We start from the raw sequence: 72089 nt of genomic DNA, 5'->3' as shown, positions 1-72089 counted from the left end.
GGTCCGGTCCCTAGGTCCTGGCTACAGGGAAAGAGCAAGTGAATGAGCACCTTTTTTTTCCCTCTCTTGTAGGGATAGCCCCATTACATTGGGCCCCTCCTCTCTACTGTCATTTAAAGTAGGACTCCTGAGCAAGAATTCTCCTGGTCCAGAGGTAAGCAAAATGCTATTCCTAGCGCTTTCAGAAGGGAAAAGTCTGCCGAATTCACCCCATGGCCTTGAAATAATCTGCTGACTCCTGGCTGGCTGGCCAGATGCAGGGCCTTCCTTCCTAGGTCACTGCAGAGGAGAGGACCCCTACATGGGTGCACACACACACACACACATGCACACACACACACACACATGCACAGAAAGGCCAGGAGACCTGTCTCTAGACTGAAAGCCCTGACTCTTGTCTGGGCTCCAACCTTTGCTGGAACACTGACCTGGGCAAAAATAAATGAAGTTTCCACAATTAAACAAACAAACAAAATAAACTTATAAGATAATGAGAGCAAAGTCTGCAGAAGCCCTGGTTTAGTCTAAGACTTCTTTACCCATTTAAAACATTTGTAATGAGCTCACCCAACTCAGAGGACAAGAAATGGTATTGTTTTCCCTATTAATTTGGGGTGTCCCAGATTTTTCCCTCAAGGTAATAAGGGAAAAGTAAAATTACCTTTTGTATGTTTTGCACTGGAATTCAGTTAACAAACATTTACTGTGGGTCTTCCATGGACCGCAGTACCAGGCACCAGAGCAAAGAACTGGATAGACGTGTCCCTACCCCTCCCCTACATCACAGAGGTAAGTCCAGGTGCAATGAGTCTTCCCACAGGCACTCCATCCAGGATGTTGTGTCATCTAGGAGCGTGGAAGCATCCCCACTGCTCTCCCCCAGGAGGAAGTGTCTTTTCCTACCCCCTGGAAGGGTGAAAGTAGCATGTGGGCGCAGTCTTCCATGGAGCCTGTTTGCCCCAGACATGCCTTCCCAGCTCCTCTGACTTCCCAGCTCACACCCACCCTCCCTCCCCAGCAGCGGCTAGGCCGCTGGGTGACCTGGTCCCTATAGTCACAGGGCCACAGCACGACAGGAAAGCGGCACAAAGCCTGGGGAGTGGGATATGTCTGGAGCGGCCAAGGTCCTGGGCTGGCGTCGGGTAGAAGTCACAGGTAAGACTAGTGGTAGAGCTCCTGAAATGCCGGCAGAGAGCTTGTCCTGTGAGTAACCCCATCTTCCTCTGCACCCCTTTCTCTTCCCCGCTACCACCAGCCTTCCTCCTCACCGGGAAGGCAGCTGTCTGAGGCCCAGCTCGGACATGTGATGCACAGTTAGGATAAGGCCAAACACTAGCCGCGGCCTACAAAGCCCTGGGCTCTATTTTTAATATCTTGAGGAGCCTCCATACTGTTTTCCAGAGTGGCTGTACCAGCCCGCCTTCCCACCCTACGACCCAGCAATTGCACTACTGGGTATTTACCCCGAAGATACAGATGTAGTGAAAAGAAGGGCCATATGCACCCCAGTGTTCATAGCAGCAATGTCTGCAATAGCCAAACTGTGGAAAGAGCCGAGATGCCCTTCAACAGACGAATGGATAAAGAAGATGTGGTCCATATATACAATGGAATGTTACTCAGCCATAGGAAAGGAGGAATACCCACTATTTGCACTGACATGGAGGAAACTGGAGGGGATTATGCTAAGTGAAATAAGTCAAGCAGAGAAAGACAATTATCATATGGTTTCACTTATTTGTGGAACATAAGGAATAGCACGGAGGACCATATGGGAAGGGAGGGAAAACTGAAGGGGAAGAAATCAGAGAGGGAGACGAACCATGAAAGACTCCGTACTCCAGGAAACAATCTGAGGATGGGGTAGCCGGGTGATGGGTATTAAGGAGGGCACGTGTTGTGATGAGCACTGGGTGTTATATGCAACTAACGAATCATTGAACACTACATCAAAAACTAATGATGTACTATACAGTGGCTAACTGAACATAATAAAAAAATGAAAATAGTATTAGATATACTTAAACAAACAAACAAACAATCAAACAAACAAAAAACACAAAGCCCTGGGCTGTCCTGTCCCCGTTTCCAGGCCCATCTGTCCTTGCTTTCTCTATCCGGCCTTGGTTTTCCCACCTTGGGGTCTTCACACTTGCCTTGAAGGCTTCCTCACCCTCAACCCCACCCAAATGTCACCCTCACTTAACACACAGCATGGGCCTGTGATTCCTACTTGTCCTTCCTACTAGGTTATGTACTTTGCGTGGGCAAGGACTGGGTCTGTTTCTGCTCTCCGTTGTGTCTGGTGTCTGTCACAGATCCTGCGCAGAGCAGCTTATTAGTGAAAGTATACAAATACTTGCATGGAGAAAACAAATCAATATGTGCCTTGCGTGGGGGAAGCTGCCCAGACTGAGCAGACGCCCCGGCCCTCACCCTGTATGCTGGGCTGGCATGCAGAAAGCACAGTGTGTCTGCCATGCCCACAGCAAGCTTGTCGGGAAAGCAACCTGAGCCGCTTCGCTCCTGGAGAAGTGGCTGTGACATGGGCCGTGTGGTTTGAGTGGGAGCAGCCCTACCGCTCTGGCCACAACTGCCCAGATGAGGGGACTGGAGTCCTTGCCCACCTGCAGCTGCCATGAGAAACGCCAATCGTTCTAGAGGAGGCTTAGGATGAAATCGATCAGTAGAATTCATTTTGGAGGGGGGCGAACTTGGAAGCGTCTCTTGAGAAGTCTAATGGCCAGGAATTCTGGAAAAGTGCATAAAGAGGAGGAGGGTCACTCTAGGGGTGGCTGGATCCCTCATCGCACCCTGAGTATTGTTCTAGAAGTCTGTCGGATACCCCGCTTTTGGTAGCCCTGGGACCAACGTGACTTCTTTGCCAATGAAACCACGTTTTTTTTTTTTTGGCCACATATGCTTGCCTCCTCTACCCTCAGGTAGCTCCTGTTCATCGCTTTCTTCCAATTTCAAGGAGTAAGAATAACCCAAGTGTGAGAATGAGGAATGGGTTTGTTGCTGTGTGTTTCTTCTCATTACGTGCTGCGCAGGAAAAAAAATTTGACCTTTTTGTTTCCTCCTTAAGGCTGCTAAGAGTCTCCAAAGGTAGCTGCTAGAAACCATTCTGCACAAAAACCCGTGTCTTGTGTCTTTTTGGCCATGTAGCTGTGGGGCATTAGCCTACTGATGAAATTGTTTCTGGTACCCTAGCAGCTCCAGAACCTTTGGGTCCTTAAGGTGCACTCTGGCAGCCCGGTGAAGACCTGGCCTGTCCATGAATCAGCACTAGTTCCTGGCATCCCAGCTGCTAACTCCCTTGGGAGCCAATGCAGGGGTGGCTGCTTGGGGGTCCGGGGGCCTTTGGTGACTCCAGTTTGTTTTTGGCTCTGTCCATGTTGCAAAAACGATGAAAGCAAGCGAGGCATGAGTCTTTCTCTTTCCATGAGGTTGCTGATAGACCTTAAAACGAATTTCCTGCCATGTGCTGATGAGATGAGTAGAGGAAGGGAAAAAAGCCATGTGGTTTAAAAAGTTGAGCTCAGCCAATGTTGATCAAAAGAAAGGGGGTGTTTGGGGATCATCGTAAGCATGCAGATTCTAGATGGAGGATTTATGTCTGTCTTCCTGGCTTCACTGTATTCCCTGTGGGCAGAGGTCCTGCCCGGTTTTGCACTCTTAGGCATTCCCAGTGTGGAGCCCAAGGCCTGACACAGAGCCAGCACTCCACAAATATTGGCTGAGTGAATAAATGAATCAGATTTCAGTTATGAAGCCAGAGATTGGAATAGACACCTGACTGCAGGAAGAGACCAGGAGAGAGTTTCAAGGAGCGAGGAGGGTGTTCTTTTCCATGGACATCTGTCTCTTTGAGTAAATAGGGTAAATGGAGGAATGTAAAATAGGAATGAATAAATCCATTTTCCTTATCATTGTGGTGCCTGCCCGATAAGAGAGACTCATCCAGCAATCATAAGCAAGTAAAATAAATACCTTAACCTATTTGAAGTTCTTTCCTGTGGTTCTGAAAATCTGTAGCAGCCCCCAGATGGTTTTTGCTAAGACCTCCGAGACATCACAGCCAGAACCACACTGGAGCTCAGACCTCATAAAAATTCTAATTTCTGACAGCATGATCTGGCAGGGGCCTCCTACTACTCCGTCTGTGACACATTTGGGGCAGGCGACTCTGTGTTGACTTCTTATTTCATTTTTGAAATGTTAGAATGCCAGGTTTTGGTGCATTGTGTGATAGTGCTCTTATAAAAAGAAGCTTTTGGAAGGAACACTGATGAGAGCAGCCGGCCCGGCTGCTCTCTGCGATGGGAACATTACACCACAGGACTTGGGTAGCTAGAGTTGACTTAGAGGAACTTAACTGATTTGATTCATCAGTTCAAATCACCTTTAATGTGGCACGTTAGCAATGCTATCATATTGTAAATGATACATCCATCGAGGCATTAGTCATTACACAAATAGAATGAATAGGTTGCACTACACTTCAAGATAAACATGTTAGAACAGTACCTCCATTCAGCCCGGGCCTTTTGAGCTTGCTCAGGGTCCTTACCTGACTGTTAGAATAAATACAAAGTTTTATGGCCTGCTTGCTCTGTGTGACTTCACCATCACCAAATGACACACATTCGCTTTAGAAATGGCAGTTGTGTGCATTGGCACGTTCATTCACTCGTTCCTTCTCTTACTCAGTAACCTATTGTTTTCCCAGCTCAGTTCGCCGAGTACTGTGGTTCCCTGACTGTTATCGGAGGGCTCATAAGAACGGTTTTGTTGGGGGGCAGAAGTTTAGGCTATCTCAGTGAGTGGGACTCCAGAGAGCAGGCGGTATGCATAGTGGTTAGAGCAGGAGCTTGGGCATCAGACTCATTGGATTTGAATTCTAGTTCCATCACCGACTGTCTGTGTACACTCAGGAATTGATTTCACTTCTCTTGAGCCTCTACTTCCTTATCTGTAAAGTGCCCAGGAGGCCCCTCATCCCTTACCATCTCTACATCATGCATCTCTTTTCCTTCTTATGCTCCTCCCACGATGCCATGCATCCAGGAAAGATCCTTGAGGTCTGGGCAGGCTGCAGGAGGGAACATTCCTACAGAGGTTCCTTGAAAGCAAAGGTGTATTGATGGAGTGTGATGGCAGATTGGGAGTAGGAGGGACAGCAAAGAGGCCAGTTCACTGACAGGGGAAAGAAGAGCCATACAGGGGATGGTGGGAGAAGATGGAAGAGACTGGGTTGTGGAAGCAGAGAACGCAAGATTTTACGGAATGCACGAAGTGAGGAATGAGCTTAGTGTATGAAATATTTTAACCACATTCTGTAATATCCTTCCATGATCAGCAAAGCAGTTGCAAACACCAATTCTTAAATAAAGGCACCCTCCAAGGTTAGAAACATTTCTGGGCATTGTAAGCCCAAGGAGGTTGTAGAAATATGTGCATCCCCATCCTTAGTTTCTCCATTTATAAAAAAAGAGGATCATAAAGTTAGCAATGGTAACTCCATTGTGAGGTTAGTGTGGCATTTAATAAAACATGTGAAGCACATTGCTCTGTACTTAGCATAAAGTACATCCTTGATCATTAATAGCTATTATTATACACATGGAAAGATATCTGGCAAGATGTTATATGTGTGATTTCAAGTGATTTTTACTTTCTTTTGCCTTTTCTCTATGACTTGAAATTTGCCAATAAACATGCATTATTTTTATAAAACTATAAGCTATTTTTTTTTAAAGATTCATACTTAGGAATGAAACATCTCAGGAAATACAGTCTGAAGGGATGTAGCTCTTCCTGTAACAACCCTTCCAATGAGTGTCCCGGATCCTTTAAACTTTAGTGCTAAATACTCCTGTTCAGAACGTAATCTTTGTTTGACGTTGGCATAATTGGTCTATTCCTTGTGGGAGCTTTTTATAAAACGAGGGGCTCCTCAAAATTCTGAAGAGTGTCCTCCCCTGAGAATACTTGGGCTTTACTCCTTTGAAATGACAGATTTTGATTTTCTAGTTTCTGACTCTTCTGTCAAGTGTTCAAGGATCTTGGAGACAGAAAAGAAGCAAACATCCCCCAGGACACTGTGAGATTCAATAGGGCAGTCATCTTTGTAGCCCAGTAGTGGGCACACTGCCAGGCACATAGTAGGTACTACGTAAATATTTAAGTTGAATGCATAAGCAAATGCACAAATGTTAAATCTAAGGGCTGAGTTTCTGTTTGGGAGATAAGGGGAATGACATCCTATTATACAGTAAAATTTGATTAAGAACTTCAAAAAAATTAAATGGAAACAAAGTGCTTTTATGCGAAGCAAGCATAAAACCAAAATTGAAGCAGAAAATTCAATGACTCCTTATTGAGGGCCTATAGCAGTCCAGGCACTGATCTAAGTGTTGAGGATTCTGTTGTGAAGGAGACTTAACTCCATGGGGGAAGATAGACTTTGATCAAATCATGATATGTGAAAAGAGGGCAAGAGCTAGATGCTTGGGAGGTCTGTAATGGGGGGAACCCATTCTAGAGAATGTGAACTTCTGTCTCCTTCCCCTCTCCCCAATTCCATAGCATTCCCAGATGGGATAGGGAGGTTCAGCGGAGCAGAGGTGGCCAGGGAAGGCTTTTGTAAGAAATTGACCTTCAAGCTGAGACCCAAGGTTGATGAGAGGGAGTGAGACAGGTGGGGAGTGGTAGGCAAAGCATTTCAGAGCTGTCCAAGGTGAAGAGCAAGAATAAGCAGAGGGAACTGTGCGTACAAAACCTGAAGTTTAGGAAGAGCTTGTGACACGTGAGGAACAGAAAGAAGGCCAGTGTGTACAAGGCATGCGCGGGAATGTTGGTGATGGCAGGGACGGTATTGGTCAGGGCAGGGCCGTGGTAGAGTTTGAATTTTACGCTAAATGACATGGGAAGACTTTGAAGAACTTGAAGAGTTTAATTCCAGAGTGATCATAACCTGATTTACATTTTCACCCTGTAATAGCTGTTGGGTGGTCAAGGGGCTGGAGCAAGGCTGGTGGAAGCAGAAGAGAGTCTGGGGAGAGATGGTAGTGACTGGACCTGGCTGTCTGTAGATAGTAGATGTGGAGAGAAGTGGAGAGATTTTAGAGATGGTTTGAAGGTAGAAATGGATTGGAAGTGGAAGGGCAACCCTATTTAACCCTGACCTAGCCATCAACACAGCAGTGATCGCCCCTCCTCATCCTGGCACACACTCCGTCCCCCATTTATGATTTTATTATTTTTTTTACTAGGTAGTTATTCCCAGGTGACATACTAAATTTTACTTTTCATATTTAAAAGAATACCTTTAATATTCTATTAAAGCTGAGATTTTTGTCTGTTTTGTTTAATGTCTTTTCCCTGGTGCCCAAAATATGCTTGATACATAGTAGGTGCTCCATAAAGATTTATCATATTATTGAATAAGGGAGTGAATAAATGAATAAATAAATAAATGAGGATGAGAGGTAGGGGTAAGTGAAGAATGTTTTAGCTGGCTATTGCTGCATAACAAACAACCCCAGGATCTCAGTGGTATAAAATAGCAAACATTAATTTTTCACTCATGGGTCTATGAATCAGCTTGGGTGGCTGTGCATCAGGCTGCAGGTCTGGTGAGCTAGGCTCTAGGCCGTGGGTTGGGATCAGCTCCGCTCTATCTGTGTTTTCATCCCCCTTGGACCAGTGGCTACCTGGGGCCTATTTTTTCAATGATAGATGGCAAGAGCACAGAATAGCAAGTCACTATCAAGCACATCCTAAGATGATGTTCATGTCATATCTACTGGCCAAAGCCAACATCAAAGGGACAAAGAAGTAAGTATATTCCACCTTCCCTAGAGAATGTTAGTGCAAAGTCACGTGGCAAAGAGTGCAGATGTATAATTTCACAACAGGGAAGGAGTGAAGATTTAGGACAATAATCCAATCTACCACAGATGACCGCCCGGTGGGACCAACTATGTAGATGGAGCTGCCATGTATTGATGCGGGGGAGATTAGAGCAGCACCAGGCTGGGAAGGAAGAATGACAAGTATCAGGAGTTCACATTTGCACCTGATAAATCCAGCAAGACTACCAAGGCAGAGGTTACAAGTGGTGGAAGTGTAACTAGGTTAAACAAAAGCAGAATGTATAGGCTCATGTCATTGGGAAGTCTAAGGAATATTTTTAGATATTGAGGCACAGCCAGATCAATGATTTTTTCATGGCTTCTCCTCTGTATCTCAGCTGTGCTTCACTCTCTTGGCTTCATTGCCAAGCAGACTCCCTCTACATGGTGGCTAGATGGCCTCTGGCAGCCTCAGACTCACCCTTAGCGTAGCAGCAACAGTAAGGAGGAGGATTTCCCTCTCTCAACATCCATACATCAGTCTAAGAGATAATACATGTTGCTTTCTTTGGGTCATATGCCTGTCTATGAACCAATCATGGTGGCCTGGCTAGGGGGAAACTGTGATAACCCTCCTGGGTCATGTGCCCATCTCTGGGGCGGGGTGTGTGGGACCGTGCTTAATACTGAAGAGGAATGGCTGCACAAAGGAAGCAGGAGAAAGGGGTTTGGAGAGTATGGCAGGTAGACAAAATCCACAATTCTACAGTCCGGTAGAGACATTAGAGGGGAGTTCAAGGACCTGGAGTTCGTCAGCCAAGTCTAAGATGGAAACGGAAATTTGGGAACTGTCTGCAACAGATAGTACCATAGGCTTGAGGGGGGATGAAATCACCTAGTAAAGTAAGAAGAGAAGAGGGTCTACTGTTGGGTAAAATACTCTACTTGATAGAGTAGAGGTGGCTACTAGGTAGGACACTGTTCGTTTAATCCCCATAATAATTCTGTTAATTGTATCCTACTGTAATCCCCATTTTACAGATGAGGAGACTAAGGCACAGATTGGCTAAGGAACTTGGGCAAGGTCACACAGGGAGTAAGGGAGACAGTCGGTGTTCAAACCAGGAAGTCTGGCTTCAAGAGTTCCGGTGCCCAAGATTTTACGCACTTAAAAGGCATTCTAGAGAATGTGAACTTCTGTCTCCTTCCCCTCTCCCCAGTTCCATAGCATTCCCAGATTTTCACTTGCTGCCCTGGATTTGTGGCAGAGTGCACATGTGGTCTGGCTCATCTGAGACCATGTCTCTGAGGATGAAAACTGAGCATGTAGGACTGGGAGCTCAGTTGAGTTAACTCGGAGGGTGTTTGCCATCAGGAGGCACAGATGCTGTTTAAGTCAGGAAGAAATGAGCGTTCACTTCAAGTCCTGCTTTAGAAAGCCTCTTTGTTTTATGACTCTGGGTGCAAGCAACCCTTTTAATTTTGTGTTTTGGATTCCAGCCATAGGAGGCCTTCTTTAATGTAGCAGATGGCTGCAGACAGGCAAGCCAGGTTCCTCCATTCTGCATCAAGCAGCCCTCCCTCGAGAGGGATCTCCCAATTATGTTGCTCTGAAAAAGAGAAGAGAAGAGAACTTAAAATGGACACATTAAATTTACGCCACACGGAAAGTCACCACTGCTTTAACCATTTGCAAACATTAGCGGGGTCAGGCAAACCTTTGAGCAGCTGATGAAGATTTGGATTTTTTCCTGCAGAAAATGTGACGTAGGTACCTACACAAAAATGTGCATATTCACTGGGGGGGGGGTCACAGGGTCTCTCATATCTGTCCCTGAAGCTTCAAGGGGTCCATGGCCTGGAGAGTCCTGAGCCTCCAGGAGAGGCAGCTGTCATTCTTTTATTTTATGTTTCTTTTTTTTTTTTTTTTTAAATACATTAAGACTCTCGACATCTGAGTTATGAAAATAAAGGGTCTGTGGACCATTAGGCGATCATTTCACACCAGAACACTCAGATTTTACTGGGGAAAAAAAAACCAAACCCTTTCAAATGTCGAATAAAGTTACTTTAGTGTATTCTCTGGTTTGCACAGAACCTTGTGGCTCATTCTGTTAAACAGTAACATGAAGTTTCTTTGGAAAATTTTAACATGATGACTTTTCTGTCAGTTTTGTTTTTTTTTTTTAAGATTTTATTTATTTATTTGAGAGAGAGAAAGAGCATGAGCAGGGGAGGAGCAGAGGGAGAAGGATAAGGAGACTCTGCGCTGAGCGAGGAGCCCAACGTGGGGCTCAACCCCACAACCCATGAGATCATGACTTGAGCTGAAATCAAGAGTTGGACGCTTAACAGGCTAAGCCACCCAGGAACCCCTTTCTCGGATTTTTGTATACCATTTCTTTGGGATCTCACTCTTCTCACACTTTTCTCCATTTAGCTCTGCCTCCTGCACTGTTTCTAATAATAAGATTGGAGGTGGGGCTAGTCTGTCAACTTAAGAACATGTACAGAATGTTTAGAACTTGGGAAGTTAGCTTTATCGTTTCTAGGACACTGTCCAGAGGAGTCACTCAAACTCAGACATTTCTTCCTCTCATTCCACTTGCCATGACTGTCTCAGGAAGTGGGAATCTTTGAGGTGGCTACTAGGTAGGACACTTTATGGATCTCTGTGGTCATTCACCGATCCTTCCACACTGGGTGACTCCTCCAGACGTCATCACATTCTTCCAATTCTACTGGTGTGCACTGGCTGTTAAGGGAGAATCTTCAGAGTTATAGCAAAGAGTGGAATTGACATATTTATTAAGGATTCTGACACCAAAACCATTTTGCCTCAATTACCCTAAATTTTAAATTAAAAATTAAGAATATGGGAAGACTGAGTTAATTATTCCAGTTCTTCATGTTCCTTATATGGTCCCATCTTTCCTGAAAATTACCTTCTCTTTGGTTCTGGAAAATTCAAGGTGGGAGTAGGGCTACACATTAAGGCTGATTTGTTCTACCTAATGAATAACTAAAACAATTATTTTTATTTATTTTTGGAAAAATCCAAAGAAAAGGCTCACTTTTTCCTTAAACATCAACTCAATTAAGGAAAGCCTATTTGGGACTTCAAACAGGGTTTCTCAACCTCAGCACGATTGACATTTTGGGCTAGATAACTCTTGGTAGAAGGAGGCTGTCCTGTATATTGCAAAGAATTTAGCAGCTTCTCTGGCCTCTACCCAGTAAATGCTATTAGCACCACCCTCCTAGATGCGACAGTCACAATTATTTTCAAACACTGCCAAATGTTCCCCGGGAGGAGGGCACAGTCACCCCTCGTTGAGAGGCACTGGCCTATATTATCCAGAAATAGGTTTCTTTACAAATAAAGCAAGATTGAGAATTGAAGCTGCTTTTATCTGATTCTCCTGGGGGAATGCTAAACTGAAAAATCAGTTTAACTATTTTGATGTCCCACGGAGACTATATCTACTTGTTCAGATCATCCCATTCTACATTTGTTTTTAGAATCCATTTGATTGTCAAAAACAGGAACTTCCTTACTCCATTCCTAGGGCTCCGACATGCCAGTTCATTGACTGTTTGATAATCTTTTCGACAATCTAGGCATTTAGTGATCTGTCTGATTTTCTCTATCCTTTGAGTCTGGGCAATTCCTCCGTTCTTTGGGAGGCATCTTTTGTGCTCTTAAAGTTTTTCTTCCTCCTTCTATGTTATCTCTTCCAACTTCAGACCTAAGCTGAGCCCACAGAGCAACTTGGAGAGGTTGGAGTCTCTGGTTGCTTTGATCAGTATGTGAACTCATAGTTCAGGAAACAAAACTGTTGGCTTTGAGATTATCAATGTGAGCATTCATAGGAATCCTGCAATCACAAACTGTTCCTTGCATATTATGCAGTGACTGCAAGACAGCAAATGGTTTGGGGGAAGATTTTACTAGCTATTTGAAGTGTGGAATGGCTCTAGTACACAAAATACTTAAACCAAATTATTATGTCTTATAATGTTCAACAAAACACTCCGCAAACATTTAGTTCTGGAAAAAAAAAAAAGGCACCCTCAAGGCAGGGTTATGGGCACTTCTGGGAGTTGTAAACCCATGCAGGCTCCAGAAATATGTGCCTTCCAAGGACTGGAAACTTCTGAATTACCAACAAATAATCAGTGAGTGTGACAAAGAGTTAAAGTACACAGACTTTACTTTCACAAAATTTATGATGTAGTAAAGAGGTTTAAGATGTAGACCTGAAACTGCACACCAATGGTCAATAGGCTAAATCGGGACCATGGATTTGTTTTGCTTGGCTTGGATAGGATTGGCCTCCTGAATGTCTGAGAAAGGGAGAAAAAGTGAGAAAGAATGAAAGAAGTGGCTAAGCATATAAAAGTGAGATTTTTTTTGCATTAACATCCAGATTTCCAGCTGTTTTTGAAAAATCAGAAGATCTGCCAACACTGCCCCTTATTTCATTTCCCCATGGTGGCAGTTGGCTGGAGTGGATCAGCAGCTGCCCCTGTGATCAGAATACGCATTGTCTGGTTCCTCACCCTGGCCCACTGCACTTCCTCACCAGGCCCCTGTCCCATTGGAAATGGCCACCTCTCATGCAGACACTTGTGCAACATCTACTTAGTCTTTTCACTGTGGGAACAAACTGCTGGAGCCCCGAGCAAAAGAGCAGTTGTCCATTTGTGTGAGAGGATGCTGGCTCAGGCCGTGGAGGTGATAATAGAAAGCAGTGAGAAATCAGATTTGGCATATATTTTGAAGGTAGAGTTAGTAAGATTTCATGATGGATAGACTTAGGCTATGAGGGAGAAGATTTGGAAGTGACTCCAATTTTGATTTTTACTTAGGTTAATTGGCTGAAAAAGGAAACCTACCGTGGAGTACTGGAAAACCCGGGTTGAACTTTTAAAATGAGAACAAAATTATTTAAAAGGTTTTCTTCACTAGTACTCTTCAAACTGGACACCCTACGTGGTGCTACCATCACATTCTGGGAAATGCTGACGCTTCGGGGGAATTTAAGGAAAAGAGCAAGGAGAAGATCCCCAAACAGTAAGGAAGAGACTTAGGTTCTTGCCGCAGGAGGCGGAGTGGAGGGATACCAGCCTACAGGTGAACTTTGGGAAACTCAGTGGCCTCACCTGTCCAGAAGGGTGTGTGTATCTTGAACTATTGGGGTTGATCTCCCAATACATGGACAGTCCTAATTCGGGGAACTCCAAGTGCAGGCCCTGCCAGCGGGGTTGGGGGAGAGCCGAGACTCCGAGATTTCCACACAGAAGGGGTTCTAGGATTGCTGCTCAGAAGTTTGTTTTGAAGCTAGTTTTCATAAAAAGAGGATTCTCTCAGAGTTATATAGTTACTCAAAAAATCAATAAAAGTAGCAAAGTTGCGTCTGAAGATTTTTCTACAGTGTTTGAATGATTGAGAAAATCTGCCATTGTCCCTATCAAGGGCAGTAGTTTTATTTTCTTACAACGTGGGTTGCTTTGGTTAGTGGAGACTACTAGCGGCCATCGTGGCGGTGGGAGCTCACCGACTCCCACGCCTGGGCCTGGCCATTGCCACAAGAGCCTCGGGCGGATCGGAAGCCAGGCTGGGCCGCGCGGAGCCAAGCGCCAGGGCTTCCTTCCCTCCGGCCCCGCAGCGGTCACTCGGCCTCTCGCGCGCATGCGCGGATTCCAGCGGCGTCCTCCCCGGCTCCTTCCCTCCCTCATCCGGGTCCTGGGCGAGCGGGCGCCGTGCGCGTGTCCCGCGGCCGAGCTGCTAATAAAGTTGCACTGAGGGAAAGCGCAGCGACGGCGCCCGGGGAGTGCGTGCAGCCGGCGGGTGAGTGAGTGTGGGGCCCCGGGGCGGGCGAGCCGGGCTGGGGGCTGCAGCTTCTTCCGGGACGCGGCTCCCCCTCAGGCCCCAGTGGCTGCTGGAGTCGGGCCGAGGCGGGGGCGTTGGGCCGCGGGCGGAACGGAAACCGCCCGGGCCTGCGGGGCGGGAGGTAGGCCGAGTCCCGGCCTGCAGAGGTTCGGGCGGCCGAGGATGGGGCGGCCCGTCCGGCTGCGGAGGCCTTACTGCGGCCGGGGGCGTCTCGAGGCTGCCCTTGGTCCCTGCGCTGCCGTTGCCGCCCGGACTCTGGAGGGAGGCGCTCTGGGCGCCCTCGGGGCGGGGATGGGGTGGGGTGGGGTGGGGGAGATTCCCGGCCCCGCTTGGGTCCGGAGGAGCGGTTTGTTGTACCTCATCTAAGCACCACTCTCAGTCACACCCCTGGTAGGATCGCCGTGCTGGGTCGAGCGGTGTGATCTGCTACCCTGCAAAGCTGTCCAGTGGCTTGATGAATCCGTGCCGTCGTCGCTTTGTGTTTCAGAGATAAGGATCCACGCTTATCGGTGGGAATTACACTCTGGGCACTTGTGCCCTGCTACTGCACTCTGCTGGTAGTTAGACCTGGTTTCTGCCACTTGCCGTGCTAGTTTTCACCATTGCAAAGATTTCTTGTCCTTTCTTGTAAACTTCTGCATTGGTGCAAGGAGAATGCCAAGCCGTCCCTGTTTGCCTTCATCATATTCGGTCTCTGCCCGGGCTTTCACTTTAGTATCAGTACTCAAATTCATATTCCGGTCTCTCCCCTTCCCCCTCCCTTTTCCCTCTCTTCCCCTTTCAGCTGCTGCTATTACGTGGAGTTTGGAGCCTAAGCTTTGAAAACTCCCATGTGGCGCCTGTCTTAAGTTGGAGCATGCTCAGTAGCCAAAAACAGATTTCGGTTGCAAAAAGAACTGGGGCGAGGATAGCCCGGGTATTTGGACGTGTGCCCGATTCCTAACAAAATGTTCCAATTCTGGTTTTGATGGCATTGGAGAATGGAGCTGTAGGCCATCCTGGAGGTGAGGAATGCCTGAACACCCTGGGCCAGATCACTATCTTGATTGCAGAGACATTGTTTCCTGACCAGCTGGAGGTCTAGAAGGAGGGGGGGGGGAGAACATTCCTGGCTGCTTGTGCGTTTAAATGGGTGTGGTGCTAAGTATATCTTGTTTACCTTATCTTTCTGTGGAAAAAGTTTTGGGTTTGTCACATCATGCGTGTTGCCTAGCACTACCAAAAGTGTTCTTATCTAGCAACAAAGGCTGGGTAGGTGGAGGTTGCGGCTTGGCTTCACAGAAGTTGAGAGGAAAGGGTGCTTGAGTTGCTGTTTTAAAAATTAAATTTAAGTTCTTAAAAACCAGAGTACTTGCATTTCCTTAGAGTACCTGAATTGCCCAGAGTGAGTTTTGAATTTTAATTTGAAACCTAAAAGGCTCAAAAACCTTAGTCCCAGTAAATTTAGTGACATTGCAAGTAGGGTGAAGTTTCTGCTAGATGTCATTGTGGTGGTGGCTGTTGTAAGGAAAACAATACCCTAGACACAATGTGACAGTTTCACACGTATTGATCAGAATACTCTTAGGAAATTAGTGTGTCCCAAATTTAGTAAGTAAGGGATTATTTACAGATTTGTACAAATTCTTTTTTTTTTTCTTTTACTCCTTTGGTAGCTATTTTTTCCCCTCTGCGGTGAACCCTGAGATTACAAGAATACGGAACAACTCATAAGAGGCAATTTAACAAAATTTAAACTTCACAAAGGTGGTATATAATTACAAGAATACGGAACAACTCAGACAATTTAACAAAATTTAAACTTCACAAAGGTGGTACCTAATACGTTTTGGATTTTTAAAATTTAAGTTTTGTTTTGAATGTTTGCATGGTTACATCCACCTCTCTTTCCCTCTATATTGCAGATCCCTCCATCAGCGTGCCTTTTTCACATAGCTGTTTTTATTGCATAAATGTTACTGTGTATCTTTGTTACAAAAATTCACTCATCATTTATTCTTCCATTTCTTTCAAATCTGAAATAGCTAAAATAGACAGTAAAAGTTAGGTGAACCTCCTCAGTTCGCTTTCCTCTTAGATTTTAAATGCATCCATATGATACAGTCTGGTAAAAAGGAGGAAAGCCAGCAGTGAACTGGGGAAGAGAGAAGAATAAAATATTTTTGTAGATTCTGTGCAGATTTGGTGGTATTATCTACTTGTCTGGTTCACTTAGGTAGGCGCCACAGAAATGGGTAGATTGATACGTGTTGCATTTCTTTTCCCCCTGGCAAAGTCAGCTATTAATTTCAGTGGGACACAGTGGCAGAATGTTGTTACTAATGAGGTTTGAATCGGATTGTTGTTTACTGTTGGTTATGTAACATGTTGCTGGAAGTATTATTAAAAGTTCCCTTCTGCAGCAAGGTAGAGGCAAGTAAATTCTGCTTACTCTTCACTGGGTTTTAATTCTTGGCTGAACCTGAAGGCACATTACACTATAACCATAATTATACCTGGGCAGCCTGTCTGTTTCCTGTTTGCATCATGAACCCAAACATTATGATTTGCAGTGATGATCTTTTTTGTCCTTTGCGTTAAACAGAGGCAATATGTTTTCTCTGTCTACTGAAAACAGATTTGTAACTTGGTCAAATCAAAGATACTGGCTTCTTAGTGTTTTGAAGACTAGGCAGTAAAATACCAGTTTTTCATCTTAGTGATTTAAGTTGAAATACAAATACTATCTAAAAAAATCTGTTTCACGCATATTGTTTGATAGTATTTTATGTAAATTTTAATGTTACCAGTAGTTTCTAGAGTTTTTGAATTAAGAAAGCCCTTTTTGTTTATGACTTATCAGTGTTTATTATTACCAGATGTATATGTTGGTTTAGGCACTGAGCCACACATTTGGGTGAATTTCAGAGCCTGCTTGAGTATACTTTAAGATATAGCCACCTTTATTCCTTTGGTTTATCATTCTACACTGTCTTCTTCTGGAGCGTCCGTCCGTGTTCCCTGTCGTGTGTGTGTGTGTGTGTGTGTTTCATACTAAGCACAAAGAAGAAGCCAAAATAGTTTATTTCTTCAGATGTTGCCACTGCCTTACATCCAGTGGATTTGCCAGTCTACTCATAAGGTCAAAGACGGTGAAGAAAATTTCCTTTTATAAAGGACAGTCGCAGCCTGAGAGATGATTTTTATCTCTACCAGTCCGAATATTCTAGAGAAGAGAGAGTTATCTGGAAGGATAGGACCCAAGAAGGCTGCACAGAGGTAGGGTGCTTTCCCACCGAAAAAGATGATGCATGACCCCAGGAAGCCTGTCCATGTCTTCTCATACCTTGTTTTTATACTTCCAAAGCTAATAGAATAATAGAACTGGAATTTTTCGTGCTAGATTATCCAGTTTATTGCCATTGTGTAGAACTGTGAATCTGAGAGGTATGTTTACTAGTTGGAAGTTTAAGATGTACAGTTCTTTTTGAAGAACTGTTAAGATTTAGATTGTTGTTAGGATATCTCCCATTTTCATATGTCATCTTCATATTCTAAAATTTTATTGTTTTACAAGTTTGAAAAGGTGGTATAATTACATAGTAGGTTTTTCAGAAATAGTCATCTAGTTCCTAACTTTTTAGTTTTGGTGGTTTTTTTTGTTTGTTTGTTTTGTTTTTGTTTTTTTCTTTTGTTTTGCTTTGGGCAGCTAGGTGGAGAAAATTTTGGCCCTATCATAGTAGAGAGGCGGTTTCAGTGACTTTTCTTCCTGCTTTTATTGTAGTATTCCCTAACTTAGTTGTGATAGTATTTTAGAAGAAAGAATTCTTTATTAGACAGTTCTCTATGGGCAGTACTATAATTGTAATTGACTTTTGGAAGCTAGTGTTAAAGTACATTTTGTAAACAGGTTTTGCTCTTGAATTTTGTGGTATACCAGTCTCTGTCTATAATGCATATACAGTTTACAGACTAGTATACTCTATGAAAATTTGACAATGGTTTGATGTGTTGTGAGAGTCTAACTAGGTTTTTCCTTTTGATTTCTGTGTATGTTTTGTTATTGCTGAAAATAACAGAACAAAACTGGTGTCGCCATCCCACCTTTCTCTGAGCATAGCACGTGGGGTTCTGAGAAGTGTCTTACACTTTTCCAATTTAACTGTGATCTCAGAATATGACTGGTGCTTTCAAGGCAAGTTTTGTTTTGTTCAGTTCTGTTTTCATGATGTGTTAGGATCTGTCTTGCATCCTATCTGGTAGGCTGTATAACTTGAGATCTAGTTATTCTGGTTTGTATGTTCCCAGGAAAGGGGGTACTACAGAAATATTTCAAAGCTAGTCTTCTCTTTCCCCTTATTTACATCTCTGTGCCCACTTAAGCGAGTGCCTGCTTAACTCACTATTTCCACTTTTTTGAGGTGGAAGTGTATAACTGAGTGACAACAGGAGCCAAAAAGCTACCCAGAGCTGTATTTGCTCTCTTTTCTTCTATGTGACTTGAGTTCTGGGGTGCACATGAGGTATCTTGAGAACATCTTCCTAAAGCATCGTGTACACAGGTTAGTGCTTTGTGCTCCTGAGACCATTTTATAGTGTAATGATTTGGTATCTGCCCTTGACGGTTTTATAACTTAAAGGAAAGCACTATAATGATTGACCAGCTCTGTGTCTATTCCTGTGCCTACAAGCCTGTGCAAGTATACTCCAACACATCTGGTAGTAATATCGGAAATCTTGCAGGCTCTGTGGGGGTGAGTATACATCTAGATCAGGCGCTGCTTAATTAGAGGACTTAGAGGAGCAGGTGAAGTTTAAAGAGTGATTAAAAACTGGGAAACAAAAGTCTGGATGTAGGAGATAAAAAAAAGAGAGACTTGTGTGGGCACAAAGAGAGACTATGTAAGATTATTGTGTGAGAAGTGTCAGGGAACATGAGTTCAGCTCCTGAATGGCTGTGAAATCCACTGTGAGAACTTTTGATATCTTTGGAAATTGAGAGCCATGATTGGGAGAAGTGGAGATTGAAGTGTTTCTCTACTGAAAGTTGTTTCGGTGCCCATGTAATTGTAGCCCCTCTTCCTTATAGATGTTCCCATAAAGAATGGTATTTCTGAATCTAGGACAGCTTGTAGGCAAACTTGCTCCTGGTTTCTCTTCTCTGCCTGTTGCCATGGATGTGGCTTACATGTTTTAATAATTGTATGTCTGGATCCGGGATTGGTTTGACAGCAGTGGTGACTACTATTGATATTAGAACCATAGGGAAGGATATTTTTAAAGCTTTACCCCCACCAGCCACAAAAATGTTACCCTTGGAGATATATGTATATATATGCAATATATGCAAGTGTGTGTGTGTGTGTATATATATATATATATATATATGCACAAGTGACTTTCTTCCATTGCAGGTGATCCTAAGGGCTTTGGTTCTCCAACCTGCTGCAGATCTGGGACTCTTGTTAAAATGGTGGGAGGTAGGGCCCTAATCTCAAACCTAATGAATCTGAATTTTGTGGGATGGTTATGAGAAATTTCTTTCTTTAGAATCTCCATCCATAATTCTTTTCTACAGGGTTGGCTGAGATTATGGTGGGTTGTGACCCATATGGGCATTTATTTGTGTGGGTTGATATGCTCAGCAGGTTCTGTTTTGGCTAACAGTGTTGGGTGGGATTTTTGGATTGGTTGCTTGCCTTTTATTTTGGATTGAAGCAGTTAGAGAGGTGTTGGAGCAGAAAGTGAGGGAGCTGTTTCAATGAATTGAAAAGTCAAGTCTGGGCATGAGCCGTGTGTGTGTGTGTGTGTGTGTGTGTCTGGGGGTAAGTGTGGAAGGTGGTTTGTGTATGTCTTTATAGGAGTTGGTTAAGAGGTCCTACTAAGTAGCTTGAGGTAAGAACAGGATCTTTGGGTTTTTGATGTTAATATGATTTCATTTGAAATGGAAGCCTGGTAAAGCTTAATAACATTTCATTCATACATTTAATGTATGTAAAATGTAACGCCTGATCTTCCTTTAGCTTTGCTATCAGCCTTCCCCCACACTTGATGGCAAATCCTGTTCTTCCAGTAGTCGATGCTGACACCTTGGAATCACTGTTGACTCTTCTGTTCTCACATTCCCCATATCTCTTCCATCAGGAAACTTACTATTCCCTGAAATGTATGTGAAGTTGTCTACTTCTCAGCACCCAACTGCCATCACTCTGATCTAAGCCATTATCATCTCTCACCTAGCTGACTGCAGCTCTGAACTGGTCTCCCACTTTTAAAACCCTTGCTGTTGATTCTCAGCACATCAGCCAGAGTAATTCTTTAATAATGTTAGTCAGAAATTGTCATGTCTCCATCAGAGAGCTCTCAGATGGGTCCTCATTTGACTTACAGCCAGTGCCCTTATATGCAGGTCTCTTACCTGTTTAACCCCATTTCTTATTTTCCCCTCCTTGTTCACTTTATTTTCAGGCTATACTGGTCTTGCAGTTCCCAGAGTGTGCCAGACATGCTCCCACCTTGGGACCTTTACATTCCCTGTTGCCTTTGCCTGCCATGGTTTTCCACAGATACCTGCCTGGTTTGCTCCTATTTCCTTCAAGTTTTGACTCTGTTGGTGCTTACTCAAGTGAGGCCCAGCACAGCCACCCTATTTAAAATCACACCTCTCCCACAGCACTTCCCGTTTACCTTCCTCTGCTTTATTTTTCTCCATAGCACTTTTCACCTAACAGACTAATCACTTATGTATTGTCTTTTTTCTGTCTCCCTCCACTAGAGTGTAACACCACATGGGGACAAAGGTTTTGGTCCCCTTTATTCATGTGTGTATTCCCAGCTCCTAGAATGCTACTTCAAAAAATATACTTTTTGAATGAATTACTTGAATACATTTAACAGGTTCTCTGAATATGCTTAGTATTGTTTCTTAAAGATTACATTCTAGTGGGAGAGAAAAAATCAAGTAAGTCAACAAATAATTACACATTGGTTCATAGCGTGAAGGAAATGAACACAGTATTGGATTAGGGATTGGGGGAAATCTACTTTATATAGGATTATGGGTGATCGGGGAAGGTCTCTGGGATGACAGCTGAAGTCTGAATGATGAGAGAGCTTGGAAATTAGTGGTTGAAGCTTGAGGAAAGTGGCTCAGGCAGAGAATGGCATTTGTAAGATCTCTGAGGTACAAAAGACATTCCAGTATAGGAAGATAAATGCTTTTGAAAGATGAATTGGGAGCAGAAGGTGTTTGCCCCTAGTTTCTCATTGATTTTTCTTAAATTTTAGCCTCCAAATTTGTATAATCCTAGATAGAGTGGAGAGAATTCTTTTGAAATATGAATGTCTCTTGTAAATCCCCTCTTTAGTAAGAATTTTTATATGGCTGAAGTGCAGCTGACTTTGGTTTGAAATTTGTTTTTTCCCCTGACTATACAAGAAACACGTTTGTTTTAAAAAGTACAGAATTGTATGAGGCAGAAAGTAAGAAGTACCCCAACCCTTCAGCTAAGGTCCTTTCAAAAGCTTTTTAGCACATTCTCTTTCATTAATTAAAAGAAATATTTCTTGAGCATATGTATCACAGGGCTTATAGCAATAAGTGAAAATAGATATTGTTCCTCTCATTTATGGTCTTGCAGAATTTGCACTCTTTCGGGGCTGGACAGTTAAATGTAAAAAATAGAGGTATGTTAAGTGCTACAAAGTAGAGGTATGTGATGCATGCATTAAGAGTATATAATAGGGGGATTTTATCTACACAGCAGCGTCTAGGAAGGCTTCTCTGAAGAAGGGATGCTTGAGCTGAAATAGAATTAGTGTGTGTGTGTGTGTGTGTGTGTGTGTAAGTGTGTGTCTGTGTTTTGTAATGTGTTAGATCCTTTTGTAATGTATAATGTTTCTTAATTTTACATTGTTTTCATTTATAGTTAGATACCACTGTTTTTCTTTGTATTTATTAGGTACTCTGCATTATTGTCTAATTGATAGTTTGCAGTTTCTCGAAAGAGTTTCAGGGAACTTAACACACAAGGATTTCTTGGTCTTATTATCCTGGTTTTCTTTCTAGCTCTGAGGTCATTTCTCTAAGAAATGACAAAATACTTTAATTGAGAGGGTTATACAGTCAGGTCTTCATAAACCAGAGGTAGACTATAAAAGGCCAAGGTGATAGCAGACAGTAGGTTCATAGTTTTATTCTTAAGTACCTCCAGGTTCTAACGTAAGAAGCAGTACACATTCCTGCCTGCTCAATTACTGGCCTTCTGTCCTTGCTGTATATGTATTTTACCCTTTTTAATTTAATTATTATTATTATTTTTTATTTGGAGAGAGAGCACACATGAGCTGGTGGGAGGCAGAACGCAGAGGGAGAGAGAATCTGAAGCAGGCTCCAGCACGGAGCCCAACACAGGGTTCGATCTCCCGACCCTGAGATCATGACCTGAGCCGAAATCAAGAGTCGGACGCTTAACTGACTGAGCCACCCAGGCACCCCCTTTTTTTTTCTCTCTATTTTAATGCCCCAACTTTGTTGGTTATCATAAGGAAAGAAAATTAAGTGGTGTGCTAACTAGCATAAGAAGTTCTTTGTAGCACCTTCTCTTTTTTCCATTATTCTTTAAGATCTTTGTGATTACAGATAGTGTTTTTTTCAGGCTGAGTTCCTGGCTTATTAGACGCAGTAAATTGTGAATAAATCAAACATCTACTCATAGATTCATCTCACTTCTAGTCGTATGATCCTCCAAATCTACATATTCTCTCTTGCGCTTTAATTTCACATCTCCTTGGAGGTGTCTCAGTGCTTTTACTCCCTTAAAGCCAGCCCTTCACCAACACTTTCTTGCCTCGTCTTGGCTATAACTAGAATTGCCCTTTTTAGGTAAGTGATGTCTTTACTTTTTAGCTTTTAAACCTTTACCTCTCTTGCTTGCCCTTGTTTCTCTTGTGGGTGGTCACCAAGTCCTCTTGATTGTTTATTTGTAATGCCCATCACATCTCATCATTTTCTGTCTCTGCTGCCATTGCTATCATGGCTTTGTACCCCTGAGCTGGTGTGTCTTCCCGTCATAGTTGGATTTCTACTGTGTTTTCCCTCTACCTTCTCTGCCCCCCCTGAATTAGGTCTCTTCCTTGGTTATTTCTGACTTTTCAAAATTCCTCTTAGAACATATCTTTCTGCTTAGAACTCTGCACTACACATAGGGTTTCTTCTAGCAGCCTGACTCTAGCCTCATATTCATTCTTCCCTGTTTGGCATCCATTCTGTGGTGTGGTGCCTTTCCCTTTTATTTCACAGACTGGCTAAGTGTCTTCTTGCCTCATTTGGCTTAATGACACTTGGTTTTCCTTATTCTTGTCCTTTATAACCAACTATATTGTGAATTATAGATTGTCATATTCCTATTTTGATCTTGTGATAATTGTTCCCAAAATTTGTGCCAAAATGATGAGCAGTTTTCCACACCTCATCCTTAAGGCTTTTCTTCACCTTAGTGCAGTGCCTATGGTTGCGGGGGGAAGGACCGTGAGCTAGGCAGAGCTCTGTTTTTTTGTAGACTGGCTAAGCCTTCCACTTTGTCTGTCACTAGCCATTTGCAGCCCAATTATTTCTTCTTCAGCAGTCTTATTAACAAGTATGTAATCTTTTCACCTTCTCCCCCTCACCCTCTGTTTTCCAGTTATATTGGGATAATTCCTCTTCCTTTCTGTTATATTTATGATCTCCCTAAATCTCAGTTTCAAAGTGTTTGATCACTAGACTTAATTATATTCACTCAAACTGCAATATTGATGAGAATTAACTGGCTCACTTTACACAGGTTGTCCTGTGTATTTCCTAATGGGATTTTAGATTTTGGGGGCTTCTCTGGTTTTAAGCTAGAAATAGAAATTCCCTGAAAGGTATCTTGGGCATGTTCAGTTTAGTTCGTATTTTTTGTTTTATTAACTTGGTTAGCCCACTCTGCATTACTGTAACAAGACATGGCTTTTAAGGAAAAGGCTCATTTTGACATTTAGAATTGTAAAATGTTGGTTTAGTATGGCCCCAGTAAGAGCAAAAAAAGAGAAAACAGATTTTGTTTTCTGTCCCTGATTATGCTATTGAAATAAGGCTTTTTATAAATAAGTACTAAAATGTTAAAAATGTTAAATAAATGTTACATGTTATAAATAGCTTTTTAGGGATGTTTATTGCAAAAGAAAATAATTCTCTGTTAAGTTCCTTGAAGTGTCCTTGTTTTCTTAGGAATTAAATGTATCACCTTTAAAAAATAACAAATATGTATTATTCCCAGTGGTGTATTTTAGGATAGCTTCAGGATTATCCCAATATAACTGGAAAACAGGGGGTGAGGGGGAGAAGGTGAAAAGATTACATACTTGTTAATAAGATTGCTGAAGAAAAAAATAACTGGGCTGCAAATGGCAGTGTGTTAGATGGCCCAGGATGAGGATGGCAGAGGCACAAATAGAATCTGCTCAGAAGCCACGTTTTCATGTAGGGCACTGTCTCATGTATCTGGACTGTCAAATGCATTTTCCTTTCTACTTAGAGGAGAGCACAGAGGGAAGCAGTGAAGAATGTGGGAGAAGCTGTGAGGAATGAAGAAAGAGGAGGCAGGAAAGAAGAGTCAAAGAAATGAGAACAAAAGAGAAAGGAGGGCAACAGATAACTCGTGGGAAGTGATGGGGAGCATGAGAAGGGCTTTGGGAGGGGACAAAAGAAAAAGCTGCATTATTTCCTTATTTCTTCTAAGTTGTAGTTACAGTTTTTTCACCTTAGAACATCTCTGAAAGTGGAATGTGTCTTACATTCAATGGTATTTGAGTGTTGGTTTTGGCCAGGTGATAGTTGTGATGTAGTTGTCATTGCGTGGGCATACACTCTGCCTTTCTGTTTATGTTGCTGTCATTTCTTCCATTTACAACCTTTGGGAAGATGAAACAAACACCAGTATCAGAACTTGCAGGATGGGTATCTGGCTTGAATGACAGTCCTGGAGTAATATTGGAACACTCTTCAGACCTACAGGCTTGAGGGCAGAAGGATGATAATGTGAAAAAAAATTTTAAGCGATAAGAAAGCACTGTGTGATAGTGAATTTGCTGCTTGTTCTTCCTTCAAGTTTAATACAGTAATGGTACCATTTAAGTAGATGGCTTTGTATATTTGTTGAAATAAAGTAGCTCAGCTATATTTTTTAAAATCCTTGGCCTGGTAGCAAGATGTTCATGATTATTACAACAGTAGTAACTACAGTACAGAGTATGCACCATGGCAGGCACTAAGTTAAGTGTTTATCTCATTTAATTCTCAGAACTGATATTTATTATATAAAATAGAAAAAATAAAGTTAGGTGTAAACGTTAGATGCAAAATGTGATTAGACTTCACGTCTGGTGTTTTTATGTGTTACAGTGCATATATTATTATCCCTGTATAGATAGCCCTATTTATATTTCCAGCCAGTTTAATTCTACCGCCTGTGTTCTCGCAAACTGAATTTAGTATTTTCTCATCCTGGTAGATCAAATAGAAACTCACATTTTGTGTCTTTACCTACAATCACTTTTATGCCTGTGATAAAGCTGCTTCACCCATCTTGTCTCTCCCCCTCCTCCCTTGCCCAAAGGGCCCTCCCCTGAATTTCTTTTAGCACTTTATACACCCTTAGGGCATCTGCCATTCTCCATTGTGTATTGTAGGTACGGGCATATTTTAATTATCAATTTGTCTGAGATGAAGTTTAGCACTGGTTATATATGTGCCTCAGTAGACTCTGAAAGCATTGAGGAAAGGGAGCACAGAGGAGGACCATATTTAACTGCCCAGCAATATGTAACCTCTAAAGACTGAAGTTACTAAATACAGCCTTTTGAGGCTTTTCTCTATACTAGGATAAGTTTAGAGATACTATGGAAAGAATCATATGAATGGTTATGTACACAGCTGACTGAACTGAGAATGGGTATTCATTTTATATAGTGAAAGGCAAAACGGCTATGAAAAATTGAACCAACTTTTCGGTAAGAGATTCAAAATGAAACCTTTTGGTCACTAGAAAACCTGTTTTCAAAGGTATTGCATGTTTTCTTGGAGTTCACATAACATATGCTAATATATGCAAACTAGAAAAAGTATAGTATCTTACTCTGTTTTTTTGTATACGTAATGAGAAATTCTTTCATAACCAAGGACTTAAGTGAAGATAGTGAAATGAATCTGTTGCTATATCCCAAGCACTCTGATACTTTCATTTCAATGTGGATGAAGGTGTTATTTTGAACCTGATATATTCTATAGGAAAGTTTACAGGAGAAAATTGATCTATCATATGGGCTCAATAAAACAGTTTTAATCCCAATATAACAATTTTATTTAGAAATCTAAATGTTAAATATTAAGGAAGTGGATGAGTGAAATAGAATTGGGCTCTTAAAATGTGTGTATGGTGTATACATACCTGCACACACACACAGACATATACACATGCATACTGTGTTCTAGAGATTAGTGTGGCAGAAATGTCCTAATGAAAATTTAAAAAGCTTTGGAGTAAGGCTGCCGTAATAAACATAAATTTTTTTACAATAATAGTAAACAGTTCATACCTATTGACTTATTTAGCTCAGTTGAGAGAAGAAAGGGTTAAAGTAGATGAAGACGTTAATGAGATATGTTAATGGTACAAAAAATCCATTTGAAAATGAACATATTGAACAGGATTATCCTTGGTCTCTGAAACTGTATAATCTTGTGATAATTTGAATATTTTGGAGAAGTCAGAGATTCAGAGAACAATAGAAAAGATCTTGAAGAGAAGAATAGCCCTTGGTGGGAGGCTTCTTTGTAGGAGGCAGTGTGTAGTGTTTAGGAGTGTAAGTGGAGCTGGACTGCTGGGGTTCAATTCCTGGCTCCATTTCTTATCTATAGAAATAAGCAAGTCACATTTAATTTCCCTTTCCCTGTTCTCTCATCTGTGAAATGAGAATAATGTAATTTACCTGATATGGCTGTTTTGAGATTTTAATCATTTTTGGTCTCTCAGTGTAAGGTCCTTAACGGTGCTTGACATAGTGTTCAGTAAATGTTAGTAGTTTATTACTATTACCATTATTATCATTATCATCATCAAAGGAACTGATTCTGTAGAAAGGAAGCTGTTGGATTCCTTGAAATAGCTACATTCTTTTAAGAAAGTCAGATGTCCAAAAGTCTATAAGTAACTTTTCAAGATCATTGATGTGCTTTTGTCTGTATAGTGGGTAACAGTGCAGACCATGTTCTGTGCTTTGTATAGAGAATTTCCAGCACAGCAGCGGAGAGGTTCATAAGGATAACTAAGTCATCAAGAGAAGCTCATGCCACATGTAAGTTTTCCCCAACTAACGATAATTGGTTCTAAAAAAGCCCATTTAAAATGAAACCATTTAGGGGCATCTGGGCGGCTCAGTTGATTAAGCAGCTGCTTTCGGCTTAGGTCATGATCGCAGGGTCCTGGGATCGAGTCCCTCGTCGGGCTCCCTGCTCAGTGGGGAGCCTGCTTCTCCCTCTCCCTCTCCCTCTGCCTCTCCTCCTGCTGGTTCTCTCTCTCTCTCTCATATGCTCACTCTCCCTCTCTCTCTCAAATAAATAAAATCTTAAAAAAAGAAACCATTTGAAATTTGATCAATATTTTAAACTAAATTGTGAATAAAAGGTCTGATTGGGACTTTATTTTCAAAAATTAAAAATTTAGAAAAACATTAGGTTATAATTGTAAACATGTATTCTTACAGTGAACAAAGAATGAATCAAGTTTGATGGATAGGCATATTTTTCTTTTTTTTCTTTTTTTTTTTTTTTTAAGAGCAAGTGCGTGAGCCAGAGGTGGAGGCGCGCGGGTGGGGTGAGGGGGTCAGAGGGAGAGAGAGAATCCTAAGCAGGCAGGCTTCACACACAGTGCGGATGCTGACGCGGGGGTCGATCTCATGACCCCAAGATCATGACCTGAGCCAAAATTAAGAGTCAGACGCTCAACCAACTGAACCACCCAGGCGCCCCTAATAGGTGTAATTTTTTTCACAGTAATTTAATAGTGTGATAGGGCATCCTTTATGTTTGTCATTTGTGCTACTAACATAAAGAGCATTTTAATTTTTTTACAAAAATACCCATAAAAAATAAACATTGATTTTACTAAGGACCAGTGTTAATCCTTTGATAGTGAAGCTGTTCTCTTTCCACAAAGAGAGGCTTGCTTAATGTAACTGTAAAAGTGGTGAATTCCCCAAGCTCATTGTTCCTTATCAGTGCAAACTCACGGCAGGAGTACTGTCCATCTTGGCCATATTTCATCACTCCCGTGCCTGTGGGTCTCTCGGAGGCAAAGGGAACCGCAAATCTGAGGCTTATGCTGCTTGCTGTGCCATGAGTGATAAAGTCCTTTGTCTCTGGCTCAGGAGTCTGTGGCCTTTGTCAGAATCCATGAAACAGTTAGCAAATTAACTTACTTGCTTGTGGGGCTGGTAGGGTAAAATTAAGTCCCAGACCCTACATTTTTGGGCACTATTTTAACAAACTTTGTGAAATCATACCATATTTTGCAAACTTTGCACTTTCACTGGTGGTTTTTAAGTCATTATGGTGAAGGAGATGGTAGTGAGTGGGAACCAGTTTTTAAGTGATCAGTTCACTAACACGTTTTTTAAAGACTTTTTTATAAATCTTAATGTGTATAGCTCAGTGAACTTCTACTTACTTGTACATCTGTGTCATCATCACCCAAATCAAGTTACAGAATATTTCTTTCTCCCTGCAAGGCTCTCTCTTGTCCCCACTTAGTAATCTTCTTGTCTCTGATGACATAGGTTAGTTTTGCCTGTTTTTGAGAAGGAATGATACAACGTGTAACCTTTTATATCTGATTTCTTCATTATTATATCTCTGTGATACCATGTCTGTGTGATTCATCCATGTTTTTCATACGTTAGTTCTTTGACATTGCTGCGAAGTATTCCATTCTTTGAATTTATTGCTATGATTTATTGTCCCACTCCACTGTTAGTGCATATTTGGGTTATTTCCAGTTTGGGGCTAGTAAAAATAAAGTTACTCTGAACATGCACTTGTCTTTTGATGACAATAGCACTTGTTTTTGTCGGATATATACCTAGGGATGGAATTGCTGGGTCATAGGGATTTATGTGTAAATATAGAGTGATGTTTCAGTTTTCTTTAAAAATTTTTTTCCTGATAACTAATAATGTTGAGCCTGTTTTACCATCTAATAGCCACTGTGATATTTTCTTATGTGAAATGCCTGATCAGTTCTTTTGCTTATTCATCAGTAAATTTTTATGATGAATTTTGTTACTTTTTTTTTTTAACTTTGTGAGACTTAGATAATGAGTACTTGGATTGCTTGCTCATACCATTTACGCAGTTTGCAAAGTTATAAAATTTTTGGAAAGAATACCATGAGAAGTTTCTGAAATTTTTAATCATTTAATATTTAAAGAGTTGAGTACATGGTTTGTCCCTACTCCTTTCCCAATGCTAGTTTTAAGAAAACACTAATATTGAGTCTTAGGTTTTTGGAATCTGACACCCATTCTTTTTTCTGAAACCGGTCTCTTGAAGTTGAGCTAATGACATCCTCAGTCACCAGTCATTGGTCTTTTCTTTGTTCTCATTCTTTTTAACCTCTGCCTTTTATATGATACTCTGCAATACCAGTGTATCTAATTCTAAGCTCCTCCTTTTAATGATACTTCATTGGTAACTTTTTCTCTTCCCTACCAGTGTTCCCTAATACGCAGGTGTTAACATGCCACCCTTTTCTTTCTGTTGAAATCCCATTTTTTATTACTGTTTCAGCTCTTTGTGCAAATCTTAAATTTCTTTCTCATCTTTTCCTTGCTAAACCTGTATCTCCAGTCATGACCTTTTTCCGGTAGAGTTTGCCATCTTCTCTACTGACTAAACTACTTTCTGAGTGTCCTTATTTCTGCAAATGGAGTTATCATTATCTTAGTCACCTGGATTAAAATTTGAAGTTATCTTTTAATTTCAAGGTGCAGTTGATAGAAAAATCAATGACCATTCATTAAATACTCCTTTAATATGTGGTATGATGAATGGAATGGTGCCAGGTGCTGAAGACTTCCTCCTGGAAAGATTTTGTATTCCATTTGGAAAGTTAAGATATGTTCTTATCACTGTTTTATTAATTTTTATGATATTCAGTGACCATAGCCTCTTTAGAATCAGGTGGGAAGGAATTCTTCACCAGAGGGAGTGGCCTTGAGCTTATCATTAAGAATGACTTCAGATTTCTCCTGGAAGACCCAGATGAGCAAAAGTACAGGAATTTGGGCTGGATCAGAAAGTGTGTATGGTGGTATAGTGGTGGCTATGTTATGTTAGCCTTTTTTTTTTTTTTTTTTTTAAAGAAAGGGAGTGGGAGAGAAAGCGAGAATGTTAAGCAGGCTCCATGCCCAGTGTGGAGCCCGATGCAGGGCTTGATTCCACAACCCTGAGATCAGGACCTGAGCCAAAATCAAGAGCTGGGTGCTTAACCCACCCAGGTGCTCCAGATCCAGCCATTTTTTTTTTTTTTTTAATATTTTATTTATTTATTTAATTGACAGAGAGAGAGAGACACAGCGAGAGAAGGAACACAAGCAGGGGGAGTGGGAGAGGGAGAAGCAGGCTTCCCACGGAGCAGGGAGCCCGATGCGGGGCTCAATCCCAGGACCCTGGGAACATGACCTGAGCCGAAGGCAGATGCTTAACCAACTGAGCCACCCAGGCGCCCCAATCCAGCCATTTTTTTGAGTCTTGATTCTTTTTCCTTTGAATACTAATGCTCATAATTCATGTTTGAATAGCACTTTTTAGTTTATAAAGCATCTATCGTGTGTGTTGACACATGTGCACATATATTTTATTATTTTTTAAAAGATTTTATTTATTTTAGAGTGAGAAAGAGGATGTGCATGCGAGCAGATGGGATGGGGCAGAGGGAGAGGGAGAGAGAATCTTAAGTAGGCTCCATGCTCAGTGTGGAGCCCGACCCAGGTCTCTATCTCATGACCCTGAGATCATGACCTGAGCTTTGAAACCAAGAGTTGGATGTTTAACTGATTTAGCCACCCAGGTGCCCCTACATATTTTATTACTTCAACTTTTTAGTCACTTAGGAACCATCACCCCTTTTTTACAGAAGAATTAGTAGACTTAGAAAGAGTGATACCTGGTTTTGGTTTTATATCTTGTAAAGGACAGAATCTGATCATTTTCTGTTTTCATCACACTACTTTTTAAAAATTAAAAATTTTGAATCGGGTGCCTGGGTGGCTCAGTTGGTTAAGCGACTGCCTTCGGCTCAGGTCATGATCCTGGAGTCCCGGGATCAAGTCCCGCATCGGGCTCCCTGCTCAGCAGGGAGTCTACTTCTCCCTCTCCCGCTCCCCCCTCTTGTGCTCTCTCTCTCTCTCTCTCACTCTTTCTCTCAAATAAATAAAAAAATCTTAAAAAAAAATAAAAAAAATAAAAATTAAAAATTTTGAATATTTTGAGTTATGAAATATTCTAACATAGAGAAGAAGAGAGAATATAACATCTGATGACTTGCCAATTTTTTAAAATCTGGTTTTAAAATAGCTGAAGCTTTTCCATTCTTCATCCTTCTTTCCTTTTAGCAGTTGCAACCAGTACTCATTGTCCTGATATTGGTATGTATCCTTTTTATCCATGCTTTTATTCTCTTACATATCTGTGCATATCCATAAATACAGTGTTTTGTTTTAACTCTTATACTAGGTTGCTCTGATAAAGGAATGTATATTTTTCCAAGTTGCTTTTCTTTAGTTCACTCATTCACTACTTCCTTGCTCACTCATTTAATAAATAGGCACTGTTCTCAGTCCAGGGGAATTTGATGATGGATAAAGAAGATGAAGCTACCTGCCTACTAACATGTCAGTGAGGAAGACCTATAATAAATAAATAAAATTGATATGTTGATCAGGTTAGGATAAACACCATGAAAGAAAAGTGAGCAGGATCAGGGAGGAGAGAATGGTGCGGGAGTGTGATGTATGCTATTTTAGATAAAGTGGCCAGGGAAGTCCTTTTTCAAGAAGTGACATTTGAGCAGCTGAATTAATTGAAAGAGTAAGCATGTTAAATAACTTGAGGGAGAATGCAGGGGAGGAAACATCAAGTGCAAAGTCCTTAAGGTAGAAATGACCTTGGAGCACTTGAGAAATGGAAAGGAGGTTAAGTGCAAAGTTAGGTAGGAGAATGGTAAGAAATGACTTTGATGGAAAGCCAAAGGCCAGCTCATGTAGGCCCTATAAAGTGATGTTAAGGAATTTAGATACGAGTGTAATGGGAAACGACTGAATAATTTTTGAGCAGAGGAATGACATAGTTTGACATGCTTGTAAGATTACTTTTATACTAGAATTCTGTGTAGTAGAAAAAAGAATGTGGAAGCACTTTCTATATTGGAATGGGAAGATCTTGAGCATATATGGTACATATGTTTTTCTGTACCTTTTTCTTTTTAGAATACCATTATGTAAAAAAAGGTTTTATGTATATATTTGTATTTGATTGTGTTTGTGTTAAATTTCTCTGTAGGGACATGAAAGACAAATACAGAGGGATTACCTGTGAGAAGGGGCACTGATTGATGATGGGAAGAAAAATGGGAAGGAAACTGAGCACTCTATGCTTTTTTATATATCCAGAAAATTTTTTAAAATCATACAGAAGTGTGTACACATCTTAAGTATCCCACCAGCTGGATTTTCACAAACTGAGCTCTCCCATATAATCACCCAGAGGAGAAGCAGGACTTTACCAGGATGGCAGAAACTCAGTTTTCCTTCTGAGTTTAAGACCCTTCCTTTCAAAGGGAAATTACCATCCTGACCTCTAAGATAGCATACATTAGTCTTACCTCCTCATTGTACTGGTACTTGTAACTCCGTTCTATTCACAGCAATTTGTTTTAGATTATTTACTATTTTTATTTTAGTATTATGCAAGTAATGCATTAATAGATTCCCTTTGTGAAAAGGTTAAAATAATACGGAAATATATAAAACAAATCACAGAACCCCATTCTCTTGCCTTTCCCCCATTCCATGCCTCTCCCCAAAGGAAACTGCATGATGAATTTAGTATGTAGCTTTCTAGTCCTTGTTCTTTCTGTACACGCAGAAGTAACTCCCCCCGCCTTTTTTTTGGTTAATATATAATATGGTTAGTACTTGATGATGATGATGACGATGATGATAGTGAGATTAGTAGTTAACATGAAGCACCGTCTAGTGGTTAACTACCATCTGGTGTTTGGTCTTCAAGCTTCTCTACTCTTGTCCCTTTCCTCAACTTAATCTCTCCATTGTTCATACATTCTCTCTCCCACACACATGCACTACCCCGTCTTGTCTCCATTATGTTCCAGTGTTACTGAGTAAGATCTCAGCCAGACCTATCTATTCTTTATTTTAGGAAATGCTCTATTCATGTCTGCCCACATATTTTGTTGTTGTTGTTTGTGTCCCTATGCCTTTGAAATGTCTCTTGTCTTAGACAAGCCAATGATATTTTGGTTTACTTTGTTACCTTTATTCTCTGGCCCAGATGGCTTTTATCCTATATCCTTGATGTAGCTACAGCTGAGCTCAGCTCTCTTAGCACATAACACTTCACAGTCTGTGACCTGTTACTGACAAATACACTTTCAGTCTTTCCTTATTTTCTTTAGTTTAATGTAGCCAGTTTTGCCTACCTGACAAAAATCATCCCATGTAGCCTTGGAAATCCATCCACACAGAAGGAGTATTACTTTACTTCTGCGCACCTTTGCACCCTTGGGTCTAGGTTCTAACCATGGTTCATAGCAGTCTGGATAGCCAGAGCTGGTTGATCAGCATCCAGAACAATGCTTGGCATTTACTAGGTCTCAGTAAGTGTCTGTTGAATGAATGAATCAGTTGGCTCTTAAGATGAAGCATAATTTGGTGTGACTTTTTTTTTTTTAAAGCACCATCAGGGCAGTTCACAATGTATGGCACATAGAAAGCAATTAGTTCTTATTTGTTGAGTTTAACTCAGTTTTATTTTAATTTATGTTTATCTGGGTTTTAACTGAACACAAGTATTCTTTTCTGGGAAGATAGATCCCAATCCAGAATGGTCTTGATGCCAGAGTTTGGTAGAAATTGTCAAAGGCAGAGCTGCAGCATTATTTGCAATTTTAGGCCCAAGAGAAGAAGCCTCTTGGCTTCCAATTTGTTACTGACATCCTTTTTCCAAACATTACTCCTGCTGTTTCACTAGCCGCTCATTGTCTGTAGTTGGCTGTGTAGTGACCACGGGGAATTGTACCCATTCTTATCAGTGCAGCGCCTCTGCACATCACTTCCTCTTGTCATCATCTCCAGGAGCTTCGTAAGGGTGCAGTGGGGTGGTCTGCCTAGAGCAGGTTCTTTAACTTAACATGCCTAAAATACCACAGAAGGCAATAGCAATTATAAAATTATAAACTGTCCTTTTCTGGGTTAAACTTTGAATTTATTCTCTTTAAATCTGTTCAGCATTTTTGGTTTTAAAAATAGATACTTCCCATTTTTCTGGCAATTATGTGTGTTACGATTTATCTGAGGATTTGTTATCTCTTATGAAAAACCTAATATAAAATTTGATAAAATTTGCATCTAATAATGTGACTTAAATAGGACTATAGCTTTTGTCCAAACCTTGTAAGTCTGTGAAACACTTTACGGAGAATAATGACCTTAGGAAAGAGTTAGATTTTTCTGAAGACTGTGTTGACATTAGAGGACATACTGTGTTCAAAATTGACAGGGCATGTGACATGGGTTTCAGTGAAGAGAAGTACTTCAGAATCAAACCTTAGAAGGGCGTTTGGGGGCTTATTGGCCTAGGGAAAGGAAATGAAAGTCTAGAGGCTTATTTGTTAGGAAAGTACAGAGGAGAGGAGGTAGAGCAATCTGTTTTTGCTTCTGGTGGTTATTTGCCATTGCCAGTGAGTTACTTGTTCATGTTAGGAAGAAAGGAAGTGGTCACAGGACTTTAGGGAAAATTTCTCCTTCTAGACTTAGGTTTTTTTTTTTACTTTGTAATGCTTTTCTGCTCTTATTTAAAAATAACATACTTTCCAATTAAATTGATTTAGATGTATGTTAATTGCATTCATTTAAGTTAGGGGTCTTACCCTTTTCCCTCTTTCTCTTTCAGGACTTGAACCAATGAAAGAATCTTATGGCACTTATGAAGATAAATGTCACTCCTCCCTTTTTAATTGGAACTTCTGCTTAGAACCTGTATGTGACTTTTCATCTGTGAGCTGTTCTTTGAGTAGCCACTGACTTTGAGTTGCAGGAAGGTCTCTGAAGATTTATATCAAATGACGTCAATGGCCAGCTTGTTTTCCTTTACTAGTCCAGCAGTAAAGCGATTGTTGGGCTGGAAGCAAGGTGATGAAGAGGAGAAATGGGCAGAAAAGGCAGTCGATGCTTTGGTGAAAAAGCTAAAAAAGAAAAAGGGTGCCATGGAAGAACTGGAGAAAGCCTTGAGCAGTCCAGGACAGCCGAGCAAATGTGTCACTATTCCCAGATCTTTAGATGGACGCCTGCAGGTTTCCCACAGAAAAGGCTTACCCCATGTTATATATTGTCGTGTTTGGCGCTGGCCTGATTTGCAGAGTCATCATGAGCTAAAGCCATTGGATATTTGTGAATTTCCTTTTGGATCTAAGCAGAAAGAAGTTTGTATCAACCCATACCACTATAAGAGAGTGGAGAGTCCAGGTAGGTTTTACCTTGAGAAGAATTACAAAACCTTGTCTCTTCCTGATTTATATTTCAGTGGATTTAGTAATTAAAAGGCTGTATTAGCCTTGTGTTTCCTTCTTAAAGATTTTAATCTTGGAAGAAATAGTGGATTTTGAATTTAGCTTTTTATATATAAAATAGCTCCTAAGTAGCTAATTCTAATTCATGTTCACTGTAAGCAGTCAGTCATATGTACATGAGTCAGTCAGTGTCAGTCGTATGCATGCTCTGCCTTTCCCATGGATGCCATGTCTCTTTTATCTAAAACCTAAGTTTCAGGGGCGCCTGGGTGGCTCAGTCATTAAGCGCCTGCCTTCAGCTCAGGTCATGATCCCAGGGCCCTGGAATTGAGCCCCACGTTGGGTTCCCTGCTCAGCGGGAAGCCTGCTTCTCCCTGTCCCCCTCCCCCTCGCTGTGTCTCTCTCTGTCAAATAAGTAAATAAAATCTTAAAAAAAAAATAAAACCTAAGCTCCATATGTGTGCTACACCCCACTCCTTTTTGTCTACTCAAGAACTTTGTTCATACAGTTACCACCCCTCTCGCCAGGATTACATTTTCCTTCTCTATTAGACTATTTCTGTCAGCACATAAGCATATCATGCTACTGCCCATCCTAAAACAGAAGTTAAAAAAGAATTCTGGTCCCGACTTCATTCACATCCCCTCACCCCCAGTCTCCTGTACTGTTTCTTTGAGACCTTTTATAGGAGTCTCCATTTTTTTTTTTTATCTCTATGTTACTTTCCTCCCGTTCTTTCTGGACACCCCTCCTCTTAGTCTGTCTTCCCTACCATTTGACTTGTCAAGATCACTGGCGACTGCCTTCTGGATGGAGGGGTCATTCTCAGTCCTAATCTCACTTGCCTTCTCAACGTCATTTGAGATGCTTTCTTTCCCTCCCACTCACAACTTTTTCTTTATTGGTTTCTGAAACACGACACTCTTCTGCTTCTCCTACTTCACTGGCTCTTTTTGCTTAGTCTCTTCATTGGCTTCTTTTCCTGTTTTCACATGACTCAGTCCCTAGACCTTTTCTACATCCATATTTTTCCCCTGTGGGCTCTCATGCTGTCACATGTAAAACTGTAAGCTCATGCTCACATTTTTGAACTCCAGAGTGAACTTCTCCTTTGAGTTTTAGACTTCTGTATTCAGTTGCCCACTTGACATCTCCATTTGAATGTCTCATAAACATATCAGATTCAACATGTCTAAATAGGGCTTTTGATTTTTTCCCCCCACCAAGTCCTTTTTACCTCCAATTTTCCCTATTGAGGTAAATGGCACCAGCATTCATGTAATTGCTACCTAAAAGTCATTTTTTATTTCTCTCTTTGAAGTCCTCATTTGAGCTATGAGCAAATGCTGTTTGCTGTACCTTCAAAATATTATCTTAATAATGTCCCCTTTTACCATCTCTAACACCACTCTTCTAGGACAGACCATCTTCATCTTCCACCTTAAGCAGTGTTCTAATTGGTCTCTCTGCCTCTTTTCTCTCCCTCCAACCCATTCTGTTTTCTGCACAGCAGCCAGAGTGCTCTTTAGAAAATAGCAAATCATGGGGCGCCTGGGTGGCTCAGTCAGTTAAGTATCCCACTCTTGGTTTTAGCTCAGGTCATGATCTCAGGGTCATGAAATTGAGCCCCGTGTCAGGCTCCGTGCTCAGCGGGGAGTCTGCTTGAGATTCTCTATCTAAAACAAATCAGTCTTTAAAAAAAGAAAATACCAAATCATGTCTGCCTGCTCAAAACACTTAAGACTTTTATCACACTTAGAACAGATTTCTTTTTTTTTTTTTTTTTAAAGATTTTATTTATTCATTTGACAGAGATAGATACAATGAGAGAGGGAACACAAGCAGGGGAAGTGGGAGAGGGAGAAGCAGGCTTCCCACGGAGCGGGGAGCCCGATGTGGGGCTCGATCCCAGGACCCTGGGAACATGACCCGAGCCGAAGGCAGACACTTAACGACTGAGCCACCCAAGCGCCCCCAGATTTCTAAAGACCCTACATAACCTCTCTTCAGACTTCCTCTGTCCCATGGACTTGGCCTACTCCTGCATCTAGACTTACTTTTTCTTCCTTCCTTCCTTCCTTTCTTTTTTTTTTTCTGTTTCTTCTACTTAACTCTCTCCCATGATCTTTTCATGGTACATTTTCTCACTCCGTTCAGTCCTTGCTCAAATACCCCCATCACTACTTGATGCTGTGTTAGATAATTATTTTATTTATTGACTCATGCAAGCAGGAACTTCCTCTGTCTCATTCTGTAGTGCATCACCAGTGCCTAGAATAGTAGTATGACCTGGCACTTAGTAGGTGGTGCACAGTAAATATTTTTTTTAATGAATGAATTATATAAGCTGAGATACTAGTTGGGTGCATTAGTTATCTTTTGCCGCATAACAGATTAAGTAAGTGGCTTAATACACATTTATTATCTCACGGTTTCTGTGGGACAGGAGTCCAGACATGGCTTGAGTCCTTTGCTAGGCTGTATTTAAGGTGTTGGTCAGGGCTTGGGTCTCATGTAAGACTCAGCTGGGGAAGGATCTGCTTCCCAGCTCATGTGATTGTTGGTGGGGTTCAGTTCCTTGTGGGCTGTTGGACTCTTCTTGCTGGTTGTTGACTAGAGGCTGCCTTCATTTCTTTGCCGCCACCTTTTTCATAGTAGCTCACATTCATGGAAGCTTACTTCAAAGACAGAAGAGAGAGGGTCTTCTTGATAGAAGGGCATTATATTCTTATATCGTATCATCACATAACATCCTATCACCTTTGCCATGTTGTGTTGGTGAGCAGAAAGTCAGAGATAATACCTTGAAAGGGAGAGGATTATGCAAAGGGTGTATACCGAGAAGCAGGAATCATGGTGGCCACCTTAGAGGATGTCTCCCATGCTGGATTTTGCATGGAGATAATAAGAGCCTGGTATGGTAAAAAGGCTCTGGAAATAACATTGGGTATGGAGACTAGCTAAAAGAACGGCAATGATGGTGCTGTCAGGGATAAAAGACCCATGCATGAAATTTTAGTATATCATGGTTAAAAAAGATTCTGAAAGCTTCCAGAGAGAAAAGACAGGACATATAGAAAGGACTGGAAGTGAGAATGTTGGGTTTCTCAGAGCAGTTCTGGATTCTAGAAGACCGTGAAGCAGTGCCCCTAAAATTCAGAGAGAAAAAGTTGTTTATTCTGGAATCTGTCTGCAGACAAACAAAAGACATTTTCATATATGCAAGGACTAAAAATTTATCTTTCACCCTTTTTTTAAAAATTCTTATTTGAGAGAGAAAGAATGAGCAGGGGGAGAGGCAGATGGAGAGGGAGAAGCAGGCTCTCCACTGAGCAGGGAGCCTGATGCGGGGTTCGATCCCAGGACCCCGGGGTCATGACCCGAGTCGAAGGCAGATGCTTAACCTTCTGAGCCACCCAGGTGCCCCCTTCCTTTTGCCCCCCTTAGGAAACTAATAGAACATGAGGTCCAAGAAATGGGTTCCAACAGGAGAGAAGAGAAGGGAAGTCTAAGAACTTGAGATCTCTAGGAGACTTAAGGAGCTACCAGTCTAGATCATAGAAGAATGAAGGGTCCAGGGGAAAAAATGAGTTAATAGATTATTTATTTGTGGCATCTGGAAAATAGTATTGATAGGAATTTAACAAATCTGTTAGACTTCTGGAATTATTAGTTGTGTGTACTTAAGATTAAGCAAATGAAGTAACAAGTCAATAATCAGCTTTACTTAAAGCACTGTTCAAGAAAAAATATAGTACATACTTGGCTCAGGAATGAATAATATTTGTACGTGTAATAAACATCAGATGTTGATTTAACCAACATTTTTTATGTAACTTTATTGAGGGGAACGGGAATGGGAGTGGGTAGAGTGATGTAAGAAAGCTACTTCATTTGCCACAATAGCAAATCGGCAAATGATGTCTTGGCAAATTAATAATAGCAGTATAAGCATATTATTTAGCAGTGCACAAAGTAAATGTTAGAAGAGGTGGCTAAGAGTTTAAATTTGTTGTCTCTGGAAGCATATGGGAGGAGGCTTAGAAATTGCTCTGTTTGTTACCTCTTATAGCATCTGTCTGTTTAAACTATGTATTTTGGAGGAAAATAGTCTTTAAAAAGTGATGTGTATAGTTAATAGATGAGAGAAGTCGGTGATTTTAGCTCCGCCTCTAAAAAAAAAATAAAGGAATTCTTAGCTGGATTGAATTCCTCATTAGTTATTTCATTTAGTCTTTCAGCTTGCTAGCCAGCTAAACATAGAAATTCTTATTGTCTCACGCCTTACTCTCCAATGGCAGCTGTCCCATCATTCTGTAAAGGGAACAGCAGTTGGTAATACACAGTAGAATGAAACAATTGTAATCAGATGTTAACCACATAATTACAACACTGATTCAGTACAAAGAAAAGAGACAAAAAAACAGTACGAATACTGACTTACAGAGCCTCTCATTCCTCAGGTACATCCCTAGTTCAGGCAGGGAAGTATGACCTAGTTAACTTAAAATAAACATTGATTTTGTTGCTGCTGAATGATGTCAGAGTCAAAGTGAGATTTTTGGAAGTAAAATTACATTGACAGATATGGGAAGGTTGTAAAAGAGATGAACTGATACAGTAAGAGTTTAAAGAAATCATGTTGGCTTTGATTTCCTATAGGGAAGGGTAGTCAGACATTTCATTTGGGTCATTTGGGTCTTCAGAGAAAGTCAATGTTTGAATAAAGTTAACCTTTTAAAAAATAGGTCTCTTAAAATATTTAGGCTTTGTTTGATATATTTTCATTATGATCATGTTTAGAAAACTGATTTTGAATGGAAGACTTCTACCTAGGAAATGTTATTATTTTCACTAGGGAAAAGTTGACTGAAGAACATAAAATGTGAAATCTCTCAAACTAAGAAAGATGCAGTGTTCAAAATTGGAAACACAGAGGCTTTCAGGGCATCTTAATAGCTGACCTCAGCGTCACACTCTAATATCAGCTCCTAGTTCAGTGCTTAGGCCAACTGTGAATATGCTTTCTTATCTCCCTCCTGGAGTCTCCCCATGTCCTTCTCTAGTATCCCTGCACTTGGCATTCCCTGTTCTTTAATGTCCAATCAGTTGTAATCTTTTCCATAGTGTTTTGTTTGATTCTTGCTAGCTGGAAGTGCTCACCTCTGTTGAACTCTCACTACATTAAATTCTCTGTGTTATGATTGTTTTTAAATATGCCTTCTCTCCTACGGAACAGGAGTGGTATCTTTTCTGGATTTTCTGTTTTTCAGAGCTCTTAATACAGGCCTAAATCCTTAGAGTGCTTTTGGCTTAGTTATTATGTAAATATACATTCAAGGTTCTACAAAGCCGCCCTTCCTGAAAGTAAATTGTTTTTACTGAATCCTTTCTATCTGCCCTTTAATACGTATGGGATATTTGCTTTAGTCTTTGCTGACAGATGACTTTTGATTTTTGTCTTTCAGTCTTACCTCCAGTATTAGTGCCTCGTCACAATGAATTCAATCCACAGCACAGCCTTTTGGTTCAGTTTAGAAACCTGAGCCACAACGAGCCACACATGCCACAAAATGCAACGTTTCCAGATTCTTTCCACCAGCCCAACAACACTCCTTTTCCCTTATCTCCAAATAGCCCTTATCCCCCTTCCCCTGCTAGCAGCACATATCCCAATTCCCCAGCAAGTTCTGGACCAGGAAGTCCATTTCAGCTCCCAGGTAAGAATTTATTTTATTGATTAAAGAAATGACCCTTGAGAATCAGCAGTTCTTATACTGCTGGCCCTCTGGGTGAATTGTTAAATGCTAAGAGGTAGCTATTTTTGACTCTGTGTTCTTTGGTAATTATTTGATTTCCAGAAGAGTTTTGGATTTTATTTTGCCGTGTACCATATATTTTTTAAAAATGAAAGTAGCTGAGGCGCCTGGGTGGCTCAGTTGGTTAAGCAACTGCCTTCGGCTCAGGTCATGATCCCGGAGTCCTGGGATCGAGTCCCTCATCGGGCTCCCGGCTCGGCGGAGAGCCTGCTTCTCCCTCTGACCCTATCCCCTCTCATGCTGTTTCTCTCTCTCTCTCTCTCAAATAAATAAATAAATAAAATCTTAAAAAAAAAAAAAAAATGAAAGTAGCTGTATTTTCCATAGCAATAGAAAAAACAATCCTAAAATTTGTAAACAACCATAAAAGACCCAAGAATAGCCAAAGCAATCTTGAGAAAGAAGAATCAAGCTGGAAGCATCACACTGCCTGATTTTAAACTACATTACAAAGCTTGTAGTAATTTTTTAAACAAATTTTTAAAAATTGAAGTATGATTAACTTACAGTTTGAAAGATACCGTAGTTAAAACAGTGTGGGATTGCCATTAAAACAGACCTATAAGGGCACCTGGGTGCCTTAGTCACTAAGCGTCTGCCTTCAGCTCAGGTCATGATCCCAGTGCTGGGATCGAGCCCCACATCAGGTTCCCTGCTAGGCAGGAAGCCTGCTTCTCTCTCTCTCCCACTCCCCCTGCTTGTGTTCCCTCTCTCGCAGTGTCTCTCTCTGTCAAATAAATAAAATCTTTAAAAAAACAAAACAAAACAGACCTATAGATCAGTGGAGCAGAAGAGAGAGCCCAGAAATAAACCCACAGTTAGATGGACAGTTAATTTATGACAAAGGTGCTAAGAATATACAATGGGGAAAGGAGAGTCTCATCAATAAATGATGTTGGGAAAATTGGACAACCACATGCAAAAGAATGAAGCTGGACCACTATCTGACACCATAGACAAAAATTAAGTCAAAAGGGATTAAAGACTTGAACATAAGACCTAAAGCCATAAAGCTCCTAGAAGAAAATAGGCACGCAGCAACTTGACATTGGTCTTGGCGTTGATTTTTTGAATTGACCCCAAAAGCAAAAGAAGCAAAAAATAAACACGTTTGACTACGTCAAACAAAAAAATTTCTGCACAGCAAAGGAAACTATTAATAAAATGAAAAGGCAACCTACTGAATGGGAGAAAATATTTGAAAATCATATATCTGATGAGGGGGTAATATGCAAAATACATAAAGAACTCATACAGCTCAATATCAAAAACAAACATTCCAATTAAAAAATGGACACAGGGGGTGCCTGGGTGGCTCAGTCGTTAAGCTTCTGCCTTCGGCTCAGGTCATGATCCCAGGGTCCTGGGATCGAGCCCCACATCGGGCTCCCTGTTCTCTCTCTCCCTGTGTCTCTCTCTGTCAAATAAATAAATAAAACCTTAAAAAAAAAAAATGGGCAGAGGATCTGAATAGGCCTTCTTCCCAAGAGGACATACATACACATGACCAACAGGTACATGAAAAGGTGCTCTCCATCATTAATCATCAGGGAAATACAAATTGAAACCACAATGAGTTATCTGTCACCTTATACCTGTTAGAGTAGCTATTATCAGAAAGACTAGAAATAACAAGTGTTGGCAATGTGGAGAAAAGGAAATCCTCATGCGGTTGGTGGGAATGCAGATTGGTCCAGCCACTGTGAAAAACAGTATGGAGTTTCCCAAACTGAGGGTTGCTGGTGGGGAGGGGGTTGAGGGGATGGGGTAACTGGCTGATGGACATTAAGGAGGGCACGTGATGTAAATGAGCGCTGGGTATTCTATAAGGCTGATGAATCACTGACGTCTCCCTCTGGAACCAATAATATATGTTGAATAATTGAATTTAAATTAAAAAAAAAAACCAGTATGGAGTTTCCTCAAAAAATTAAAAATAAAAGTGCCACGTAATCCAGGAATTCCATTTTTTGGTAGTTATCTGAAGAAAAAACACTTAACTTGAAAACATGTGCAGTCCCAGGTTCATTGCAGCATGATTTACAATAGGACACAGAAGCAACCTAAGTTTAGTCCATCGATGGATGAATGGATAAAGAAATTGTGGCATATTCCGCCATAAAAAAGAATGAAATCTTGTCATTTGTGACAACATGGCTGGACCTTGAAGGTATTAAGCTAAATGAAGAAAGCCAGGGAAAGAGAGGATTTTTCTTAAATGTGAAATCTAAAACAAAAACAAAAACAAAAAACAGAAAACCCAGATCATAGATGATGAGAACAGGTTAGTAGTTGCCAGAGGCAAGGAGTAAGAGAAATGGATGAACTGTTTTTTTTTTTTTGGATTGAAATTAATTGAATGTTGTGAAAAAAGCAAACAGTTTTGGAGAGATGATCCTTTAAGAATTAATGAAAAAAAAATTCACTTTCTCCTTTCATCCTATCTTCTTTCTCTCACTGCTTGATTTTTCTTGATAGCCTATATTATAGTCCAACAGATTGTTTGTATTTATATTCTTTCCTTTCCTCCTCTCCCTATCTTGACTATAAACTCCATGAAAAAGGGAATTTTAGCCTCTTTTTTTTTAACTGCTACATCCCCAGTCCCTGTATCAGAGCCTGGTATACAGTAGACCCTCAAGAAATATTTGTGAAATGAATGGGTAAACTTACAGAAATACATACATACATTGACAACTAGCTATGTAAAGTGGCTGCCACTGCAACTTGAGAGTGAAGTCAAATGGTGCTAACGTGAAAGGTTTCATAGGGAGTCCTATATGCGTGAAAGGCAGAGTGTTCTAATAGGTTATCAAAAACCTGAAGCCAGAAAAAGACTACGTGTTTGATGACTATGACGTGGAGTACGTAATCTGAAAAACTGGAAGTGTATTTAGGTATCATTCGATCATTTATTGGCCCAAACAATTAAATTATGTATTTCCAGGCATTAAAAAAAGAAGCAGCCGTATTTGACTTAAATATTTTCATATAATTTATAATACAGAGTACCATTTATTAAGTGCCTTTTGTATAACTGGTACTGTGATGGAAGATACTGCATTAAATTTAATCTTCAGAACAACCATGTGAGCTAGATAGTACTCTGATTATACAGGTGGAGAAAGAAATTGATACTCGCTTCAAGAGCTTAAGTACCTTGCCTGAGGTTTCCGACCTAGGTTTCTCTGACTCTAAAGTCTGTGCTTTTTTAACTTTACTGCTTGTCACATCATTATAGACTGGAAAGTTAAAAGGCACCCCAGTTATCTTTAATTAGGTAACTGATGAACTGGTTTGCTTGGAGAAAGTTCATAAGTAGATTTTATAAAGTGCCCAGATTTCATTAATGGCATGTCATACATGGATGCATCATTATGTCAGTTTGTCAAGAAATATTTGAATGCCTACTGTTGTAGGTGGAGTCATATGTCAGTATATTGTTTCTGGTTTCTTTACTGCATCAGTTGACGTGTTTTTTTATTTTTTCAAGAAGAATTAAGTATCAACTGTTTAACTTGCTGTTAGGTATTTGTTCCAAAACTAATTTTCATACTTTACCCTAGATTCAGTCTGATTACAGTTCTGTGTCACAGTGTATCTTGTATAAGCCTTGGAGTGAAAGACTATTATATTCAGTATTTATAATTACTGAGACAAAGAAATACAGCTGTAGCTTTTGCGAAGATTTTTAACTAGGAGTGCTGGAACTCAAAAGATTTTCTAGTTCACATTCAAATTTCCTAAGAATTACCTAATCATTTAGTAGGGCATGACAGCCATTTTAGGATGTTGAAAAGAATTAGATGTCTAGCTGCTGTTCATGTTGGTACATTTTGTAGGAGTATAGTTTTAATTTCTGATGTTAATTAACAACATACAGTGTGTGATGATCTTGATAATTTAAAAGTGTCTCTGTAGAGATATACTCAAACTAGGATAATCTGTGTCCTTCAGATTGGTTTGTAGTTGTTGGAGTTTCTCCCAGCATATGATTCTAAGTACATAAAGACAAAATTCTTGACCTTGAATTCTATTTTAGTGAATTTTAGCACTGATCTTACTATCCTGGTTTGGACCGAATACATGCAGACCTTTAGCAGGTTTTCAGTAACTAATGGGTATGCTGTCTTTTCTACTTTTTTCTTGTCTCAGGTAGCATCCTACATTTTTCTTTGTAATGTTCAGTGACAAACCCTGCTGGTAATCTTAGGACCTTTTTAATGCTTTTAGAATACATTTAAGCAGGATGAAAATATTAACTATTCTTTTGGGACTTTAACTTGTCTCATTTTCTTCTTCTTAGCTGATACTCCTCCTCCTGCTTATATGCCACCAGATGATCAAATGGGTCAAGATAATTCCCAGCCAATGGATACAAGCAATAATATGATTCCTCAGATTATGCCCAGTATATCCAGCAGAGGTAAGAGAAATTCTCATCATAATTTGTTGTTGCTGCTATTTTGTGTTTAACTTCTTACCACTCTTTAAAATCAACTTTATTGAAGTATAATTTATAAACCATAACATTTATCCATTACAAGTGTATGATTCAATGATTTTTAGTAAATGTATAAAGTTTTGCACCATCACCACAATCTAGTTTTAGAACACTTTCATAATCCTTTAAAAAGATACCCTGTGTGTATTTGCAGTCTGTCCTTGCTCCTGTCCTCGGCTCCAGAGACCCTCTAATCTCTGGTCTGTATATATAGATTTACCTTTTCTAAACATTTCATGTAAGTAGAATCTCATAATGTGTAGTCTTTTGCATCTGGCTTCTTTCACTTAGCGTAATATTTTCAAGGTTCTTTCATGTTGAAACATGTATCAGTAGTTTTTTCCTTTTTATTGCTGAACAGTTGTCCTTGTGTGGATGTACCACATTTTTTTTAGCCATTCACCAGTTGGTGGACATTTGAATTATTTCTAGTTTTTGGCTAGTATGACCACTACTGTTAGGAACATTTGCATATAACTCTTTGTGTGAGTTTTGTTTTTATTTGTCTTGGGTAAATACCTAAGAATGGAATTTCTGAGGCAATATGGTGAATTTAACTATTTAAGAAAAACTGCCAAATTTCTCCAAAGCAGCAGTGTTGTTTTATATTCTTACCACTAACATATGAGGGTTCCAGTTTCTCCACATGGCTCTTATTTATTTATTTTTTAAAGATTTTATTTGAGAGAGAAAGAGAGAGAGAGAGAGTACACACAAGCAGGGGAAGCAGCAGAGGGAGAGGGAGAAGTGGGCTCCCTGCTTAGGGAGCCCAATGAGGTGCTCCACTCTAGGACCCTGGAATCATGACCTGAGCTGAAGGCAGACACTTAATCGACTGAGCCACCAGGCGCCCTGTCTCCACATGCTCTTGATACTTGTTATTGTCAGGCTGTTTGAATGTACCCATTTTAGTGGGTATGAGGTAGTGTCTTATTGTGGTTTTAATTTGCATTTCCATTTAATTTGCATTTAATTTTCCATCATTTCCATAATGAGTAATGTTGTTGAGCATTTTTCATGTACTTACTAGCTCTTCATGTATCTTTTTTCATGAAATATTTAAATCTTTTGCCCATTTTTAATTGGGTTGTTTTACTATTGAGTTGTAAGAGTTCTTTATATATTCTGGGTAGAAGTCCTTTATTAGATGTGTGATTTGCAGATATTACCTCTCAGTCTGGATTGTTGTTGCATTTTCTTAATGTCTTTTGAAGCACAGAAGTTTTCATTTTTTTTGTACACTTTTATTTTCTCTTCAGTAAGTTGAAATCCTTGAGGGGTACAGTATCAGATTCTGTTACAGATGGCTTAACAGGAAGGTTGCTTGGGAATTTGGCACAAACCATGCTACTGTTTCCATGAGCACGAGTTACTTTCGCCCAGATTACCCTGGTTTTGTACAGTTTGCCGCCAGGAGTTACTGTATTGTTCTTTGCTTTGTACACAGAAGCCCATCTCTTGTCTAGATAAGAGTTCAATTTCATTTCGAGCATAAACACCTTCAGTTTTAAGAAGAGCTGTGTGCTGCTCCCTCTAATTCTGGAGACCTCCCTTAGAGCCAGCAAAAATGGCCCTGGACCACAGCCTTCTAGACATATTTGTCATTTTAGGAGTCCTGTTCCCAGCAGGCCTCTACAGGCTGCAAGATGACAGAAAGAGCTGAAAGTTTTTAATTTTGACTGAGTCTTGTTTATCACTTTTTTCTTCCCTTGTTTATGTTTTTGGTGTTGGATCTGAGAAATCTTTGTCTATCCCGAAGTCATGAAAGTTTTCTGTTTTGTCTTCTAGAAATTCTGTAGCCTTAGCTTTTACATTTAGGTCTGTGATTTATTTTGAGTTAAGCTTTCTGTATGGTAAAGATCTAAATTGGTCTTTGTGTACGTAGACATCCATTTGGTTCTAGCACTATTTTGTTGAAAAGAGCATCTACCATTTCTCCATTGAATTGCCTTGGCATGTTTTTTCAGAAACCAGTGGAATAAATGTAAGTTTATTACAGGGCTCTTAATTTGTTCATTGATTTGTATGTCTGTACTTCATAGTCTTAAGATACTTACTAAAGCTTCATAGTAAGTTTTGAAAACGAGAAGTGTTATTCCTCCAACTTTGTTCTTTTTCACAGTTGTTTAGCACTTCTGCGTTCTTTGCATTTGCATATCATTTTAGTATCGGTTTGTTAATTTCTGCCTCCCCAAAATCCCCTCCTTGGATTTTGATAGAGATCACGTTGAATCTCTAAATCAGTGGGGGAGGTTTGCCATCTTCCAGTGCACAGGTGTGGTATGTCTTTCCATTTATTTAGATCTTCCAGTATTCAATATAAATTGTTTTACTTTGCTATTCCTAAGTGAATGGAATTTGGTTTCTTCTTAATTAAATAGATTGAAATGCAATTGATTTTCATATATTAATCTTATAACCTGCAACCTTGCTGAATTCATTTATTAATTCTAGTAGGGCTTTTTTGTGTGGGTGCGTTTATCTGGATTCCTTAGGGTCTTCTAAATACAAGAACATGTCAATAACAAACAGCATTTTTTTTCACTACCCAATCTGGATGCCTTTAATTTTTTTCTCTCTCTCTCATTATTAGAGGGCATGTATGAAAAACCTATAGCTATCAGCATCCTTAATGGTAAAAGACTATTTGAATTACTTTTCTCCTACAATTGGGAACAAGAGAAGGATGCCTGCTCTCACTACTTCTGTTCACCATTGTTCTGGAGGGTCTAGCCATAAAATATTAGTTCTATTCCTAGTTTGCTGAGAATTTTTACCATGAATCGATGTTGGATTTTGTCAGAAGCTTTTTCTGTATCTGTTGAGATGATCAGAAGAGATTTTTTTCTTTTTTCTAGTTAATAAGGTATATTACATGAACTTATTTCCTGATGTGAAACCAGGCTTTTATTCCTGGGGTATTCCCCCATGGCCTTGGTACATAATTCTTTTTACTATATTTCTAGATTAGATTTACTGATATCTTGTTGAATATTTTTGCTTGTATATACGTGAGGAAGGGATAGTGGTATGTAGTTTTGTTGTGATGGTTTTATTTAGCATTGGTATCAGGGTAATAATGACCTCATGGAGTGAGTTGGGAAGTGTTCCCTCCTATTTTTGGAAGAGCTTATTTGTATTATTTCTTCTTAAAATATTTGATAGAATTTACCAGTGAAGGCATTTGGGCTTGGACTTTTCACTGTTGGGAGATTTTTAATTACTGATTCAATTTCCTAAGTTGGATCGGTCTATTCAGAGTCTCTGTTTTTTTCTTGAGTCAGCTTTGGTAATTTGTGTCTAGTTAGGAGTTTGTCCATTTTGTCTAAATTGTCTAATTTGTTGACATAAAGTTTTTCATAGTATATTTTATAATATTTCTCATTTCTGTAGGGGTTAATGGTGATGTCTTCATTCCCGGTTTTGGTATTTTGTGTCTTGGTTGGTTTAGCTAAAGGATTGTTAATTTTGTTGATCTTTTGAAAGAACCAGTTTTTCTCTTTTTCATTGATTTCCAAATCCATTTGCTATTATTTTCTTTATTCTGCTTACTCTATGTTTAGTTTGCTTTTCTTTTTATAGTTTCTTAAGGTGAAATCTTACTGGTTTCAGTTATTTCTTTTTTTTTTTAGCGTAGGAGTTCAAGACCATTCCTTTAGTTGCATCCCATAATTTTGGTACTTACTTAGTTCAAAATATTTTTAAATTTCCCTTGTGATGTCTTACTTTGACCCTTGGATTATTTAGTAACACGTTAATCAATTTCCGCATATTTTGGGATTTCCCCAGTTTTTTCTGTTGATTCCTAATCTAATTCCATTGTGGGATTACAAAGCATTGAACATATTTTGCATGATTCCAGTTTTTTTTTTTAATTTATTGAGAATTGTTTTATGCATGTTTTTGTATAGCCTGTGATCTAAGAATGGTTTTTAGATTATTAAAGAGTTGTTAAAGAAGAATATGTGACAAAGGTAGTATGTGGCTTGCAAAACCTAAAGTATTTGCATCCCACTTGGTCATGGTATTTAATCATTTTTATATGGTGGACAGGAAAGGTTTGACAACCCCTGGCACAGCAGTGGTCTATTTTATAGAGACTATTCCATGTGCATTTGAAAAAAACAAAACAAAACCTGTATATTTTGATACTGTAGGGTGTCATAAGTTCTGTGGATTTTAGTTAGATCAGGTTGGTTGATAGTGTTATTCAAGTCTTCTGTATCCTTGCTTATTTTCTAATTGTTTTATTGTTGAGAGTGTGAGATTGCAAGTTGGGATATCCCCAACTTGTTACTGGTAAAGTGAACAAGTGAACAAGTCAATATCATTAAGTATATCCACAGTGTCATGCAACCATCACCACACTGTCCATTTCCAGAACTTTTCATCATCTCAGATGGAACTCTGTACCCATTAAACAGCAACCGCCCTTCCCTTAGCCCCTTGGTAACCACCATTCTACTTTCTGTCTCTATGAATTTGCCTATCTAAGTAGAATCATATACTGTTTGTCCTTTTGTGACTGGATTTTTTCACTTAGCTTAATCTTTTCAAGGTTTATTCATGTTATAGCAGGTATCAGAGTTTCATTTCTTTCCAAGACTGAATGGGTTCTCTCGTATGCATATACCACATTTTGTTAACCCTTTTATCAGTTGATGGACATTTAGGTTGTTTCTACCTTTTGGTAGAATAGTGAATAATGCCACCATGAACATTGTTGTACAGGTATTTGTCGGACTCTGCTTTTTTAAATCATTTGGTATCCTATGCCTGGAAGTAGAATTGCTGGATTTTATGGTAATTCTGTTTAACTTCTTGAGAAACTGCCAAACTGTTTTCCACAGCAGCTGTACCATTTACACATTAATGCTAGCAGTGCTTTAGAGTTCCGATTTCTGTACATTCTTGCCAATACTTGTTAATTTCCGTTTTGCTTTTTTTTTTTTAATATGATAGCCATCCTAATGGATGTGAAGTGGTATCTCATTGTTGTTCTAAAGTCACTTTGTTGGTTTTTTATTTATTTGAGAGAGAGAAAGCATGAGTGGGGGGAGGGGCAGAGGGAGAGGGAGAAGCAGACTCCCTGCTCATCAGGGAGCCAGATGTGGGGCTGATTGATTCCAGGACCCCAAGATCATGGGAGGCAGACGCTTAACTGACTGAGCCACCCAGATGCCCCTAAAGTCACTTTGTTTTGAGACTTTAATCTTCTTAGTTTGTAACAAGTTTAGGAGAAGTAAGGTACTGCCATTTTATACATTTCTTAAAAGAATGATGTTTTTGTGTGCTTTGTATGTGTTTGTGATGATACTGAAGGAGTGAGTACATGTCACACTTTGTTTTCCCGGGAGCCCCGCATTTCTAAGAACAGTTAAATTTCAGCCCTCCCTAGTAGTCTTGTTAATGTGTGAATACTGTCTTTGCTTTTTCAAGGTCTAGAATTTATCTAGGACTGTTATCATACTAATTTTCTTGTAATTTATAGAATCTACCTTCATGTAGAGCAAAATGTCTGTGGACCTCTGGACCTCTCCTTACTCGCTTTGCAGCCTCAGGTAGCATTTAAAATCTCCCCACTTCTTTTTTCCCTTTTGTACATTAAACAGAATATTTACATAGGGATTATTGGTTGTTGATTGGATTAGACACTATGGGTAATGGCCATAGCATACTGCATCAGGGGATAACCAGTAAATGGTATTCTCATTCTTCTTCTGAAACTTCAGACTGGATTTACCTCCCTTGTCATCTTCCTTCCCGTCTTTGTCCTGGCTGTCTAGAGATCAGAGTGCAGCTTCGAGGTGTTGTCTGTTAGTTAGGTACTCCTTGTACTATCATTTGTCGCAGCCAAACAGCTAAGTCCCTTTAGGGGGACTTGGCACGCAAGTCTTCTTGCTCTTGTTGAGGTCTCTTTTCACTAAAGTTTCCTCTAGTTTGAATCCTATTTTGTGTTTTTTCTCTGTTTTATTTTGACAGGTGACAAAAGGGACATTAGAGTTAACCTGCAGCGCCTTGAATTGCCGGTTGACAGTATGTCCTTCGCCTTGAGTAGAGACAGAGCTCTTCTTTTTCTTCTTTTCTCTGAACCAAAATTGTCTTTTTAGTTTTGCTTAGCAATTTTTTCTTGACAAGCTTCTGCTCGTTTTTGGCTCTAGCTTTCCTGACACTATTCTTGTAACTGCTTGCAACTCATTTGTATATGTCTTTGGTTGTGGGCCCCTCCCTGTTCCATCTTTTTATATAAACTTCTTTATATTCTGAGCCCTTAGGACTTCTCTTTATGGGTCCACATTGGTTTATTTTTTCCTGTTCCTCCTTATCTGAATTCTTTGCAATTGAATAATCAAAACTGAGTCTTACAAGTTAACCAATTATTTTGTACTGCCTACCTAGGCCACATAGCCACTCTTGAGGGTTTTTTGGACATTTTTAATTTCTGCCCTTTTTGAAAGGAAATTTGAGGGTTCCTGACTTTTCTTTCTGATTTCAGCCCCAAGAAAGATAATCTACCAGCACTGGGTGAAAAATTTACATGTGTCCTTCCCATCCATTACTTCCATTATGAATTGTTCAGTTTTACAGTAATGAGAGTTTGGCTGGTCATTTATTTTGTGTCTGTATCTTTTTCCGTAGGCACTTCTGGCATTTAACATTAGAATGTATACCACCTTTTACCCAGAGTTCATGCTCACTTAGTTGTGTTTTTTTTCTTTTCTTTTAGTTTTTTTTTTTTTAAACAGACTTTTTTTTTTTTTTTAAAGATTTTATTTATTTATTTGACAGAGAGAGACACAGCTAGAGAGGGAACACAAGCAGGGGGAGTGGGAGAGGGAGAAGCAGGCTCCCCACTGAGCAGGGAGCCCGATGCGGGACTCGATCCCAGGACCCTGAGATCATGACCTGAGCCGAAGGCAGATGCTTAACCGACTGAGCCACCCAGGCGCCCCAACAGACTCTATTTTTTATATGAGTTTTAGGTTCACAGCAAATAAAGAGTGGAAACTACAGAGAGTTCCCACACACCCCTGCCTCCACACATGCACCCAGCTACCAAAACCCTACACTGGTACATTTATTAGTCTTACCTATCTTGACATATCATTATCACCCCAAATCGATGGTGTACATTAGGTTTCATTTTTGGTGTTGTATGTTTTGTGGATTGTAACAAATGAGTAATGACAGGTATGTACCACTCTAGTACTGGTAGTATACATAAGTATATCTACAGTATACAGAATAGTTTCACTGCCCTAAAAATCCTCTGTGCTCTGCCTGTTCATTCCTTATTCCTTCTGACCTGCAACCACTGATATTTTTACTGTCTCCATAGTTTTGCCTTTTCCAGAAGGGCATCTAGTTAGAATCATACAGTATGTAGCCTTGTCAGATTGGTTTCTTTCACTTAGTAACATGCATTTAAGTTCCCTCATCCCTTTTCATGCCTTGATAGCTCATTTCTTTGTAGAGCTGAATTATTCCATCAACTGGAAATTATCACAGTTTATCCGTTCACCTGCAAAAGGACATCTTGGTTGCTTTCAAGTTTTGGCAGTCATGGGTAAAGCGGCTTATAAACATCTGTGTGTAGGTTTTTGTGTGGACATAAGTTTTTAGCTCCTTTGTGTAAATACTGAGGAGCATGTTTGTGGATAATATGGTAAGAGTATGTTAAGTTTTGTAAGAAACCACCAAACCGTCTTCCAAAGTGGCTGTACCATTTTATATTCCCACTAGCAGTGAATGAGAATTCCTGTTGTTGCACATCCTCACCAACTTTTGGTGTTGTCATGCTTTTGGATTTTGGCCATTCTTATGGGTGTACAGTGGTATTTTATTGCTATCTTAATTTGCATTTACTGATGACACATGATGTGGAGCATGTTTTTATATGCTTATTTGTTATGTATATATCTTCTTTGATGAGGTGGCTGGTTATGTCTTTGACCCATTTTTTAAATTGGGTTACTTATTTTCTTGTTGAATTTTAAGAGTTCTTTATATATTTTGGGTAATAGTCCTTTACCAGGTATGTCTTTTGTACATATTTTCTCCCAGGCTGTGGCTTGTCTTGTTATTCTGTTGATAGTGTCTTTTGCAGAGCAGAAGCTTTGAATTTTTAATAAAGTCTGGCTTATCAGTTCTTTCATGGTTCATGCCTTGATGTTGTATCTAGAAAGTCATTACCATATTCATGGGTCATCTAGGTTTTCTGCTGTGTTATCTTCTAGAACCTCTTACAGTTTTGTGTTGCACATTTAGGTCTTTGATTGACTTTGAGGTAATTTTTGTGAAGGGTGGGACGTCTGTGTGTAGATTAATTTTTTTGCATGTGGTTGTACTTGTAGTATTTGTTGAAAAGACTATCTTTTCTCCGTTATTGCCTTTGTTCCTTCATCAGAAATCGGTTAACTGTATTTATATGGTTCTTTTTCTGGGCTCTCTCTTCTGTTCCTTTGATCTGTTTGTCTGTTCTTTTTGCCAGTACCATACTGTCTTGATAACTGTAGCTTTATGGTAAGTTGAATAGTGTCAGTCTTCTGATTTTGTTCTTCTTCAGTATTGTGTTGGGTGCTCTGCGTCTTTTGCTGCCTCAAATAAACTTTAGGATCGGTTTGTTGATATCCACAAAATGATTTGCTGGGATTTTGATTGGGATTGCATTGATATCTATAGATCACGTTGGGAAGAACTGATTTCTTGGCAGTATTAAGGCTTCCTTTCCATGAACATGGGCTCTCTCTGCATTTATTTAGTTCCTTTTTGACGTCTCTCTTTAGGGCTTTATAGTTTCTTCATTTTGATTTTTGATTTTTACCTTTTTCTTCTTTTGAATGCTAATATAAGTGGTCATGAATTTTTAATTTCAAATTTCACATGGTCATTGCTGGTATATAGCAAAGTGATTGACTTTGTATATTAACCTTGCATCTTGCAACCTTGCTGTAATAGCTTAATTAGTTCCAGGAGGTTTTTTTGTCATTTTTTTCAGGTTTTTTATGTAGACAGCCATGTCATTTGTGAACAAAGACGATCGTATTTCTTCCTTTCCAATTTGTATACCTTCTATTACTTTCTCTTAACTGTATTAGCTAGGACTTCTAGTACAGTGTTGGAAAAGGAATGGTGAGAACATACTTAACTTGTTACTGATCTTGGCAGGAAATCTTCTAGTTCCTCACCATTAAGTATGAAGTTAGGTATAAGTTTCCTGTAAATGTTCTTTATCAAATTGTAGGAGTTACCCTCTATTCCTAGCTTGCTGAGAGTCTCACTTGGTTTTTTAGTTCATATTTTTGCTTAGAATAATTTTACAAATCCTGGTATAGTTAAGTCTTTCAGGTTGCTGATACAGAGGCTTGTTTTACAAATTTAAACCTTGATTAGGCTGTGCTAGGAAAACAATTTAAAATGTTAAAACACACCTGTTGAAAAACTTTGGGACACAGCAAAAACAGTTCTAAGAGGGAAGTTTATAGTGGTGCAGGCCTACTTCAAGAAACAAGAAAAAACTGAAATAAACAATCTAACCTTACACCTAAAGGATCTAGTAAAAGAAGAATAAACACAGCTCAGCGTTAGTAGAAAGAGGGAAATAATAAAGATCAGAGTGAAAATAAATGAAATAGAGACTTAAAAAGCAATAGAAAAGATCATTGAAACCAAGAGTTGGTTCTTTGAAAAAGATAAGCGAAATTGACAAACGCTTGGACTCATCAAGAAAAAAAGAGAAAAGGCCCAAATAAATAAAATCAGGAACAAGAGAGAAGTAACAGCTGAAACCATAGAAATAAAAAGGAATATAAGAGACTACTATGAAAAATGGTATGCCAACAAATTGGACAATGTTTCCAAAACTAAATCGGGAGGAAGTAGAAAATCTGAACAAACTGATTACTAGTAGTGAAATTGAATCAGTAATCAAAAAACTGCCCCAACAAACAAAGGCTCAAGGCCAGATGGCTTCAGAGGTGAATTCTATCAGACATTTAAAGAAGAGGTAATACCTATTTTTCTCAAACTATTACAAAAATAGAAGAGGAAGGAAAGCTTCCAGATTAATTCTACAAGGCCAGCCTTTCCCTTACACCAAAACCAGATCGAGACACCACAAAAAAGAAAACTATGGGCCAATATCCCTGATGAACTTAGATGCACAAATCCTAAACAAAATACTAACAAACCAAATTGAACAGTAAGTTAAAAGGATCATTCACCACAACCAAGTGAGATTTATTCCACGGGTGCAAGGGTGGTTTAGTATCTAAACCAACCAGTGTGATATATTACATTAGTAACATGAAAGGTAAAAACGGTAATAATCATCTCAGTAGATGCAGAAACATTTGACAGAAATCATTATCTGTTTATGATAAAAACTCTCAATAAAGTGGATTTAGAGGAAACATACCTCAATATAGTAAAGACGATATATATGACAAACCCACAACTAACATCATACTCAATGGTGAAAAGCTGAAAGTTTTTCTTTAAAGATCAGGAACAAGATAAGGATGGCCATTCTTGCCACTTACTTGTATTCAACATAGTACTGAAATCCTAACTGCAGCAATTAGACAAGAAAAAGAAATAAAAGGCACCCATATTGGAAAGGAAGAAGTAAAACTCATTATTTGCAGATTACGTGGTGTGTATGTGTGTGTGTGTGTGTGTGTAATCCTGAAGACCACCAAAAAAACTACCAGAACTAAGAAAGGAAATCAGTAAAGTTGTAGGATCAACTTTAGATCAATTGAACAAGATAGAGCGCCCAGAAATAAGCTCACACTTAATATGGTCAGTTAATCTGCGACACAGGAGGCAAGAATATACAATGGGGAAAAGACAGTCTCTTCAGTAAATGGTGTTGGGGAAACGGGGCAGCCGCATGTGAACAAATGAAACTGGACCACTTTCTTACACCACACACCAAAAAACCTCAGACGACCTAATTGTGAGACCTGAAACCATAAAACTTCTTGAAAAACATAGGGCAGTGATCACTTGGACATCAGCCTTAGCAACATATTTATGGGATATGTCTCCTCAGGCAAGGAAAACAAAGACAAAAGTTAACTATTAGGACTACAAAATAAAAAGCTTTGTAACAGTTAAGGAAACCTTTAACAAAAGGAAAAAGCAGTCTGCTGGATGTAAGAAGATATTTATAACTGAGGTATCTGATAAGGGGTAATATCCAAAATAAATAAAAGAACTTACACAACTCAACACCAAGAAAAAAACCCAAACCAAACAAACAGTTGGGTTAGAAAAATGGGCAGAGAATCTGAATAGGCCTTTTTCTGAAGAAGACCTACAGATAGTCAACTGACATATGAAAAGATGTTCAGCGTCACTAATCATCAGGGAAATGCAAATCAAATCACAGTGAGATGCCACCTCACACCAGTCTGAATGGCTGGTATCAGAAGGACAAATAAGTGTTGACAAGGATGTGGAGAAAAGAGAATCCTTGTGCACTGTTTGTGGTAGTATATGTTGGTGCAGCCACTGTGGAAAACAGTATGCAGATTTCCAAGAAAATTAAAAATAGAAAATACCATATTATCCAGTAATTCCACTACTGGATATTTACCCAGAGAAAGTGAAAACACTAATTTTTTTTTTTTCTCAAACACTTAATTTGAAAAGATATGTGCACCCCTGTGTTTGTTGTAGCATTATTTACAATAGCCAAGATATGGGAGTAAGCTAAGTATCCATCAATAGATATAAGTGAATAAAGGAGATATATACACAATGGAATATTACTCAACTATAAAAATGAATGAGATCTTGCCATTTTGCAACAAGATGGATGGACCTAGAGGGTATTATGCTAAATGAAGTAAGTCAGACAAAGAAAGACAAATACCATATGATTTCACACATATGTGGAATCTAAAAAACCAAGCAAATGAACAAATAAAAAACCAGAAACAGACTCATAAATACAGAGAACAAACTGGTGGTTGCTGGAGGGGGTGGTGTACAAAACAGGAGAAGAGGATTAAAAGATTCAAAATTCCAGTTACACATAAAATAAGTTTTGGAGATGAAAAGTACAGCATAGAGAATAATATAATAATATTGTATAGTGTTGTTTGGTGACAGATGGCAACTATGTTTATCGTGGTGAGCACTGAGTAATATACAGGATTATCTAGTCGCTGTGTTGTACACCTGAAACCATTATGGTATTGTGTGTTAACTCTACTTCAATAAGAAAAAATTTAAAAGAAAAATAAAAAATAAATGTGATACTGCCTATCCTTATATTTGTATTTGGATAAGTTTTAAAATCATCATATTCAAAGACATTACTGTTTTTTTTTTTTTTGTAAAGTAACAGACTCAAAGCCAGGGAGGACAGTGATACTTAAGTGAAATATCTGAAAATATTTTTCGTAGAGTGCTTGTGTTGGCTTAAAGGAAACATAAAGAATCTGGGGTTTCTAATTCACTCATTAATCGTTTTTTTCTGTCTGGTTTGTTTATAGACGTTCAGCCCGTTGCCTATGAAGAGCCGAAACATTGGTGTTCAATTGTCTACTATGAATTAAACAATCGTGTTGGGGAGGCTTTTCATGCATCTTCTACTAGCGTGTTAGTAGATGGATTTACAGACCCTTCGAATAACAAAAGTAGATTCTGCTTGGGGTTGTTGTCAAATGTTAATCGTAATTCAACAATTGAAAACACTAGGCGACATATCGGAAAAGGTAATTTTGTCATTTCCCTGTGTTCACTTGAAATCAGTCATTTGTTGTGCTCGCTGTGTACCGTGAGTCGTGCAAGGCGCTGGAGTATACTGCGAGCCTGACGCGTGGGCTCTGCCCTCGAGTTGCAGATGCTAGGGAATGTATTAAGTCAAGACCTAATCAGGCCTCTTTTCCTTATCCTGCTTAGTTTTTCGTCATAGTACTTAGGATCTGAAATCATACTATTTCTGTATTTATTTTTTGAGTGTCTTCTTGACTGGAATATAAGCTTTACAGAAATTTGCTTTGTTCACGGCATTATTTTCAGCTAGAACAGTGCCTGGCTCATAGTAAGTACACGGCAAATATTTCTGGAATATATGAATGCTGGTGAAGGATTAGAATTTTTTAATTATGGTATTTTGAGTTGAGGTGCTTTGTAAGAATTTCTGTTATGTTGGAGGAGCTGGATTACAGATAAGAAGTCCAGTTTGAATGATAACAAGTCTCCAGTGGCTTCACCACCCCTCCTGCCTTTTAAATTCAGGTATAACTAGGTTTTATTTATATTTCATCCCGCAAGACAGTTGCCACAACAAACAAGGAACTTTTCCCACCTCAGTGAAATGTCCGAGTCTCAGGCATCAGATGGTCAGGAAGGAAACCTATCCCAGGTAGAGTGTATTGCCTGTCTTGTAAGTTGAGTTTTTACCACTAGCTCTGTTTTGCTTCTTGGACTTGAGGAAAGTCTTAGTCCAAGTTAGAACCAAAGGTACACTTATACCTTTTACCTACACAAAAGGTAAACTATACTTGTACCTACAAAAGGTACAATTGTAATTGTAATGTGATTTCTTATAGAAGAGATTCAGCAAAATGCTATGGCCAAAATTAAGTTGAAAAGAAAGCTTCCATTCTTTTTTGACTGTTGCCAACGTGGCATTGATTTTGTAGGTGAAATGCCTCACTGCTGTGTATTGGTTTTCCCATTACAGTAGGATGATTTAAGAGAAATTTACCTGGTGAATTCTTAAATTCTAGACTCTGTTTTCCCATTTTTCCTAGTATCCAGTTCTAGGATCCCTTCCTCCATGGGTCATTTTATTTGCTCAGAAACAAAACATAGTTTTTCGTATCATAGCCTAATAAAAGTCTTTGACTCACATGTGTATGAGGTATGAGTGTACAAGGATGGTCTTTTTAGCATTGTTTGTGGTGGTGAAAAGTTGGAAACAACTTCAGCTTTAGCTATATAATTTGAAGTTTTAATATTGAAAGTATATTCACATTATTTACATATATATTTTTAAAATACCAAAACCATTCTTTTCAAGGGAAGTAAAATAAATCTGCCATTTAAAGTCTCTTCCTGTGACCTGAAATTACATATGTGACTTAGGGTCTTTTTTTTTTTTTTTTTTTTAAAGATTTTATTTATTTATTTGAGAGAGAGAGCACACGAGACAGGGGAGGGTCAGAGGGAGAAGCAGACTCCCTGCCGAGCAGGGAGCCCGATGTGGGACTCGATTCCGGGACTCCAGGATCATGACCTGAGCCGAAGGCAGTCGCTTAACCAACTGAGCCACCGAGGCACCCTACTTAGGGTCTTTTTTAATGCTCCCGTACTCTCCATTAGTAAAAAAGAATGCAGAGCATTTTGCCTGTTGACTCTTTGTGATAGTTAAATTAACTTAGCACCAAGTGTTCCTTTGAAAGGACTCATCCTAGGTGTTTTTTTTCTTTTTGCCTTCGCTTTCTCTCATAGAGATAATAAATGATTGTTGGCAAAGAGAAAAGAACCTAAGAACTGACAAACTTAATAAGCTGCCAACCTGAGGCTTACATTTTAGTTATTTAAGGACCTTTGTAGACCTCTTGATTATCTTTGGCGGTGTAAGGCCCTCTAGTGGTAGCTTCTGTCTACAGACTGTTGGTCGTTTGCTGTAGGTTAGCGGGTATTCTTGATTGCACTCTAGACAACCGCTTTGGTTTCGTTATACTGCGGTATTAAGGTGAGTCTTGTAATGCTCGTCTTTTTAAGGTGTTCACCTGTACTATGTTGGTGGAGAAGTGTATGCAGAGTGCCTCAGTGACAGCAGCATATTTGTTCAGAGTAGGAACTGCAACTTTCATCATGGCTTTCATCCTACCACTGTCTGTAAGATTCCCAGCAGTTGCAGCCTCAAAATTTTTAACAACCAAGAGTTTGCTCAGCTTCTGGCTCAATCTGTCAACCATGGATTTGAGGCAGTGTATGAGCTCACCAAAATGTGTACCATTCGAATGAGTTTTGTCAAGGTGAGTGGGTTGTAACCTGTAGCTTAATTTGAGTCACTGTAAATATGTATATTATATTTCTCTAGGTTATGATTTTAAAATATCTTTGTGACATGAAAGTCAGTATTTACTTTGGACCTGACTTAATAGGTTTTTAAAGGATATTCTTGAGTTTTAAAGCTTTAAAACCACATGGTAGGTCTAAGTTTTAATTTTATAATCCAGACATAAAATGCATGATACTGATTTTGATATTGAATAGGGGCTGAGTTTATAAAGAGCTTCGGTTAAAGACTGAATTGCTAGAAAGCATTTAATATTAAAATTGCTTTTGAAGTTCCTTAGCTTCAGCAGTTTCAATTATTATTAGATCCCACTGGAGTGACTTAAAAAATTCTTTAGAAGACTAAAATTAGCTTCCTTGCATTTAACCTCTGTTATTAAGGATTTGCAAAGTTGAAAGAACTTTTCAAATTTATCCCTTGCTCTTGGCCTGATTTTACTGGCCTTCCGAAGATGATGGTTTGTGAGTAAAATTAGGAAAGAATTTTAGTGACACATATAAGCATCCTGTACTCTGTCCACTTGGTCCTTAAGGTTTTAACCGAAGAAGAACAACTGTGAAATGCTCTGAGTGGGCTTTTTCTTTTTGACATTCAGACCCACAGTCCAGTGTTGCCTTGCTGCTTTGCTGTCGGTCTTTACTATGCATCAGTTTATCAGTAGCCCCAAAGGCATTCCCCCTCCATAGAAACCTAACTTTTTTTAAAAAGATTTTATTTATTTATTTGATTGAAAGAGAGAGTGTGTGTGGGGGGAGGGAGCAGAGGGAGAGTGAGAAGCAGACTCCCCGCTGAGCAGGGAGCCTGACTATGCGGGGATGGGGATGCAGGGCAGGGATGCCGGGCTCAATCCCAGGACTCTTTATCAACTGTGCCATCCAGGTGCCCCAGAAACATAACTTTTATATGTTTAATCTCTACTCCCCCATCTCCTCCCTCCCAAGCCTAATTTTCCTGGGCCAGCACTATCGTAAGCTGTAAAGCAGAGAGCTTGGTGAATCCAGGCACATAAAAGTGAAAAAAAATTTTAATCTTTATCTAGAATTTTAGGCTAAAGTGTTCCAGTTTGATTCGTCCCAGCTACTTTAATTACAGTTGTATGCATTGATCAGATCTACAGTGGCTTACCTCAGTTAAAAAAAAAAAATCCCAAACCTGAAAACCAAAACTTTTTCATAACAAAATCTGATGTGAACTTATATGAGGCTGTTTGTGGGTTTTATTTACCCCATTAAGTGAGAATGTATCTCACTGCAGAAATAATAGTGTTTTAATTATGAGCTGTTGTACTGTATTAACTTTCTAAACTTCAAAAAGAAAAAGAATTCTGAAACATATCTTGCCCCAAGGATTTCTATTAAGGGAATCCTATCTCTTTCAACACTGCAACTCTCTTGCTTTTATTTTTTAAAGATTTTATTTATTTTTTTTGAGACAGAATGAGAGAAAGTGAGCGAGTGGGGGAGGGAGGAGCAGAGGGAGAAGCAGACTCTCCACTGAACAGGGAGCCTGATGTGGGGCTCAATCCCAGGACCCTGGGATCATGACCTGAACCGGAGGTAGACGCCTAACGACTGAGCCACCCAGGCGCCCAACTCTGTTGCTTTTAGTTCCATGGTGAATCCTAAGATTGGTTTTGTGGCCTCCACTGTTAAAGTATCTCTTTGTTAGTTTGTTAAAATTGTCTTAGGCTGGTTGACAGTTTAAAGAGGTATTTGCTATGATATCTTTTCATTTTCTTAGGGCTGGGGAGCAGAATATCACCGGCAGGATGTTACCAGCACCCCCTGTTGGATTGAGATTCATCTTCATGGGCCTCTTCAGTGGCTGGATAAAGTCCTGACTCAAATGGGCTCCCCTCTGAACCCCATATCTTCCGTCTCATAGTGCAGAAGTAGTCTTTTCAATTATATTACTAGTGGACTTGTTTTAATTTTAGGGAAACTTTCAGTACAGATACTGTGAGCTTACATGGAAAACAGATATTACAGCTTATTTTTTTTCTACATAGTTGTGACCAATACATTTGTATTTTGTGATGAATCTACATTTGTTTGTTATTCATGTTCATGTGATTAACTCTCAAAAATGTTGTGAGAAATGGAAAGTAAGTGTTGTACCCCAGTTCACAAGTTTGGCATTGATCTTAAACTGGGACATAATTTTGCCTTCTTGTCCCAACCAACTTGTTATTCAGTTTTTTTGAAAAAGTAATACATCACGTGATGACAGGTTATAACAGTGTAAGAAGGTGTGCTGTGAAAAGTCTTCCCTTCTCCTCTTAACCCTACAGAAGATCTACTTTTATCAGTTTCTTTGTCCTACCAATGTGAAGAAAGTGTAATTCATTGTTTTGTAAAAGCATATGGTAGGGGCTGAAAAGAAACTATAAGAAAAACCACCCTTTTATTTGAAGGAACACTATGCACTGCTCTAACAAGTAGTGTTCAGTAAAAGCAAAGTGATAGTTTTCTAGGTGATGTCATAAAATTTACATTTAATACAGCTTAAATGTTTGTCAGTCTGTTGTGACTTCACTCAGTATATCTTTTGTAAAACATTTCCTTTTTTAAAAAAAAAAATTTATTGTAAACAACAGATCTCCAGTATATGTCATTTACTCAGAATCTGTCGTAAGTACTACTTTATAGTTAGTGACAGTGCACGCACGGCCTTGTTCAGCTTTGCTGCTTTTGGCCAATGTTGCAAGAACTCTAATTTTGACATGCATTAATCTTTCATTTTGCACTTTGATGGGTGACAGTTTCTAGTGTAATCTTTTGTGAAACACACTCAAGTGACTTGGACTTGGATGCTCATCCTTACTTCCTTGGTACCCTTTTGTATTAACAAACACTGCAGTTTATAGATTACGGTTGTAGGAAGTTATACTTTTTCTAGCTTTTGTTGTATTTTCAACCTAGATTATAGGACTGTTATTCTATAGCTCCAACTTAAGGTGCCTTTTTAAGTCCCTACCGCTTTATGGGTGTTACTCATGTTGGAAAATCTCATACTTAATCCCGCTGCTCTTACTGGTGTCAGTTGCCCTGAGCAAGGGACGGACCTGTGTGCTGTAGCCCGAAGAGCCTCTTCAGTCTGGCCCCAAGTTGAGGCTGCTGGGCTGGTACTTGAATGAATAAGTAGTGGTTGTGGAGATAGTTGACTTTAAAATATTCACGTATCACAGACTGCAGACTGTTCTCTCAGTTACCATGCATGCTGGGTTTTTTCCTTTTTTTTTTTTTTTTTTTTGCACCTCTGTGGTTGCTGGTCTCTCAGAACACAGTCTTCAAGAGAGGAAAGACACAAATACTCTGAAATACCCGTTCAGTCATGCTGGAAGGCTTTGGGTAAAGAACTTTTAACCTCTTTTTCTAGAGAGCAGTCAGATGGACACTTTGTTATGGCATGAGAACAGAGACATTATTTTGAAGAAAAAAAAAATGACCTAATTTACCTATTGGAGAAAGCTATTTTCTGGTGCCTTTTGAAAGTATATGGAGCCATGTCAGTCTTCTATTTAAAATGTTAGTTTGGTTTGACTTTCTACTTTGCCCTTTCTGCTTTTAAGAGAAGAAAAAAAATGCATTTTTTGAGGAAAGGAGAATGCAGTTGGTTTTGTTCTCTGTGCCATTATTTATTGCTTTTACAAAGTGCAGCCAGTGGGTGGCTTTAGTTCTTTCAGGTGAATGAGCCATATGTGTTTCAGCCTGCAGTTCTTTGCTGGGTAAAAGGATCCTTTCTGACCCTCACCTGAGTTACACATAAGTTTTACACAACATGCGTTCTTCATCTTCCAGGGTTGTGTCAGCCACATGAAAGAGAATTATTTGCTTCGTGTTCAAACCTAGCTACTTACATTATTCTTTTACTTACCAGGTTTATGGCACAATCTTTGGAACAAATTTATAGGAAGAAAAACCATCCAGGTTGAATGACAGATACACGTAATCAACTTCAGTGGGCTTGAACTGGTGGAAACTATTGAATTGTTTTATTGATGTTTTCAATTGAGTTAATTAAAAATTGTTTTTATTCATGTTACAGCCTTTAGAAAGTTGGCAGAGTTTTATGTGATTGGCCTTTTCTGTTTTCCCTAAGGAATTTTATCTCATGAAGGGCAGTATTGAAGCTCTTAACTGTTAAAAGTTTAATGGAAAGGTGTAAGCCTGTTGTATTTCCTAAAAGTGATTAACTCCCCATCCCTGGATTTTAAGTGAAAATTGTATTCAGTGTAGCTGCTTCTCTAATTCCCGAGGGTGCCCAAAATCCATGGATGAGAAATAAAAAATTGCCAGTGACCAATGAAAAGAAGACACTTCTGAAAGAAACCTTTTCAGAAAATTACAGTTTTAAATTTTTATTTTATCTCTAGAATGGCTTATAGTCAAATTTATGGAAACATCAACACCACTGGAACAATCACGTTTTATAGCTTGTGTAATATATTAACATATGTGAGCTGAAAAGACTAGAGTCTGGAAATAATAAAATGACAACTGGTTTGGTAAATGCAAAAAGAGAAATAGAATCAAAATCTGAGTAATGAATTAATGCAACAGAAAGATGATTGGGAAAAAAATTTAAGAGTTGCATTTGATCAGCATCTCTATAATAAAGTATTATGGTCTTTTTGGTATTGCTTGGCTTAAGTTATGGAATGTCAACTAGTAGGCATGTTCTTGATCTACTGAAGCTAACACTTTTTCCTTAGCGATTAAAGAAGACATCAATCAAAATGTCAAGTCATATACATCAGAATATAAGTCATTTTTCACATTTTATTGTTACGTAAGGAAACTGTGGTAATAGAATTGGCTGGGTTTCTGAGTTGAAATCCACAGTAAGATTACTAGGTAGTTCAGTGAGCTATATATCTCATAATACAGAAAGAGGATATAGCTACTTTATACTTTTCATAACATTTGAGAGTAAGACATCCTTTTAAGATGTAAAATGATCAATAAGTGTTTGGATCTGAAATCTCTTGTCAAGATGAGAACTGGGGCTCACATTATAAAACCCTTAAGGGTACCTGTGGGAAACAGTCTTCCTGTAATAGTATTCTGTTGAAGGAGAAGGTTTATACAAAAAATAAAATCCTACCAGTAGCAGAGAACCTCCAAAAAGTCTGATAGTGCCTGTTTAAGTACTGTCTGTTACAGAGAGCATCTAATACATCAGCTTAGATCCATTTCTTTATACTCTTTGTAGTTGCTTGCTCAGTATTACTTTGGATTGTTATCACTTTCCCACTTAAAATATTTTGGTATCTTTCATACTTATTGAAGAAGGAAGGCTCTTCTGATAATTTTGAATTCAACTTCCGGTGATGACTTCAGTTTTAGATCTGTTAACTTCAGGGGGTGTGAGCCCTTCTTTGTCTTACTAGTTAAATCCTCACTCCCTCTCTCAGATAGGAATATAGATGTGTGTCCTCATTATAGCAAGGAGCTAGATAAGCAAGGATCTTTTAAAGTAGTAGATAGCATGGTGGTTTCAGGCATGTTTGGTGATTTTTGTGGGAGGGAGTTTTCCTGAACATTGGTTTATGGGTGGTCTCTTGAGATACTAAGCAGGGCAGCTTCCTGGGGGTAATCTCAGGCTTGAGGCCTGTTTCCTCCAGAGCAGCACCCATTTTCCCAGGTGATACCGGTGGGATCTGGGGGAGATTTTCTCCTCACAGCAGATGCATATATGGGAAGTGACAATTCGAGGCCTTTCTTCTGCATAAACAGTGGTGCCTGCTGGACTTAGGAGAGGTGACAGTATTTATCCAGCCTTTGTTCTGTTCCATTATTCCTAATAGAAGCTTCTCTTCTAAAATACAACTGTGTTATAACTGAAGTGTTAACCTGAAATTGGATGGTTTACAAAAACCAATGAGAGGGAGTTTAGATAGCAAAAAAAATTTTTTTTCAAATAAGAGCTTATGATACAATACTTGATGGTAGCAGTTGCTGTAAAACAAGTGATGGGATATTTTGGTGAAAAGATGCAAGCGCAGGATTCTTCTGTCATTCATGGCAGAGTGAAAAAGATCTGTGTGGTTCTTGTCCCAATAATTCAATTCTGAAAATTCTTGGAATCATCATAAACCATTGTCCTTTAAGGATTCATTTGAAGATCGTGTTCTTAAAAAGTTGAGAATTTTGTGTGCGGGTAGGTTCTTTTCCCTCAGTAACTAGTGCCTTGTTGATACGAGCTGGTATTGACTATAATAAAACTACAGTGAGGCCAAACAATTCCACCTTCCTTACTTTTATAAGGAATTTTTTAGAATCGGATTTTCCCTTCTCATGTCATTGGAGATGATGTTGCTTTGATTTATTCATGAAGTATTTTATGTGTAGGGACTCTTGAAGATAATAGTTGGGCAAGTGATTTTCTTCTTAATCTGGTGGGTTAAAATTGCATTTTGAAAATCACTTATTTTAAAATTGGATAGGATTGTAATCAAGAAAACTGGATTGTTTGTATGTACCTGCCCATCTTCTCTTAAAAAGGTTTTGCATATGCAGATGATAAAGACCAAACCAATGGCTGCACTGTAGATCTGCTTCTTATTTGTACTTGTTCTGCTTCCGTTTTTGTTGTAGAAAATGAAATTCTAGCAACATGTTTCAATTCTGTTGCCTTTTTGATACTTATAAAAATGTATTAGGTTTTACTATATTGTGCTTTTCAAAGCCATAACTCTTAAGAACTTTGTTTTTGCATATCGTTTGCTAATACTTTATTTTAATAAATCTCGAAACCTGCTTAATGTGTGTGTGTGGGGTTTTTTTGTGTGTGTGTGTGTGTGTACTCTCTTTTGACTTAGCGTGTTTCACTGAGTGCAGTTATAAAAAGGATGAGATGACCAGTTGCTATGAGCGGCTGTGTTATCTGTGTGTGCATGGGCAATAGAAAATGGATATACCATGCCTTTCCACGCAGCAGATTTGCTCAAAATATCAGTGTTTTTCCATTCTGTTTGTAAGAGAGTTGATGTATTTTTGTTTGTTTGTTGAGTTTAATTTAGTTGTGAAGAAGTATTTAATAGATCTAGTCTGGGGTATTTTTGTTTAAACACTAATTTCCCTTCTCTTGGTCTATCTGTAAATGAGTGGTGTTGACCTGATGATTAGGAGATAGAGTAGCTCTTAGCAGAACCGGCTCTGGGTTCTGCCTGTCTCCACGGGGATCCTGGGTCTCATAGGCTCTCTTAGCTCTGTGCCCTTTGGCAAGTTGCTTAACCCCTCTGTATCTCAGTTTCCAGTCTACTTCATAGTATTTTGGGGAAGATTAAATAAAGTCATACAAATAAAGTACTTAGAACAGTGCTTGGCACACAAGAACTCGTTTTTATTTTTACTATCTCTTGCATTTCTTCTGCTTCTTTGATTGAGAGGAATTATTTCTGATGCTACTTGACTTTAGGAGATCCACCCTTGATTAGTTTTCTTTATTTTCTCCTTAAAAAAAAATTTTTTTTAAGTCACAGGTTAGTTTCATCAGCCCCACCAAGTACATACTTTTACCATTGCTGTGTTGTGTATAGGAGAAATGCAAACTCATTCTCATTAGGAAGGGATGGTGTAAATCTGTGTGCTCCCCACTAGAAAAGGAGGAAGACCCAAACTAAACGTTTTAACCCGAAAGAATACATATAAAAGCTCTTGTTATTCTTTTTGGAGACAAGACTTCATCAAAAGAATCCATTTCTGCAAATCAGTTCCTTCTTAACGCCTTTTATTTTAAGTGTAAGGTATTTAGTAGTGACTTCAGTGGCTGTTGTAGAAGCATATTTTAAAAAAACATTTGTTCTGGCACAAGATTTCAGTCAACAGAGGTGTTGGCTTCTCTCCGATTTAAGATGATTAGTTGTCAGATTGCTGTAGCCCAAACAGTTCAGGTGATGAGGGGATCAGCCGTGACACCTGCTTTGGTTTTCTCTCAGACAAGAGATTCAGTGGTTACTGCTCTTCCACAGCACAGCAGTTTGATGCAGCTCAGATTTTATACATATTTATAAGAAGGCTTTCGGCAGGTAGGGCAAGCTTTTAAGAAAGTACTTCTTGAGAGCTCTGTAGTATATAGGGTTCGATGAAGGAAGCATTTTTTTAAAAATTCCCTCCATTTAACATGTTAAATATTACTGTGTTTTTGTTGAATTTGTAAGCCTATCGTTAATAAAGACTTGATTTATAAAAAAAGGTGGTCTGTTCTTCTGACTAAATCACTTTGTGAGTCTAGTTTAAAGAAAGGAGGATGAGACTACAGGGAAAGTATAAGGAAGAGTTGTTGGTAGCTTCCTTAGCCATCCTTGTCTTCAAGTATGTGGGCTGGACAGTGGAAGGGGCATTTAGACTCGTATTACCCATATCGTAACAAGTGGATATGTGTAGAATTTCTGTGAGAGGCAGTCCCTGGGGCAGTGTTTTGATGGCCGGGGATGAATTTTGAAAGCATCCTTATACTTTTGTTTTAATCTGTTACCCCCTTCCCTATCCAATAAAAACCTCACGTGTTATTTCATTTTTATTAAATAATAACTTTTATCTGAGCTAAATGCTGAGAATTCTAACAGTACAGAAAAGGATAAATAAAAAAAAACCCAAGCCACAAGCTAACCATTGAACCTTCCCATGTGTAGTGTGTGTTCCCTTCTAACCTGGTGGGTAGTCACTCTACATTAGTCCTTTCCTTTTCTTTGACAAAAATTTTGCTGATTAGTCGGAGTGGAGCTGTAGCTCCTTTTTTGAAAGCACTCAGAGAAATTGGTTCCAGGTGTTTCTTGGATTTTTTTTTTATTTATTTATTTTATTCTTATGTTAATCCCCATACATTACATCATTAGTTTTAGATGAAGTGTTCCATGATTCATTGTTTGTGCATAACACCCAGTGCTCCATGCAGAATGTGCCCTCCTCAATACCCACCACCAGGCTAACCCATCCTCCCATGTTTCTTGGATTTTATATACCCAAGAGAACATTGTCCACTCTTCAGTATCTTCTTTTGTTGAATGGCAGACTTTCCAAAGTGTACAACATCAAGCCTAGCTATCCAGATATTTTAATGAGATTGGAAATCAAGGAGAAAGAAAAAGGTTTTCATTCTTCATGGCATTTATCCCCATTTGACATACTATAGGTTTTATTTCTTTACCCCGTTTACCGACTCTCTCACCTCATAGGAATGTCAGGTCTCCGAGGCCAGACCTGTGTTCCCACTGCTAGAGCAGTTCTTGATAAATTGTAAGCACTCCAGTATTTGTGGAATGAATGAGGTGACAGAAGTCAGATGTGATTTTTTTTAACTAGAATTCATACTTTGAATTATGTAATATGGCAGTTCTTAGTTGAATGGTTTATAGCTCAGCACTTTAAATATTAGATCTCTTTATTGCTTGCCTCATCAGAAAAGGGGAGGCTCAACTAAGAAATTAGGAGACCAGTATCTGTTCTTTCTCCTTGAACTTTGAGATCTTTGCCCAGAAGTTATCAGGTTCCTGGATTTGTTAGAGAACCTACAAAATTAACAATCAAGTTGGAGCTTTAGCCTGTTGATGTTTAATATTTTCCTCAGAGAAAGTCAAAAGGCACAGTTTACTTGATGTATTTGACCAGAAAAATAACCGAAGAGTACTTATTTCATAGCTTGCAGGGGTGGTGGGGTTAAGAACCCTGCAGTCAGTTTGATTTCAGCACCCTGGTTTTCGATCTCCTAATAGCATCCCCAGTTGTGCATGAGGGACAAGCCTTTAATTGCATTCAGGTAGGGCACCGTAAGTAACACCTTTGAGAGACCGAGCATAGTGACCATGTTTGTACTTCCAAATACAAGATTAATTTTGCTGAAGAGTGTGTGTGGGATTGTTGTGGGTAAAAAAAGCCAGAAGAGTTTGAAGGGCTATCCCTTTGTTAAGATTAATAGTCGACATTCCCTGATTGCTTTCTCTTCACATAAAATTCTTTTAAGTTTTACAAAATTCGCTTCACTTACTTAGTGATAGCAGTGAGGGTGAAGATGATGAATGCAAACACAAACTAGTTACGTAAAAATGGTAAGACTGGAAATGAAAAGCAAGGTGCTTTGCTTTTATTGTCTATGTAATAAACTGCTAGAATTTGACCAATGCGCATCCTCCCCTTCCTTAATTATAGAACATCTATGTCCAGCTGCATACCACACTTCCCAGCCTCCCTTTCAGCTAGATAATGGTCATGTGACTAAGGACAGGAGCAGAAACGTGCCATTTGGTGTAATGCTCCGAAGAGGAATGTTTTCCTTGCCCCTTCCCAATGGCTAGAATGCAAATATGGCGGCAGGAACTAGAGTAGCCACTTTAAAATGGACGTGGAAGCCCAGGAATGAGGATGACAAGCTGTGCTGCTCTGGGAAGGTTATGTGAAGAAGAAACTCAGAAGCAGGGAGTATTCTTTGTTATGACAGTTCAGACTCATTCACTTACTCTCACCAGATCTTCCCTGAGTGCTTATCGCAGGTCGAGCTTTATTCTAGACAGTGCAGTAGAGCTAAAGCAGGGTTGTCAGCTGTCCTTGTGGAAGGCAAAGCTGTAACAGTTGAGTGTTTTTGACCCCTGTCTAGTTAGGGTTATCTGATCAGTTTGGAAGGTGGAGAAGAAGCAGAAATGGAGAATGAAGGAGACTTGAAGAAATAGACTCTGCTTCTATTTTCTTGAATGTTTTTTTTTTTTTTTTTTTCTGGTATGGAGCAGTATCCAGGTGGTTTGCTCATTCATTCAACTAATATTAGATATCAGGCATAGGGTAAACTGAATAAAACAAAAGTTCTTTCCTTCAAGGATCTTCATTCTGGTTGATGGAGGCACAAAACAAGAACAATAAAATATATAGGGTAGTGGGAAGTTTTAAGGAGAAAATGTAGGAAAGGGAGTTTTAAAACATCGAGGGCTGGAGGCGGGGCCGGGAAGATAGTTGAAGTTTTAGATCAAGGATCCAGGGAAGGTCGCATTGAGAAGGAAGTCTTTGATCCAAGTTCAGGAAGAGGTGAGGAAGTCAATGCGTGAAGCAGTGATTTAACTGATTCTTAGTCAAGACAATCCAGAAAGCATGAATGATGTTACAAA

General features: G+C 39.4%; 1 protein-coding gene across 4 annotated transcripts; it reads left to right on the top strand.

The window, feature by feature from the left end:
- The first annotated feature begins 13558 nt into the window (after window positions 1–13558).
- On the top strand, window positions 13559–67757 carry SMAD5 (SMAD family member 5). 4 transcript variants are annotated; one of them, XM_081827027.1, is made up of 9 exons: window positions 13567–13713; window positions 14540–14759; window positions 15411–15566; window positions 35003–35574; window positions 41088–41339; window positions 45745–45864; window positions 58449–58670; window positions 60691–60947; window positions 62732–67757. In XM_081827027.1, the coding sequence occupies exons 4-9, from the start codon at window positions 35172–35174 to the stop codon at window positions 62873–62875; spliced, it is 1398 nt and encodes a 465-aa protein (XP_081683153.1). In that variant the 5' UTR covers window positions 13567–13713; window positions 14540–14759; window positions 15411–15566; window positions 35003–35171; the 3' UTR covers window positions 62876–67757. The 4 variants fall into 4 exon arrangements, with proteins under 4 accessions (XP_081683152.1, XP_081683153.1, XP_081683154.1 ...); XM_081827028.1 differs by lacking the exon at window positions 15411–15566; XM_081827029.1 differs by lacking the exons at window positions 13567–13713; window positions 14540–14759; window positions 15411–15566 and adding exons at window positions 17841–18296; window positions 19149–19214.
- Window positions 67758–72089: the final 4332 nt, after the last annotated feature.

The sequence above is a fragment of the Leptonychotes weddellii genome, chromosome 7 (genome assembly GCF_054177405.1).
Source record: "Leptonychotes weddellii isolate Sample4059 chromosome 7, ASM5417740v2, whole genome shotgun sequence".
Lineage (NCBI taxonomy): Eukaryota > Metazoa > Chordata > Mammalia > Carnivora > Phocidae > Leptonychotes > Leptonychotes weddellii.
This window is presented reverse-complemented; position numbering and strand designations above follow the sequence as displayed.

Excerpts from the sequence above, each read along its gene's own strand:
- SMAD5 (XM_081827026.1), top strand. The coding sequence starts at position 35,172 with ATGACGTCAATGGCCAGCTTGTTTTCCTTTACTAGTCCAGCAGTAAAG. Across the intron at positions 41,340-45,744 it reads AAGTCCATTTCAGCTCCCAG|CTGATACTCCTCCTCCTGCT; the intron begins GTAAGAATTTAT and ends TCTTCTTCTTAG. Across the intron at positions 45,865-58,448 it reads GCCCAGTATATCCAGCAGAG|ACGTTCAGCCCGTTGCCTAT; the intron begins GTAAGAGAAATT and ends GTTTGTTTATAG.